This window comes from Phoenix dactylifera, chromosome 8, assembly GCF_009389715.1.
Source record: "Phoenix dactylifera cultivar Barhee BC4 chromosome 8, palm_55x_up_171113_PBpolish2nd_filt_p, whole genome shotgun sequence".
In the NCBI taxonomy this organism is placed as follows: domain Eukaryota; kingdom Viridiplantae; phylum Streptophyta; class Magnoliopsida; order Arecales; family Arecaceae; genus Phoenix; species Phoenix dactylifera.
In genome coordinates, this window is record NC_052399.1 from 9,020,060 (window position 1) to 9,081,007 (window position 60,948).

A 60,948-nucleotide genomic window follows, 5' to 3' on the forward strand; every position below is an offset into this window, starting at 1 on the left:
TAGAATATCTTGCCTTGTGTTTGTGAGATACATCAAGGAACCAACAAGACTTCGATAAACTTTTGGATCTGCCTTCTCTGTCCCATCATTTTGCTGCATTTCTCATTGAGAGCCATAGGTGTTGCCACTGGTTTGCAACCTATCATATTAAACCGTTTGAGCAGATCTGCAACATATTTTTCTTGAGAGATAAAAATATTGCCTTTTGATTGTTTCACTTGAATTCTGAGAAAATACTTCATCAGCCCCAAGTCTGTCATCTCATATTCTTTCATCATTGCATCCTTGAATGCTTTTATCACTTTAGCATCAGTACCAATATAGATTAGATCATCAACATAGAGACAGACAACCAAAAAATCCGATGCTCCAATCTTCTGCACATAAAGTGATGGCTCAAATTGACTTTTTTTAAATCCATTTTGATGAAAATAGGAATCAATCTTATTGTTCCAAGCTCTAGGGGCTTGTTTTAACCCGTAAAGAGCCTTGCGAAGCCGATATACTTTTCCTTCTTTTCCTTTCACCACATAGCCTTATGGTTGCTCAACATAGACTTCTTCTCGTAGTTCACCATTAAGAAATGCTGATTTAACATCAAGTTGAAACACTTATAATTCCAACTGGGCCGCCAAAGCAAGAACAGTTCGTATCATTTCCATTCGTGCCACTGGAGCAAATGTTTCATTGAAGTCTACCCCAGGTTGTTGTGAATAGCCTTTTGCTACCAGCCAAGCTTTATGCTTTTGTATGCTACCATCTTCATTATACTTAGTTTTGTAAACCCATTTCAAACCAATCACCTCTTTTTCTTTTGGAATATCCACAAGCTCCCAAGTATGAATTTTTTCGATGCTTGCCATTTCTTCATTCATGGCTTTTCTCCGGACTTCCTCTCTTGCAGCTTCTTCAAAACATTGAGGTTCACAAGTAAAAAGAGCCATATTACATGATTCATAAATATCACTTACTGATCGATACTTTCTTGCAGAAATTTCCGAATCTGAATCATTACTTTGATGCATGCTTCTAGATGTATCAACTTCATAGTGAGAGGGTTCAGATGCTTGAGAATGAACTTCTTCTTGAGTTGCAACTGGCTCAAGAAATTCAACTGTTGCAGGGACTTGAGTGACTTCATCCTCCCATTGCCATGCTGCCATTTCATCAAATATAACATCCCTTGATAGCACAAGTTGGTTTGTCTTTGGATTGTAAAGCCGATAGCCTTTAGATTCATTGCTATAGCCAATGAAAATATATTTTCTACCTTTCTCATCAAACTTGTCCCTACCTTGAGAGAAAATGAGAGCATAAGCTATGCAGCCAAAGATTTTAAATTGATTCACTACTGGCTTACGGTTATGCCAAGCTTCAAAAGGAGTCATGTTGCGAACGGCTTTAGTTGGAGACCGATTGAGTATATAAGTTGCTGTATTGACAGCTTCAGCCCAGAATTTGTTCGGAAGTCCCTTCCCTTTTAACATGCTTCGAGCCATCTCCACAATTGTTCGATTCTTCCTTTCTGCCACGCCATTCTGCTGAGGAGTATGCTTGATAGTGAGCTGCCTTTGAATTCCTTTTTCTTTGCAATAATCAAGAAAGGGCTTGTAAATAAACTCTCCTCCGCGATCAGTTCTGAGTGCCTTCATTTGATAGCCACTTTCCCTTTCTGCTAAAGCTTTGAAATTCAAAAAAATAGAGAAAGCATCTGATTTTTGATCAAGGAAATAGATCCAAATCATTCTAGTATAATCATCAACAAAGAGTAAGAAATATCGTTTATTACTCAAAGATGGAGTTCGAGTTGGCCCACAAATATCAGCATGTACAAGTTCAAGAGGTGCACGGGCTCTCCATGTTGTCTTGGGAAAAGGAAGTCTATGCATCTTCCCATATATGCAGCCTTCACAAACTCTATATTTCCTTTTAATAAGAGGAAGTCCAATCACCTTGTTCTTTTCTTTCAACAGTTGTAAACCCGAGTGATTCAAATGGCCATATCTCAAATGCCAAAGATAGGACTCATCAATATTCTCAGTTTTTAAAGCAACTTTCTGAACTGATTTCATATTGAGAGGAAAAATGTTATTCGAGCTCATCTTTACTACAGCCATCTTTTGATTGTTTTTCTTATCAATGATTTCACAGCAATCATCATCAAAAATTAGTTTATAACCTTTCCTCATCATTTGTCCAATACTAAGAAGGTTTTGAGTAATACTAGGAGAATAAAAGACATCATGAATATATTTTTTGTTACCTTCTTTGGTTTGGACTGCAATGACTCCCTTTCCTTCAATTTTCACCTTCTTACTGTCACCAAGCTCCACTTGAGAAATAAATTTTTCATCAAGATCCTCAAAGACCTGCCTGTCTCCTGTTATGTGGTTGCTACAGCCGCTGTCCAGATACCACGAGTCTTCTTGCCCATGCCCAACATCCATACCAGAATAAAACAACTGATCATCATTTTCTTTTGAGAAGTTGGCTGCATTTTTATCTCTAGAGCTTTCTCCCTTATCTTTATACCAGCAATTTCTTTCAGAATGGTTAGGATATTTACATCTAGTGCATTTAAAGCGGCAATCTTTAGAATCATGGCCAGACTTCTTGCAAATAGAGCAATAAGAATCAGGATTACCAGATCTTTGTTGCTGCTGAAATTCTCTTCTTCCTCTTCCTCTTCCTCTGCTTTGATTTAGACCACCACGTGCTCTGCTATAAAATCCCTTTCTTTGGAATGAGCCCCCTCTCTGTTCTTGTTCCGCTCTTGATGTCTTCTGATCTGACAATTTGATCTTGCTTTGAAAAGCTTGCTCCAATGATTGACTAGTATACCGGCTGACTCTTTGCTCATGTGCCTCAAGAGAACCCATCAATTCATACATTGTAAGTTTGGAGAGATCTTTAGTCTCTTCAATCACTGCAACTACATGTTCAAATTTCTGTGGCAAGCTTCTAAGTATTTTTTTCAACAATTTTCTTCTCAGGGATAATATCACCACAACTCTTTATTTGGTTAATAATTTTAGCAGCCCTAGAGAAAAAATCTCTAACAACTTCACCATCTTTCATTGACAAATTATCAAATTCTCTCCATAAAGTCTGCAGCTTTATGGAAATTACTTTCTCCGAGCCTTGAAACTCCTTTTTCAAGGTCTCCCATGCATCTTTGGCCTTCTTAATGCCAAAAATTCGAGGATAAATGGATTTGCTTACCCCTTGCTGGATTATCCTCAAGGCTGTAGCATTTCTCTTCACATTCTCCTTGTATTCTTTTCCTTTTGCTTCTGTAGAAGATGAAGTTGTTTCTGATTGAGGCAGTTCTTCGTATCCTTGTTCCACCACGTCCCACAAATCTTGTGAAATGAAAATCATCTCCATTTGAGAGCTCCAATAGTCATAATGCTCTCCATCAAAAATAGGAATTTGGCTTGAAGAATATGTGAAAAGAGTATTGCAATTTGCTGAAGCCATTATGAAATATTGCTCTGATACCAAATTTGTTGGAGGCAACGAAAGCAAAGTGGGATGAGAAGGACTAGAAAATTGGATTTGCTACAGAATGTTTGCTTTTCATTCAAAATAGGGGCTGATTACAACAATTCAGATACATTAGGGCTCCTACTATTTTAAAGTTCTGTAGCTTTTTTTTTTTCAGTACTTCTGAGACTACAATGAACGACATATTTCTAGAAGATGACACTGGAACATCATTTAAGCTGGTTCAACAAGTTCCCAAGTTTAGGGAATACAAAGAGTCATTCAAGCTAGAGAACATTCAGTCAAAAATATCTTCTGCACAATCTAGAAAATTACAAATTACTTCTTAACAATTTAAACCCCAAGCATGCTATATTTTCCAATCACACAATCATATTATAAATCATTGCAAAGCCATTCACAAAACGATAGATATTCTTAACCATATCCCCATAGTTGGAATCAGCTTCATATATCCTCATTCACCGAAACATTCCATCCAAATTATTAGTGCCCATTAAAGTAGAAAACAAAACCCAACTTCCAGGCACAACAGCATGCAGCTGCCACTCATGCTTCCAGCTCCCCCAGCATCTCCACCATCAATGGCCTGTCCCACTGAATGTGCTGCTGGCTGCGGGCACCGGTCTGGGCCAGCCACCTTGCGGCCGCCACCTCCTCCTCATCCACATGGACAAGGCGAAACCCCGGGGCCCGGCGGAACCACTTGATACTCTCTCTGACAGCACCGTCCACCGCAGCGCTGCCGCTGGTCTCTCCATTGTAGAAGCATTTTAGCAGAGCCAGGGATGAGGTGCAGAAGAGGAGGTTCAGCTCGTCCGACCGCACCATTGCCTCCACCGCTCGACGGACGGCCACGGCCTCTGTGAAGATGAAGGGTCCGGTCGCGATCGGAAATGCGCAGGCGAGGAGCGGCGTGTGAGCCTCGTCGCGGAGGATGAAGGCGCCGCCAGCTTCATTTTGATAGGCGTCGAAGCACCCCACTACCTCCACCAATCTCCAGTTCTTAAGGTCCTGTAACTTATATGGGTGCTTGAAGGGAAGGGAGCCATCTCCCAGCATGTCAAAAAAAGAGGACTAAGTGCACGCATTATGGGAAGTTTCTAAGGAACTTCAAAGACAAAGGACATTGAACATGAAATTAAAATCAAAAATAATAAAAGATATTATTATAAAAGAAATGTTATACATGGTTTCCACAGCAACTTGTCTCAATCAACCATAAAATCTTTCCAAAAACATCATCAAATTAAAACCATCGCAGGAAAATTTAGAATTCCGAAGGCAAACGACATGTTAGAAACTGCTATTTTGAAATTTAAAGAAATTATGTGCATGCAAAACTGATTGGTAACTAATAATAAAAGATAACTATCAATAGTTCTACATTAAAATAGAGAAACAAAAAAATAGCCAATCCATAAATATGAAAAATAATAGTGAGGAAAAGTGCAACTTTTTGTAGATAATTAAATTAAAATTTAAAAAAACTAAAATCTATTTTTGAAGCATGCTTCTACTGTTTGACTATGTCGCTGTAAAGGTAGTCGTAGCAAATTTGAATGTCCCTGCAAATTCTTCTTAATATGGATATAACAGCTCATATAAGATATTACGATTATGACTCTAATTTCGATAACACATCCCCAAAAAAAATTTAGCTAATAGATCGTATAAACAATACATTTTTTATTTAATAAAAAAATGAAAGATAAAAAAATTAAACTAGCCTATCATAATAAAAAAAATCAAAGATTTCATAATCATTATAAAAATAAAATAAAATTTTACATGTTTCTATCGTTTAAGGACATGTTTCGATGTCATGGCATAGTATTTCATGATATCTCTAGATAAAATTTGAGAGAATAAGAAGGAAGACAACAAAGTGTTGAAATTGGAGGGTTGAGAAAACCCCATGGTCCTACAATCCCGAGACTTTTTTTATACCAAAAAATGCGTTTTCATGAAGTATAATGTCTCTCAAATTAATTTATAGGCCTTGATAGGTCATGAATTTTGTTGATCTCCCATTTCTTTCTTCCATAGGAGGTAACTGTATATAAGAATATCAGATATTTAAATAGATTTTTATCATACCAAATTCAAAGAAAAGTATATAAATTTGAATAATAATAATTGTTTGAATAACCTTTCAAACTAAAAGTTACCTTGCGAGCAACTTGTGGAAATGTAGCTTTATCAAAAAATTGATCTATAGATAGGTGCACCATGATTATAAGTCTTCCACCGTCTATCTCTATTTCCTCCCTCTCTCTGCCCCTCTCCCTTCTAGCACTGGTTGTTCACACAAGAGCATAAGAGGCTACTTCACAAGTGATCATAAATGTGGTGAGGCTAATTTTGTTTGGTTCTATCCTTTTCCGTTGCACTTACTAAATATTAATTTGATATATTAAATATGTAACTAAATGTTATCCAATATATTAAATATGTAACTAGACGAAATAATGGAATCCATTACAATTGCCATAAGCATGGCTCAGACAAAATTACAAAGGTGGATGCAAGTGTAACTTCTCTATAATCCTAGTTATAGGAAATTCTTACAATTAGGGCACGCGGCATATTTTAATTAGCTATATACCTTGACTTTGCATCCAATACATCTGAGTCGTTAATTTTATATGAAAAATAACTTTAATATGGATCCTGTGGACCTATCAAAAGTTGATAGGTACCTAAGTTGTAGAAATTTCCTACGACTTGGATTGTAGAAGATTTCTTGCTAATGAATGCAGTTGACTAGGGTTTGAATTTTGAGATATATAGTATAAAGTGCCAAGAAGATTCCATCACTACAACAAAAGTTGGTTTTGCCGACGCACTTTTCCCGACGCTAGGGGAAAGCGTCGGCAAAGGTTGGCTCACAGCAAACCTTTTCCGACGCTTTGGGTTAGCGTTGGAAAAGCGAAACAAACAACGACGCTATAAAGCGTCGTTATAAGTTTAAGAAACAACGACGCTTATAAGCGTCGTTAGAAACCTTACACAACAACGAATGGGAGTTTTGGCGACTGTGTTTTCCCGACGCTAGGGTAAGCGTCGGTAAAGTTTGCCCAGCCCAACCTTTGCCGACGCTTTTAGTAAGCGTCGGTAAATCCAAAGAAACGACGACGCGTTGAGGCGTCGGTCAAAGATTTAGAATCTACGACGCTTAAAAGCGTCGTTAGGAAACATTAAACCCCCCAACCGGCCCGTCTCCTCCATTTTCTATCGGTCGACGCCCTTTCGATCAGTCGATGCCCTAGCTCCATCGCCGACTTCTCAGCTCCATCGCGATCCGTGGCTTCCCCGCTGCCGTCTTCCTCCTCCTTCTCTGAGGTAAGCCTCCTCCTTCTCCTCCTCCTCCTCCTCCTTCTCGTCCTCCTCCTCTTCTTTGTTTTCAGGGCTTGCAAACTGATCTCACCTCCATCCGTAGCCTCGATCGGCGATCGAAGATTCCGCTTCTCCGCCGCCGTCGACCTCGCCGTCGTCTGAGGTAAGCCTCCTCCTCCTCCTTCTCTTCCTCCTCCTCCTCCTCCTCCTATTTGTTTTCTTCTTGTCTTTAACGCTCGCCCGGCCCCCTCTCCTCATCCTCTCTCGGTCGATGCCCTAGCTGCGCGCCGACATCAAACCTCCATCCCGAGCCCTAGCTACTCGGCGGTCGTCTGAGGTATATTGCTTCAAAAAAGAAGGTTTTATCAAGAGGCCTTGCAGGTGCTTGCTTCTTTCTTAACTATGATTCTGATATGTACGATTTTAGATGTATTAAGTACATGATTACTCCATGGCATGAGAATTATCTATGGTTGTGCTTGCTGGTTATTCTGATTTAACTGTACATGTTATTGCATATTTCTTCAAGTGTCACAGAAAGATAGCCTATTGTCATTACGTATAGGAGCTCCTTCCAAATAATGATGCCATGGCAATGCCATTTGACTGATTTTTTTGCACCCCGCTAATCACCTAGCCGTGAAAATATTGACTCCAAAGAGCCGACTGGAGATGATCTAAGGAACTACAATCTGGTATCACAGGATTGTGCATGCACATCTGTTCTGCTTTGGGGCATTTGCGAGTTGTTTCCCTGTAGAAAACCATGATCCATGTTAGTATTGTACAGAATCAATGACATCTTCAGGCTAGCATGATTCCATGTATGGCATCCATAACGAAACTCATGAATAATAGATAACAAGTTTATTTCGTTAAGTACAAATTTTATATCCAGAATAAGATATATTGACACTTAACTGGACTATATATCGAAATCAGAGCATTAAGATTCTAGATTCTTTATCAAAAAAAAAAAATCTAAATTCAAACTAAATGTTAGATACTGTTAAACAAATGAACCACATCATAAACATCTAAAGCTTATTAGCTTTAGATGTTATATTTTGATTTCGTATATTTTACTTGTTGATATGTTGTGATTTATCTTTTTTGATTAGTTGGATATTTGATGCATGTGTATGCGGTTATTTGTTGGTTTAATTGAGTTATATTGGATGTTTGAAAAGAGGTTTATGGTGTTGTCGTTTCATATATGTTTTAGAGCATTATTGCAAGCATTTAATGTTTCAACGAACGTGTAACTATTATTGTATGCTTTCCATAGGTTAAACAAGTTATTGGGTAGGCCCAACCCTCAGACGGTTTAGCGATTGTTACACACTCTTCAATTATTAGGTATTTAGATGGTTTGTGCATTTAAATGGACTACTAAAAAGCTAGAAAGTCAAAATTACAGAATATTAAGAATAAGCTGTTTTATATAATAGTTAAAGCTAATTAATTACTAAACAAAATGGCTACCTACTTCAAATTTATTTGTTAATCAATATGGACATAATCTTATCATCAATTATAAGTTTAAATCCAAGAACATAACTATTAGAAGGTCAAAAAAAATACCAAGAAACTTTATAACAGTTTAATATCAGTACTTCTTTTCATGAGAATAGACAATGCTGGAAACAAGTACATTAAAAAAAAAAAAATCACTTTTCTCTCATCTTTCCATAGTTGATTGTACTTGCATGAAACATATTCAACACCAAGGATTTAAGTTCTGGGGGGGATGGCGGGGCATCCCACTGTCAGAGTGTCAAGATGGGCACTGGGAAGGGATGGGGCATCCTGAATGTCAAGATTTGGTGCATCCCATTGCACAGAAAAACCAGAACGGTCTCATCTCATAGGATTTCAATCCTTGTTAACATTATATATCGTCTTGAAAGAAAAAACAAAAATGAACACTGAACACTTTAGATCATGTTAGATATTATATATAATATGTTATTTTAATTATAAAAGTAAGAGTAAATCATTTACAGAATTCCACATGTAAAATTTTTCAAAAGCAAATGCAAGATGATCATTTAGTTAGTTAAGCTAATAAAATGTCCGCTTAAGCATCTAAACAGTTATTTAAACAACTAAAAAAACTAACTACTTAAGCAGTCACTCCTTAAAATGGTTAAGAGTTATATAGCTGTTCAAGTAGCAGCTTCAATGCATAAGTGAGTGTTTATGATGACATTTCACAGGATGTATTCCTAGGTCGTGAAATAAACTGGTCTTAGTTACTCTTGTTTGCCATATGAGAAGAAAAAAAAAATCCAGAAATGAGGGAAAAGTTCAACCCTAATTTATTTTGATTTCGTATTGGTGATTCATACCCTAATTTCGTTTAATATTTTTTTATATTACTTGCAGTTCAATCAGTATTTTAATAGAATGGACAAAAGTTGGATAAATAAGTCGAGATCCAGTGCCGAATATTTGAATGGAGTTCAGAATTTCGTTAAATTTGCTTCTGAGAAATCTGAAATGAATGGGAATATTTTTTGTCCATGTCAAAAATGTGTAAATTGTTATGCTATCGCTCCACAAATTGTTGAAGAACATTTGGCATGGAAGCACGAGGGCATGACTGAAGAGGAGGTGGCCCGTGTTTGTCCTCCAGATGTAATCTCTCATCAGTGGAGGGAGCTTGTCCACTACTGGTTTTCCGATAGAGCTCAGGTTGTGTATATTTTTTCAATACCTTAGATTGTATTTACTATTATTATAGATTAGAAATTTATACATTTTATGCATTACATTGTTTATTGTTTTTCGGGGAAGACATATTCCAATATTGGTAGAGCTGCTCGAGCATCACAGACTGTTCCTCACACTTCAGGCTCCATGAGTTATGCGAGGCGTAGAGCTGAATTCGTAAGCTTTCTTGAAATAATTTAAATTTATTTTAAATTATTCTATCATATAGCATGAATACTCTTGAAATATACTTTTTGTTGTAGATGGATGATAATGGGAGGGAGCCTGGTAGGGTGGAGTTTTATATGATGACTCACACCCACCGAGATGGCAGCTTTGTCCGGGAGGAGTCAAGAGATATAGTTGTATGTATTCATCTTTGGCTTGTGCTGTATTTTTTTTGGTTTTATTATTGGCATACATTAATTTGAATTTTTTTGAGAGATATAGGATAGGGCAACAAATCTTATTTCAGAGCGCGTCGGGGGGTCATCATCATCCGACGCGACCCATAATATTGAAGCTGAAGTGCTCGCTGAATTGATAGGCCCAGAGCGTTATGGTCGAGTGAGGGGTTACGGCGTTGGAGTTACCCCCACTCAGTTGTCTTCAGTGGGCACATATACAAGAAATGCCAGAGAATCTAGTAACAATGCAGAAGTTCGTCGGCTTCAAGCAACTATTGATGAGTTGAAGGAAAACCAAGCAAATTTGCAGTCTCAGCTTACGAATATTTCTTCCATGTTACAACGGTTTCTCCCTTCTCAGGTAAATAATTATATATATTTTAATATTTTACATATTATCAATTATGATATATGAGTTAATGTATCACATTATTCTTAACTTCTAAAGTTTTTTTTTTATTTTTTTTGTAGATTCCTGATACTTCAAATGCTAGTAGAGATGATGATGGAGCTGAATCCCGTCCCTGATGCATTCTAGATTATCTTTTATGAGCTTGATATGTATATGTTTCTGCTTTTTCAGAGTACATTGTAATTTGCTTTTTCAGAGTACAATGTAATTTGCTTTTTCAGAGTACATTGTAATTTGTATGGCAGCTTTTCTGATATATGAGTCAAAAACATGGAGTTTTAATCAGATATATCAATATTCATATTTTGAATGCTCTGAGTATTTGTGTCAATGTATCAATGTAATACAGGTTCATATTGTTATAATATATGTTTTGTAATTTGTATTTTATAATACTGATTATCGTTTTATTTTTTTTTTAAAAAGACAATTCCCGACGCTTTTAAGCGTCGGTAAAAAAGACCGGCCATTGAGCAATTTCCGACGCTTAAAAGCGTCGGTAAATCAGAAATTGCCGACGCAAAAAAGCGTCGAAGGAGCGGAGACAATTGCCGACGCTTTTACGCGTCGGTAAATTTCCGACGCTTAAAAGCGTCGGGGAAAGGTTAATCCCGACGACGCTTAACAAGCGTCGGTAAATGACGAATTGCCGACGCAAAAAAGCGTCGGGGAAACCGATCTGTCGGTTTATTGCCGACGCTATATAAGCGTCGGTAAATCCATGTTTTTGTCGACGCTTTACTCAAGCGTCGGCAAAAACTTTTCCCACTCTGGTATATCCGACGCTTTGCCAACGCTTGGCTTTGCGTCGGGGGAATTTTCGCCGACGCTAATTAGCGTCGGCAAAGCTCCAAAAATGCGTCGGGAAAGGCCTAGTTTCCTGTAGTGCATACAATTACAGTTGATAGATAATAAATATTGTCTAACGTATGAAATAGTATATACTGACTAACTTGATTCAGTGAACTATGCCACCATCATGATAATATTGAGATATTTTCAGTGATATCACCAAAATTAATGTGGGGTTTTGCAATGATATATTTACAATACATTTGATTTGAATAGGAGATAAAGATTCCTTTTCTAAGGATGTAAAGAAACTCAACCATACCTTTCCTAAGGATGTAAAGATAAATCAATCGAAAACCAATTGTCAACCAATGATCTTTTCAATTTTATATTGAAAAATGAAAAATATGTTATTGACCTCCATTTACTTTGTTCTCGCCCGTTCCTATGCTCTTTGCTCTAGTAATGCATAGAGATGCTCTCATTACCTCCCCCTTGCTTCCCCTATCGATCTCACTACCTCTAATCATCGATAGACCCATTGACTTATCATGTCATGACCATAATATTGTGAATAAATTAATTTTTACTACATCACCACCATAAAAATGCTAACAATATATTGTTACAGCTTATCAATTCTCTAAGTCATTTGATTGAAATGAATCATTACATATTTAGAAATGCTATTCCTTTGTTTTCATTTAATTAATGTCAAGTAAATATTTTGAGGATTCATTTAAGGTCTTCTACAAAAGGTGTTTTCAAAATGTTAAGATGCAACTAGAAAATATGTTGTTGAGCTATAGTACTTAAAAAATACTAGAATAGTATTAATGAAATGGTCAAAGTTAACACTAAATCAACTTACTAGATCCTAATTTGGATGTGGTTTACTCAGTATATTCTTGGTTTAGTATGAAGTGTATAAAACAATATTTCTCTTTAAAGCTAAAAAGGTGATGTGTGTGTGTGTGTTTTTTTGGAGGGGGGGGGGGATTGAAAATCATAAGTTAAACTTAGGTTTTTTTGGTACTTCATGAATTTGAAATAAAACTTACAATACAAAGTAGCTAGCTAATAAGTTAAACTATAACCTACATGTTAAAGTTGCAGAGTCAAAATCAATGGAGATCTAGCGTTAAAATCTATCCAATACAAAAAACAAGATCATGCGAGATATTTGAAAACACTAACCATATGGTATCAAACCATAAAGTGACATAAATGCTAGCTTATCTTATATAAGTTGATTTAGCATCAGTAGTTCAAATCGAAATCAAAACAATTTGACACCAATATAGATGGCATAAAATGCATTAACGCTCACAAAAATAGCTAATGATTCATATCTACATCTAACATGAACATGTTGGATTACGGGTAAGCTCTAAAAGCCATTTGATATTTTTGAACATCCAATTTTAGTTACTCATAGAAATTTCTACACATGCATGCCTGTATAGGGCATTAGGTATGGATGACACATTAATATAAGTGTTCTATGTATAATTTCCAAGTGGACAGTCTCACTTATTCTTAGAATATCTTGTCCACACAAAACAATAAAACTAAAATAATGAGGTAGAGTAATATTCCTCATAATCAAAGCTATGACTTTACTTGAGCACATTATTGTAGCCCATACTGAGCAAGTAAATATTGAATCTATTTCAAAAAATCACTATCCCCTAAGGGATGCAAGTTCTAAATATACATCATACAAGTAGTCCTTTAAAAGACGAATTTCTATCATGGTTTGTTTATAGTAACTATAGGGTCAACCTATATATTAATTGATGTTGTTTGTTAGAGGTATATTAGGTCATTGACTTCGCTACAAATTAGGCTAATGTAATTTAATAAAAATAAATCTACCTTTTATATTTATTTGTTTTAAAATAAATATATGATTAGTATATGAATATTTGATTTAAAGTGAAAACCAATTCCCCCCCCCCCCCGCCCCCCGTGAGTAGGTTTGCTAGGCCGAATCAAATGTTCCTTTATAAATATTGCTTTCCACAAAACTTACAGCGGATCCGTGGCGCAATGGTAGCGCGTCTGACTCCAGATCAGAAGGTTGCGTGTTCGATTCACGTCGGGTTCAAAATTCCAACCTATGGTTGATTACATTTTTTCAAGAAAAAAATTTTCTCATCCAAATCTATTATAAAAAATCATTTTTCTTTATAAAATCCCACAAAATACTCATTGCTTCTCGAAAAACGAAAACAATCAGCAACATTATCCGAAACAATCTAATTCCAAATATTTGTTTTCTTTTCCTTCGTGAACTGGCTCCTGGCATGAGCATTAGAGTCAATTCAATGAAGATTGTAAATCTATAAAAATCAGCCACCATGGGAGTGGTTTCTTAAATTTAGAGGAACATGAAATTGTGATTCTATAAAATTCAGCTGCATAATCTAAAACAATCCAGAAAAAATTATTTTCTTCCTATTTTGTTTTGGAAGAAACTTGAAGGCTCATGGCATGCTCACTTCTTTCCAAATTTTAAATGGTCTCACCAAGTTAACTATCAGGCACTCTTGTTGCTCCTTAAATTAGGAGAAATATGAAGACTGTTACACTATAAAAATCAACCATATAATCTCAAACAAGCCAATTTTAAAATTTCATTTCCACAAATCTATAAAAATTATTTTGTGAAAAACAAAAATGCATCACCAAGCCCATCAAATGTTAGTTTCCGCACAAAATTAATGGACCTCTGCATCATCCTCATCATACATGTTGAGAATCAGGTTTTGTCGTGCTTAATGGACCTCAAATTAGTTATAATTCAAATCAGAATTATTAAATCACTAGTGGATGGATGTACCCAATAATTAATTGGGTAGAACGTTCAGCGGAACCACGAAATCATCGATGTCCCGTTGATGTGGAACCTTCTCCTTGATATATAATCAGTTTTGGGGGAATTCCTCTAGAGCCGGATTTATTCTTGAGCAGGTAGTCGTTCGCGCGGGATGTTAAGAGTTGGGTGCCCGGTGCCTCGAACTGAATGACATACTAACTCAAGTGTAGTATTTGATGGCCGCCACTTAAAGAGCAGCCTTATGCATCATAGTAGGTGCATTTATCGATTGCAGTACAACATTCCGTGGTGCAAACCATGCACGAGATGTAAAGAGTTGATGCTTGGTGCTGTGTAGTATTCGATAGCCACCATCAAAAAATGGATGACCATCAAATAAAATAGCCTTATGTGTTATAGATGGTGCATCTTGTTTGATAGCATCCATCGACCGGCTTTGCGGTGCATACCTCTACAGTGTAGAGGATCACATAGGAGCATATTTGAATTGTTATGGCCGAGCACAATCTCAAAAAAGAATCTCACCAAGTCTACAGTGGGAAAGCATCGACCATTAGATACTATATCAATGTCTGATAAGCTCACCAAGTCCACTAGGCCACAGCGGGTTCGGAGGCCAAACCCCCGCTACATGGTCGCCATCGACCGTATCTTCGATGCAGGAACTCAGTGACGGAGTCACCGAAGAAAATGGAGTTTGCTGTGGTGGAGCTGAGAGCGGCCATTAAAGGATATGTTGTTTGGGAGCGGGAGGAAGATGGGACTCCGTTGAAGGATACGTTGCGAATGCGAGGGAAGAGAAAGGCAGTTCGGAGCTGGGAGAGGAAGAGAATTCTACGATGGGTGGCCCATGCAGGTAGCTTCAACATGGGGACGTGAGAAGCGCGGGGGTGGGGGGGGGGGGGGGGGGTGTTTTGCATGGGTTGCTCTTACCTGAAGTAGAGCTAATAAATATCATTTCCTTCTCTCTTATGTTCTGCTTCCTTCTCTCTTTTTCCTTTGTTGACCCATCGGTAATCCTTAACAAGTCTCGACTCCAGCATCAAGTTCCCATCCTCACATATTGGTGGTGGGTCAATATAGGAAGCTTGTCCTTCTCTCAGCTTCCTTTTGAGAAGCGAGACATGGGACACTGGATCGACCTTAGCAATCTCTGGTAGCGCCAACCAATACACTATTGGCTCTACACACTTAGTGATACAGTAAGGTCCGAAATACTTCGGACGAGCTTTTGGTGAACTTGTCGGAAGACAGTCTGTTGCCGGTAAGAAGAAAGTTTTAGGAACACCCAGTCTCTTTCTTCGAAAGTAACTTCCCTCTGTTTTCTATCCGTCTGCTATTTCATGCGGTTCTGCGCCTTCTCCAAGTTGCACTTCAGCTCCTTCATCAACTGGTCGCGGTCAACCATGTTTTTGTTGACCTCATCAACAGCCAAAACTTCTTCCATATACCATATAATCGAAGGTGGGGCTCTTCCATATAAGGCTTGAAACAGTGTCATTCAGTAGTAGAATGGAAAGTATATTGTACCAATATTCCACCCAAGCCAAATTGTGTTCCCATGTCTTTGGGAATTGACTGCACAGATATCGAAGGTACTGTTCCACGCATCCATTAACCACTTCAGCCAGGCCATCAGATTGCGGATGATAAGCTGAACTCATGTTAAGAGAAGTTTTCTAGAGTTTGAAGAACTCTCAGCCAAAATGTGCTTACAAACACAGGTTCCCAGTCACTAACAATCGACCTCGGCATCCTATGTAAGCGGGCCACATGATTTACGAAAAGCTCGGCTACTCCCTTAGCAGTATACAGATAAGAGAGGGACAAAAAATGGGCGTATTTCGTTAGCCGATCAATGATGACTAGTATCACGTCCCCACGTCGAAGCCACCTGCATGGGCCACCTATCGTAGAATTCTCTTCCTCTCCCAACTCCGAACTGCCTTCTGCTTCCCTCTTGCATTCGATCACAACGTATCCTTCAACAGAGTCCCGTCTTCCTCCCGCTCCCGGCGCCACTGCAACAGACTCCATTTTCTACAGCGACTCTGTCACTGAGTTCCTGCGTCGAAGACACGGTCGATAGCAACCAAGTAGCGGGGGTTTGGCCGACCCGTTGTGGCCTGGTGGACTTGGTGAGCTTATCAATGTCCTACCCTCGTAACGGGGCACATAGCTTGTCGTGCCCGGCATTCCAACGTAATGACTAGTGGCTGCGATGCACAGCTTGCTCGTTGGGCTGGAAGTTTTCCGCTACGGGTTAAGGTTGGGAGACTTCCAAGTCTTGCCTCCTCCCAATTGTCCAAGACTCTGAACTTTCAATCACACGTACCTTCCTAGAAACATCTTCCGTTCTTCCTTGCCTGCCTCCGCTCTCAAGTATATATGCGCATGCTCTCTCGCTTGCACTTGGCAAACACCATTAAGAAAGAAAGGAGGTAAGGGTGGGTGAAAAAGGAGAGCAAGTTCGGCTCTTCGCAAGAGCATGGCTTTTCATCAGAATCCCTTCGTCCGTGTAATCCTGGTACTCTCTGTTCTCCGGCTTCTAATTTTCCAACCAGTCTCCGCTACCCTACCCCGCCTCAGTGATCGTCAAGCCTGTATCCGGAGCTCTAGAGGTTGGCATTGTTCTGATCCGCACCGGGGACGAATTCCTGCGCCCAGGCCTGGCCCGCGTTCATACAGGCGACACATTCCAGCCCGGTATTTTAAAGCTCACCCGCGTCCATCGAGACGACCTACTCCGCATCGATACATTCCATCACCACCGTACGGTAGACCCTAGGAACGGACGTGGACGCAGCGTTCTCTCAGTATGCAAAAGATTATGATCTTCCTCACCTTACGGCACGCGAGACAGAGAGAGAACGAGAGATTGTGATCTTGTAATAGTTGTACTTTGAACTGCTTTTGTGATAATCATACCGAATTTGCCGAGTTTGCAGGCTTAAATAGATAAAGATTTCAAAAGACCAGAAGATCGACAGTCTTCAATTTCTCTCTTCCCCTCGCCGCACAAAACAACCATCGAACACACATCATGCAAGTATTTACAGTCCAAAAAAAGAACAAGTTTAACTCCTTAATTTGGTTGATGTATGGTAGTTGGGAAATGCATTCTCGTTTGCAAGGTTGTCGAAAACAAGGGGCAGTCCATGGAAAAGCAAAAAAAAAAAACCCCAAAAAACAGCGCCCCCGCAATTCATAACGTTCGCAGGAAATATAGAGTACTGGAATTGCTTTATAAGACAGTGGATTGCCCAGAAGAATCACGCAAGTCAAGTCTCCTTTATTCTCTTTTCCTTCCTCTTATCGCTTCCTACACTTCTCCCCAGTACTGGAACCCCAACAAAAAATCTATAATTGTGCTTATAAAAGTGGAAGCCACAAACTGATTTCCATCAATTTCCAACCAAATAAATAAGAATCATTGAAATGATCTTCCTACCTTTCTTTTCCTTTCCTGTTAATTGAATATACAACACTTGCACATAGTGTATTGCATGATCGTAGAAGAGTATCGGCTGGATCCTTCAAGTAGCTGTTTCCAATTGCCGAGTGATGAACAGGATCTCTATGAACATTTTCAGATAGCCTCAACATCATCTGTGTCAAGCTCCAGGCCCTCGGCAGCTAGAAACTGACCTACGACCTTTTTATTTTCTTCCTCCGCCTTTTTCCGCATCAAATCCCTCTTCTTTAGGACAAGCGTATGTCTCTTCTATGTATTGGTGAGGTATTCCATCGATGCTTTCTTCTCCTTTGCCAGTATCCTCCTCTCTTCATCAGGATCAATCTGAATTATGAGCACAGTTTATGTAAAACAATTCATTCAACTGCTAGGCAGCAAAAATGATGTGTTCTCAACTACAGCTGGTCCAAAATGAGAGTTCCTAGTTCCTACATTGATCTAGAAAGCTCATCCATAAGTCTGGAATTTGATGATGTGTTCTACTTTACTGAATGAAAAGCATGCGAATGAAGGCAAAAAGGCTTTTAGAATATGAGCAATTTAGGTTGAGGAAAAATTTCAAATGCTGTTTGTAATAAACTCTTCACAAAGCAAAAGGCTTCTGAAGCACTATCACCTTGCATCTTGCGTCACGATTAGATGTTTAGAAGCAACAATACCTGCTGTTGTCTTTTTCAATTTTGCCACATTTTTTTTTTTTTTTGGTGTGTGTGTGTGTGTGTTTGTGGTGTTGGAGGAGGGATAGAAATTATGCATGTTGTTTGCAGGTGATAATTCGTTGTAGATTAAACCAAAGCAAACAACAATTTAGAAGAAACACATATAACGATGAAACTTCACTCTATGTCTGCAAGAAAGATGATGGACGTTGTTTGCAGGTGATAATTCATAGTAAACCAAAGCGCATAAAATCATTAAGAGACTGAATTGCTAATTTAAGGAAATGAGAACGTGTCCGGGAATCCAAGATGACAATTTAGAAGAAACACCCACAGGAACTTCACCGTATGTCTCCCACCCACCCTTCTTGGCATAGAAATGGCCGCCGATAAGCGGCCAACGGCCAAAAAAAAAAATGACAGTCTCCTATTTTGTTGGTTTTGGCACTGTTGGCTGCCGGTCAACGCCAGCCGCCAGTTGACCGGCCATGGGTCTCTGACCCCGGGCAACACTTGTAGCTACCTTCTTTCTTCCTCTTCCTTGGTTAGAGGGAGAAGCTTCATTTTTATCTCTTTTCTCTCTCTTTCCCATACTTTCTCTCTCTTATTCTCTTTTGTTTCTCTCTCTGCAAAGTTTCTCTCTCTTGATTCATGGCCAAACATGTTAATTGATCTAAGTTGACCGTGCCATAGACAACCAAGCCCAGATCTCTGATTGAACTCGAACTGAGATTCTCTCTTGCTGAATTTTCTCTCTCTTCTAAACTTTCTCTCTCTATCGGATTTTCTCTTTCTTGCTGGACTTTCTCTCTCTACTCTTTCTAGGATAGTTGGATCCATTAGGGACTCTCCACGGTGATTTTGAATTGACCCTGATGAAAGGTCTCGATGTAGGATCGGCGGCGGCGTGCCAGCGTCACCCTAGCCCCTGCCAATTGCAAACACTGTTAGATTTGATCGTCCTAATCTTTGTTGAACCATCTATGCCCTAATCCGAGCATAATTCGATGAATTTCACTTTGATCAGACTGACCGGGGTGTCGGGCACTCCTGCTTAGTTAGCCTTGTGAAGGTGTTAGAAATTAAGATTTTATTTTTTATAATATTATGAGAAAATTCTTATGATAAGTATAATTTTGGAATATTAGGCTCGGAATTTTTTTTTTTTTGAAATTAATTGATCTATTAGTTAGATTATATTTGTAAGAATATAACATTTTTTTAGATTTATCGGCAAATTATAAATATTTTTTGAGTCGAAATATTTTTGATTTATGAATTTGATGCATGGTGTTATATGCCTTTTCCTAGAATATTGCATGATGCTTGATTAAATGTATTAGTTTTGATATGGATTATGTTTGATTGATTTTGATATCGCATCTTTTGATTTGGAATGCTGAACATATTTTAAGAAAAAAAAAATTTGAATTGAAATAAATCTAAACTCGTAGCCGACTAGCCGGACTATGTTGAGGACCCCGCCAATGGGGGCTAACATAATTATACATTAGCACATGATTTGTCCTGAAGGTTATATCGAAGATAATTAATGACATATCGCCAGCAGACTGCGGTCCTGAAGGACCTAGCTGCACGTTGATGTGCAGCTCACCGCAAGAAAATTAGTCGATGTTATGACCCTGCCATAGAAAAGATGTGGCCATAGTTTTTGGCCGTTGAGTTGAATTTGATGATTTGAAAGAAATTAATTTATGAAAAATATTTAAATTTTGAAAAAAATTGAATTTAGTGTAAGCAATTTTACTTTTTCTAAATTTATCAGCCATCATTAAATTATTATATTTATAACTTTTGAGTGGTATTATTCATGATGCATAAATTTGTTGGATAGTATATTATTACGAAAAATGTTATCTTGGGATATCATGGTGATATATAATCTTACTGTGGATATGATTGATTGGTTTTGACACTGAATAATTTTAGAATTGAAATATAAAATCTAAAACTTATAAATTTCGACCAGGCTATATTGAGGATCCTGCCAATGGAGCTAATACGTTGGTATATGATTTGTCTTAAAAGTCATATCCAAGATGATTAATGACATACCGCCAGTAGACCAGCGGTCCTGAAGAACTTTGCTGTAAAATGATGCGCAGCTCACTACAAGAAGATTAGACGGTGTTATGACCCTGTCACAGAGAACATGTGGTTATAGCTTGGGATCGATAAGATGAAATGAATATTTAAAAGAATTTGAATCCACAAACAGGATCTAATATTTTAAGAAAAAATTGATTCGCATAATAGTATTGCATATATGCTTATTTTCTTCATATTATAGTCTGATTTATTTAGCTAAAGTGTTCATTGCTTACTGGTTTGTTTAGCTCATTATATAATTTCTTACTTTTTTTATATATTCAAAGAACTAGCCTACCGAGATTTTCAATGTGAGAGAGCGACTAGAAGAGTTATGGCACAAGTTATCTTAGATTAGAATTTATTTAAATTGATGTTTTATCTTAAACTAATGTTAGAATTATGAGACATTCTAAATCTGCATATTTATGATATCATATGGAAACACCTTGTATGCTTGCAATAAGAGCTCTCTATGAGTATGCGGCGGTTGATGGGATCCTCGGCTCGCGATCTCAAGTCGGGGGCATGACAAAATTCCTCTGAAGCCAAATTTATTCTTACACTGATAGTCGTTCGTGCGGAATGTGAAGAGTTGGGTGCTCGGTGCCTCGAACTGAATTACATGCTTCATGAGGGGACTCAAGTGTAGCATTTGATGGCTTCCACCCGAAGAGCAGCCTTATGTATTATAGATGGTGTGTCATGTTTGATAGCGTCCACCGATTGCTGTACAGTATTTGGCAGTGCAAACAACACACGAATGCGAAGAGTTGATGCTTAGTGCTATATAGTATTTGATAGCCGTCATCCAAAGATGAATGGCAATCAAACAAAATAACATTAAGTGTTATAGAATGTGTGTCATGTTTGACAGCCATCCATCTCAATCATGGCCATCAAATACTGCATGGCACTTTGCGGTGCTATAGAAGATCACACTGGAGGATATTCTGCTACGGCCGAGCGCAATCTTATAAAACAATATGGGCCAGAGGAACGCATGGACCATTAGGTACTACATCAATGCCCTCCCGTCAAACGAGGCAAATAACTGGTGGTTGCGATGCGCAGCTTGCTCGTTGGGCTGGAAGTCCTCCCGCCTCCGGTACGGGTTAAGGTTGGCAGTCTTCCAAGTCTTGCCTCCTCCCAATTGTCGAAGACTCTGAACTTTCAATCACACGTACCTTCCAGCCAACTCTGCAAGCATTTTCCTATAAACATCTTCCATTCTTCGTTGCCTGCCTCCTCTCTCAAGTATATATGCGCATGCTCGCTCGCACTTGGCAAACACCATTAAGAAAGAAAGGAGGTGAGGGTGGGTGAAAAAGGAGAGCAAGTTCGGCTCTTTGCAAGAGCATGGCTTTTTTCTTTTTTTTTGCTAAAACAGATGTTTCATACTATACAGGTATGAATACACTCAGCAGAGTCTACAAACAAAAGGTTTCGGAATACACCGGACAAATCATCCTCACCAACCTATAGGGTGCCTCCTGAGTGGCTCGCAACATACGCCGCCACCCAGTCCGCTGCCCCGTTAGCCTCACGATATACATGCATAGCTCGAACAGTAACCCCTTCCTTCACCATCAACAAAATATCACGGAGCAAAGGATGAACTCTTCCATCGCTGTGAGGGCCCTTCCGGACCCAGCTGATCGCCGTGGCCGAGTCGCCCTCCAAGAGGATGGAACTCGTCCGAAGTACACGTCGCGCATACCACAATCCCATTCAAACTGCTCGTAGCTCTGCCCCTAGGACCGAGATGTCGAAGATCTGACAACCCTCTGCTTCCACCGTGCTGGAGTTCAGACCCCTGGTGACAAACCCGGCCTCTCCCCTCCTGCCTCCATCCTGAACTGAGCCATCAAAATTAACCTTAAGAAAACTCGGGGGTGGGGGCTCCCAGGTGAAAAACACCGTATGAGAAGCTACTAAAGCAGGATAGGGCCCCCAAGTGTCTCGAGCTGTCAAAGGTCCATAGTCCGAATCTGCAGGAAGGCACTCTGCTGCCTGTGCCTGTGCCCACTCCATCACAAACCGTGGGGACAGACTAAGCTCCCCAAAAACTTCGGCGTTCCTGGCCGTCCATACCTGGTAACCTATGCAGGATACCCTAATAGTCACAAAGCGCATCTGAGGGGAGCTTGATCAATGCCGAACCTCCTCTAGGAAGCAATCCCCCCGGCTCCAAGCACCCTCTGGGATCCCAGAGAGCCTCCAAGTCCTCCTCGCCCAAACACACAAGAATAGTACATGATCCACTTACTCGTCCACCTCACAGTACAGGCACAAGGGAGGAATGCTAACTTCCCGTCGACTCAGCACCGAGCTCGTCGGTCGACGGTCCCAGGCCACCTTTCAGAGAAATATTGCAATCCTCTGGTGTAGCTCAAACCTCCATACCCAGCCATAGTCCCTACCCAGCTCTAACTTCTACTGGAGAACCTGAGAAACATCACCAACTCTGACTCTGGCCCTATAGGTGGTGCTTCATACCCTGACATCTGGACTTGCTGATCTCGGAATGGAGAGAGCCCGTACCCGCTCCACTAAGTGCTCCCCGAATAACTGGCCCAGTTTGTCGTCGTCCCACTCTATCTCCCCTGGCACGAGGAGATCACATACCCGGAGCCCCGCAACCCCCTCATCACTAATCATCATCGGCCACAAACTCTACGAAAGTGCATCCACCCATGGATCCTCCATCACGTCAATGCTCCGACCGTCACCAATCAACCACCTAGAATGTGCCCGGGCCATAAGAAGATACCTCCCAACCTCCCGCCACATGAAGGAGCTCCTCCGGCTACCCACCACCTGGTCGGCTAAGTCGGCCCAATCATATCTCGCTATCATGACCTGACTCCAGAGTCCATGTGGCTTTAGAATAATCTGCACTATCCGCCTCGCCAGGAGTGCCTCTCGCCTCGCCAGAAGTGACTGCACCCCCAAACCACTCTTACTCAAAGGCATGCACACTCTCTCCCAGGCCACCAGATACACCCGTGGCCCCGCCCCAAGGAGCCCCATAGGAAGCTACGCATAAGCTACTCTATCCCCACTAGCACCGTCTTCGGCACAACAGTTTGGGCCATAAGGTAAATAGGCATGAAACAAAGAACTAACCTAACCAGCGTCAACCTGTCCATCATAGAGAGTGATGAGGCCCTCCAACCCTCAAGCCTACTCTGCACCCTCTGCACCAAAGTGGAACACTCCACCACCCGCAACCTCCTCCCTATGATGGGGACTCTAAGGTAGTCCAATGCTCTCTTCTGCTCCTGCATCCCTAGTATCGCCCTAATCTCCTGTCGAATCCTCTGCTCCGTGCTTGGACTGAAATGTATAGATGACTTCTAGAGATTAATTCTCTGTCCGGATGCTGCACAATACTCAGTCAACACTCTCTGGAAGGCTCGTGCATCCCTCACCCTCGCCTTGGCAAGCAGCAGCCAATCATCTACAAACAACAAGTGAGAAATGGGGCGAGCGCCAAGGGCTGGACTATAGGCAGCCAACCCCTAATTCTCGCAAGCTATATATAGAGCACGAAAGAGTACATCAGAACAAATAATGAACAAGTATAAAGATAAAGGATATCCCTGGTGAAGCCCTATAGTAGCTCGAAAAAAGAGGGAGGGCATACCATTGACCAATATGGAGAAGCTATGCCCCTGGACACAGCTAAGAACCCTGTCAATCTAGATCTGATGGAATCCGAAACTCTCCAATGCCCGTCTAAGAAAGTCCCAACGGATCCGATCGTAAGCACGCTCCATGTCCAGTTTCACTGCCATCAAACATCACCTCCTCGGGGTTCACTGTAAGTCTCCTATCATCTCCTGAGCTAGCAAAATATTGTCTAATATACTCCTTCCTCCTACAAACGCCCTCTGCTCCTGACTAATCATGCTAGGCAGCAAAGCCTTCATTCTCCCAACCATGAGGCTCGCCACTACCTTATACAAAGTGGTGCACAAACTAATGGGCCTTTAGTGGCCCAGCTTCAACGCATTCTGATGCTTCACGATTAAAGTGATATAAATAACTTACCAGTCATCTGTCATCACCGCCCGACTGAAATATAGCTGGACTACCTCCACCACTGACCTCCGAATAATACTCCAATACCTCTGAAAGAAGAAAGGCGAAAATCCGTTCGGTCCTGGTGCCTTGTCCTTTGCTTGAGCCCATACCGCCTCCTACACTTCTTTATTTGACACTAGCTGGATCAATGCTGCATTGTCTGCCTCCTCAATTCTGACTGCCGGCCTGGGGAGGTGACCAAGCACATAAGGCCCCCCTACCTCCATCTATCTGGATCAAAAAAAGTCAAACAATACCTGTCTCACTGCAGAAACCTCCTCCACCTGCTGGCTCGCCCCAACTCTCAGTGATCGTATCATATTTCTTTGCCTCCTGATGACCATAGGTCGATGGAAGAAGCTAGTGTTCTGGTCCTCCTCCTTGACCCACAGTGCCCTCAACTTCTGCCTCCAAAAAGTCTCCTGTTGATGCAGCATGAGAGGTCAAGTAACGTCGCAAGTCTGCCATCACATCCCCCTCCAGCTCCCCCTCTCGGTCCTCCCTCCCCTGCAGATCCGCAATCAAAACCTCCACCTCCTCTAGTCTCCGAAAGATGTTGCCCACAGCCTTCCGATTCCATCTGCGAAGGCGGCGCTTAGTAAGCTCCAATCTGCACCACACTCTCTGCATGGCATCTCCTTGCACTAGCATTCCCCAAGCCTCTCTTACTACTTTCCAAGATTAGGGGTATAACAACCACAGCTTCTCAAATCAGAATAGGCTAAAATGGCTGGAGCTTGAAGCTGTAGAAACCAAAAGAGGACAGTGATCTAAGGCAATCCGAGCAAGATGACTAACCTAGTAGGAGGAGAATTGCTGAATCCAATCTGGAGAGGCAATGACCCTGTCAAGCCGCTCCCACACTCTTGCTCGTCCAGACTAATTGTTTCACCAAGTAAATCACGGTCCGGAGAAGCCAAGGTCCACTAAACCGATCGCATCCAAAAACTTCCAAAACTTCCTCCTGTCCACTAAATCAGAATAGGCCCTACCACCTTGCTTCTCATCGGGGCAAAGTCTCCCACCACCATAGTCGGCACTCCTTGAGTCAATAGACATGTCAGCTCACCCCAAAGGACTCTCCTTGTCTGGTAATCAGTGCGAGCATAAACCCTACACAGGACCCACGAAGGTTCATTTGGTTCCGAGATGACCATCACAACCTGCTGAGAACAGTTGCAAAAAACATCTATAGAGGCCACTCCTCACTTCCACAACATCAAAATACCTCCAGATAGGCCCTGAGACTCTAGTACAAAAGATTCCCAATTAACTGCCAAACGTCGCTGCCCCCGACGCAACCCTTCTTCGGACACCCGTGTTTCACAAAGAAAATAAACCTCGAGGCAATGAAGCTGAAGTAATCTCTTGAACGACGACAAGAATGAAGGCTTGGCCACCCCCTACAATTTCATGCTAGAATCTTCGTTTAACACTGTGGGATGAAGCTTGCCCCTGACTCTGTGGGCTGATCACTCCCTGTGTATTAGGCCTTTCGTCTTCCCCTGACTCCACCACACCTTCCTGAATCGCAGCTCGCAACAGATCAACCACCTTCCCATGGTCCTGAATAGGTGAATTAGATCCCTATCCCGAACCCCCCGGAATATCTCTCATCACCACCATCGCTGATGCGCCAGGGGAGTGCTTTGCCGGTGCTGCCAGTGAGCTGGGAGCATCCTCCATGTCCCCCGTCTCAAGCCTCCCCACCCTTCATAGACATAATGAGGAAGCCACCCCTCTCTGCACTGCCTTTGCCGAGGTCACCTCCTTCCATTGGTGCGGGTCCATCGGCGTATCTTTCGGATTCTTCCCCTTAGCCGGAGACTTCCCGCCACCTCCCGCCATGACTACCCGTACTATGGGGCCACGCTTGCCACCGCCGATCCGCTCGACGCAGGTGTTCCGCCCTCCACTCGCGAGGTCCCAGTGGCTCCGTCAACATTTGGGGCACCGTCGGTCACCGGTCGGCTGGGGGCCCTCGCCGGCGGTAGGGAGGCACTCCGGAAGTGCCTCCTTCCTTCCTCCCTTCGGTGTAGGCACGAATCGTCGAAGGAGGACGATAACACTGAACAAGGGAGTTGAGTCGGCTCAGTCCGTCCCACCCCCGAGTCCTTGGTCGCCTTGGCCGGGGTCCTAGCCCACTTCATCGGGCTTGGGCCCTGTCCACGGGATAGCCCGGTATCAGCAGCCTGGCCTATTCCCACCTGGCCCGATCCGTCATGGAGTAGTAGGCTCGAACATGGGCCCGGATTCGACCCGATCGACTCGGCCTGCCCAAGTTCGGCTCGGCCCAGCTGGCCCATCCTTCCGGTGGACTCCAAGTTCGACCCGAACCCCGCTTCGAGTTGGGTCATCTTGGTGTCCATCACCACTTCACTCGTCACTTCCTTCTCCTGCGACCTCCTCATGTCCGTGGGTGACTCGGAAAGGCTCGGCACGGCTTTAGGGGGCCTCGGCCCCAACCCAGAGGGCTCCTGCACCGGCATATGGTCGACCTTCGACGCGATAGCCTGCTTCCCCGGCTTGTTCACCTTCGCTGCTGTAGCTTGGTAGTTGTCAGCCACGGACCGAAGGGAAGTCGGCTCCCCAAACCGTCCCCCTCCTTCAACTCCGTCCCAGTCTGCTGGGTGCGAAGATCTTCCGGTTCTCCGGACATCACCGGAGTCGTGGGAGGAAATGGGCAAGCCCTCTCTCCGTGCCCCAGCCGGGCGCACTTATAGCAGAAGCCAAGCAAGTTTTCGTAGCAGAACGCCTGCCAATGTAGGTCAGAACCAACCTAGATGAAGGTCCCAGGCCGGATCGGCTCGCACGCATCCAACTCAACCTTGACACGGGTAAATCCCAATTTTTGCTTTTGGTCGGTGACTTTATCCAGCGCCAAGGGACGGCCTGCCTTCGCCGCTATATCCCAAATCAACTCCTTCGTTTAGTACTCCATCGGCAGACTTGGCAGCCTAAGCCAAACGACAGTCCGACACTGCCGATTAGTCCCCGGAACAAAGTTTGGCCGCCAGCGCTCCATAACCATGAGCTGACCTGCCACCAGCCAGGATCCAGCGTCCATAGCAGCTCTTGATCCCTCTCACTCCGAAATCGAAAGGCAAACGTCACATCCGCCATCATGAACTCCTCGACATTGTAGTCGAGTTTTCCGGCCACCCGCAGCTCCCGGTTGATCCATTCCACCCGAACTCGACGACCTAAGCTGCGCATGATCACTGCGGTGTCTCGCCACGCCGCCCTGGCCATCTCCATCTTCTCCGGCGAGATCTCCACCACCTCCGTAAACCGCTGTTTCAGGGCTTTCAACTCCGCTGACGAGATCTAATGATTGGTCCAGATCAGCAGCCTCGAAGGGCCCTTTGCCACAACCGCCCACGTCCGGCCCTTCTCGGCTGCCTTCAGCTGAGACCGCACCCCCTTATCGCCCAAGCGCGCCTCCATCTTCTCTGGTTCAGGTGTACCCTGCATAGCCATCCTCCACTGCGACCAATTGTTCGATGAAATGCTCCACTGGTAGCACGAATACTGATGCAGCTGCCCACACGACGTGGACGCCCCCCCCCCCCCCCCCCCCCCCCCCCCCCCTCATTCACACCAGGCGTTTGGGAGAAGTCCCCACCTGCCGCACGAAGGTTGGCGCACCTAGGCGCACATCCCAAGTCACTCCCTCTCTCTCCTCTCATCCCCTGCCCCTTCTTCGCACGTTTCTTGTTCAAGAGCATGGCTTTTCATCAGAATCCCTTCGTCCGTGTAATCCTGGAACTCTCTGTTCTCTGGCTTCTAATTTTCCAGCCAGTCCCCGCTATCGGGCCTACGACCTATAAAGCCTGTAGGCGGAGCGCTAATGGCAGAGGTTGGCATTGTTCTGATCCGTACCGGGGACGAATTCCTACGTCTAAGCATGACCCGCGTTCATTCGGGGGACACATTCCATCCCGGTACGTTAAAGCTCACACGCGTCCATGGAAGCTATTCCACATCGATGCATTCCATTACCACCCTACGGTAGACCCTAGCAACGGACGTGGACGCAGCCCTCTCTCAGTATGAATGCAAAAGACTATGATCTTCCTCACCTCACGGCACGCGAGACAGAGAGAGAACGAGAGATTGTGATCTTGTAATAGTTGTACTTTGAACTGCTTTTGTGATGATCATACCGAATTTGCCGAGTTTGCAGGCTTAAATAGATAAAGATTTCAAAAGACCAGAAGATCGACACTCTTCAATCTCTCTCTTTCCCTCGCCACGCAAAACAACCATCGAGCACACATCATGCAAGTATTTACAGTCTAAAAAAAGAACAAGTTTAGCTCCTTAATTTGTTTGATGTATAGTAGTTGGGAAATGCATTCTCGTTTGCAAGGTTGTCGAAAACAAGGGGCAGTCCATGCAAAAGCATAAAAAAAAACCTAAAAAACAGCGCCCCGGCAATTCATAACGTTCGCAGGAAATATAGAGTACTGGAATTGCTTTATGAGACAGTGGATTGCCCCGAAGAATCACGCGAGTCAAGTCTCCTTTATTCTCTTTTCCTTCCTCTAATCGTTTCCTACACTTCTCCCCACTACTGGAACCCCAACAAAAAATCTATAATTGTGCTTATAAAAGTGGAAGCCACAAACTGATTTCCATCAATTTCCAACCAAATAAATAAGAATCATTGAAATGATCTTCCTACCTTTCTTTTCCTTTCCTGTTAATTGAATATACAACACTTGCACATATTGTATTGCATGATCGTAGAAGAGTATCGGCTGGATCCTTCAAGCAGCTGTTTCCAATTGCCAAGTGATGAACAGGATCTTTATGAACATTTTCAGATAGCCTCATCATCATCTGTGTCAAGCTCGAGGCCTTCGGCAGCTAGAAGCTGACCTATGACCTTTTTCTTTTCTTCTTCCGCCTTTTTCCGCATCAAATCCCTCTTCCTTAGGACAAGCGTATGTCTCTTCAATGTATTGGTGAAGTATTCCATCGATGCTTTCTTCTCCTTCGCCAGTATCCTCCTCTCTTCATCAGGATCAATCTGAATTATGAGCACCGTTATGTATCACATTAAAACAATTCATTCAACTGCTAAGCAGCAAAAATGATGTGTTCACAACTACAGCTGGTCCAAAATGAGAGTTCCTAGTCCCTACATCGATCTAGACAGCTAATCCACAAGTCTGGACTTTGATGATGTGTTCTACTTTACTGAATAAAAAGCACTGGAATGAAGCAAAAACCTATTGGAATATGAGCAACTTAGGTTAAGGAAAAATTCCAAATGCTGTTTGTAATAAACTCTTCACCAAGCAAAAGGCTTCTGAAGCACCATCACCTTGCATCTTGTCTCACGATTAGATGTTTAGAAGCAACAATACCTGCAGTTATCTTTTCCATTTTTGCCCCATTATTTTTTTTTTTGTGTGTGGGTGTCTGTGGAGGGACAGAAATGATGCATGTTGTTTGCAGGTGATAATTCGTAGTAGATTAAACCAAAGCGAACAACAATTTAGAAGAAACACATATACAGATGAAACTTCACTCTGTGTCCACGAGAAAGATGATGGACGTTGTTTGCAGGTGATAATTCATAGTAAACCAAAGCACTTAAAATCATTAAGGGAGTGATTGCTAATATAAGGAAATGAGAACATGTCAGAGTATCCAAGATGACAATTTAGAAGAAACACACATCGGAACCTCACCGTATATCTATGGGGAACATGACCAACATAAAATGTTTCCTTTAGAATGCTTAAACTGCAATGTGTGACTGGGGCATGCAAATGAGGAATTCCCCTTTTCGAAAGGAGGGAAAAAAGCCAGAATTTAGCTATTATGCTTTGGATTAACAAGTTGGTTAATAAAGAGTACCTGCGACCATTATATGGCTATGCATATACGAAATGAAAGTGCTGAAATGTATGATGAGAGCAATAAACATGACATCAGGCATAAGCTTCAAAGTTTCATCAATAGGGGATAAAGGCCAAAACAATGACCAAATTTTGGATGTCCAGCCACCCTGCCCAGTGGAAACCTCCAACAAGATGGAGACTTGGATCAGTAGAGAAGGCAAATGAAGAGAGAGGTGGGAGCAATCATAGGAGACCATTGTCCCCAAAATCAAAGATTTCCAGGATAGTGTAATTCATCTAGCCAGTTGAATTCGGTGCCTCAAATATATCAGAATTGCAGGATTGATGACCTCCCCAGATCCTACTTCTGTCTTCCTTTGCTTTCTCTGCTCACCCAACTCCCATGCATGTTAAGATAACAAAATTCCAGATACCAAATGCCCTAAAAACTGCGAGTAATAGCAGCAGAAGATTAAGGTTTAGGTAAATAAACATGATCCTGATATGAAAGTGGCATACCAAGATGCAGAGGAAAAACCGTAGATAGATGGGAGACTAAGATTTGTTCATATTTATGGATAAGTTATTGCAGGTCTTTTGACCCACCTAACATTCAGAGGACTAGTCTTTCTTCCATAATCAGAATTTAATAATCATTAGTTCTCAAACAAAGATATGATGAAAGAGAAGCATCATGCAAATAGTGTAGTTCTAAACCTTTGACCGAGAGAGACGGCGAACACGAATATTCAGCTCACGTTGTTGTTGCTCAGCCCAAGCTGCAACAGCCATATCACCCCTCTGATCAAAAGCTTTCCGCTTTTTCATCAACCATTCCATCCATGCCTGAGAAGCCTGAGAGAATTGCAACAAAAGGATGTCAGGATCAAAGAAAAAAATGCTTACAGATACAGATAGGTAGCAAAATATGTTGCATCATACAGCCATGTCCCAAAACTCGCATACTATTAGGATGACGTGTCAATATTCTCAAAGTATCAATTATAATCAAGGGTTAGAAGTTCCAGAATAAACGTTCATAAGTGGTTCTGTGCACTTTTCTCAGAGAACAACTAAAAAAGTCTAGAAAAAAATAATCAAGCTTAAGCATCAAGAAAATTCAGATATATATAGATACTGGGTGTAAATCAATAACATATGCTCATATTTTTGTAACAATTCAAATCGATAAAACACATAAAAGAACAAGATTGAATTGGTCAGATGAAGCTACCACCATACAGTAAAAACTATTTAGGACCACACCTTGAAAATTAAAAACAAACTAACAAAATCTACTTATTCTAGCCTAATGCAGGAAAAGAGCAAACAATAACACAAACATCAAGAACAATAAACCAAGAACTACAACCAAGTAATAGGATAGAGTATAAAGCAAAATTATTGTTCTCAATGACAAAAAAGAATCCATGTTACTCGTATCTGCTTTGACATGAGGTAATAAATTAAAGTTACAATAGCTTGTATGATTTTATCTGATCTGCTTCATGTAAAACTAAAGTAGAAAGTTGCTCCATAAATTGTAGAGATTATTCATGTAAAACATCTCATAGAAGTGACATATATGTATAAAATTAAAACTTTAATTTTTCTGTAGACAATACTTGTGTTGCCACTGCAAGAAAGTATAAAACATCCACAACCATGCAAGAATCTTATTACGTACCTTCATTGGATTGACATAGTGATCTCTATCATATTGCCGCCGCTTCTCCTCATCTATTAGCAGTTCATAGGCAGCTTGAATTTTAATAAATCGAGATTCAGCTGTTTCTCCTTCCTCAAGAGTCCTTCTACCATCATACACTGTAGCAAGAAGACAATGAGCCAAAACACCCAAGAACCAACAAACAGATAAGCATGTTGAGATGATGTGTATGTGTGGGTCTTTGTCTACTTAAAATGCTCAATAAAATTACACTGCAGTACCAGAAGGAACAGAAGGCTATTATTAGGAAATCTATTGATTAAAAATACATTGTGGGCATGTCAGATGAGAATAAGGAAATGGTAAGTTCAAAATAAACTAAAGGAGAATCAATAGGACATAAATTACGAAAAAAAGGTCTTCTGTTGAAGAAGAAAAATGAACCATTAAGATATCAATGGATGTTTCCACCAAAAAAAGATAACAATGGATGGCTTTGTTAAGAACATACTTGTTTATAATAAGATTTAGAATTAAAAAACTTTAAAGTTTATTTGGTCCAAACATAGTTGATTAAGTATGACGCATCAAGACTATTGCTGAAGAGAGCAATTAAAATTGAAGGTAGAAGATTCTACGGAGCATCATTTTTATTAAGATGATGCTGTTAGACAGATGGACAGGGAGTTTAATGAGGAATCTTGAATAAGACTACAGCAAATTAAATTAAGTGGAGAATGTGTTTTTAAATTGTAATGCAACTAACTAATCAAGCACCAGCTACTGTTGTCATGGGCAGTGTAAAGAATGAAGAAAAGAAGTAAGAGAATGAAATAAGAGAAGCCAAAAATAAGGGCGCTAAGTTGAATGTTAGTCGTAGAAAGAGTAGAGCTAGATCTAAAACAATGGAAGAAGGTTATATGCAGCATCTCCAAAGGATATACTCAGGACAACTGTTTAAGATTGTTTTGGAAGTGTGTAGGAAAACAAGAACATCTGGGATAAGGTAGGGATCCTAGATTCATGTTGAAGGGCCAAGGAAGGAAAAAGAGATATTGAAAGAAGGCATTGATGAAGGTGCTATGAATTGATTGAAAATTCTATACTTGCTAAAACACATATTCTTGTATATGAACTATTGTGACAGACAGATCTATAATGGCAGCTGAAATTGATGGGGTAATGCTTTCAATGGTTTCCCTTGTATTTTTAACTATCAAACAAAAATTTATTCATGTGAGGACTTCTCGATACCTACCCTGGAAAGCATAAGAGAGGGATGTTCTGGAATTTTAGATGTAACATGAATAGTTCTCAGTAGTTTATAATAGAATAATGTCAAGTGTTTTGGACATTCATAGGTACTTATTCTTACACTGAAAACACCTAACAGCTACTAGGATTTGTGCTCCCTAATCCTTGATTCTAGCTACAGAAAAAAGAAGAAGAATAAGTTCATGAGTTCCTCTATACTTTGCACATTGATAGTTGTCTTACATAAATACATAATAGATTTTTTTAAAAAGGCAAACGAGCTTCGAAGAAAATGAGGAGAAAAGTCAGTAAACTCATGAATAAACCAAGTAGCTCATTTCTACATGAATTCTTATTTAGTGTTTCAGTTCAAATCTTTGTTTGGCATATTCAAGTAAAAATGATCTGCACATCAAAAAATACTATGAAGAAGATTGGCAAATGCTCAATTGGCAGAGTCTGTTCCAAGAAATTAATGATCAGGAAAAAGAGCGTTTTCTAAATCAGAGGCAAAATGAAAAGTGGTGGAAAACTTTTAGTTTTTAAATATTCTATCAGCATGATCATTCAACAATTTCAGAATGGAGATCTTGACATAAGAACATCCAATTCAAAGATAGCAGGCGCCTTCACGGTCAAAAGATGTTCACCCCAGATGAAAGCAGACAAAAGGCAATGAACTGGACTGAACAATTAAGCGCAAAAAATCTATCAAAAACTACGAGTCAAGATGAAGAGGCAAACCATCTGGGTGATAAAATTTGGCCAATCTCCTGTAAGCAACCTTTATCTTTTCCTCATCAGCATCTCTTTCCAGCTCTGCAAATCATTTCAAAAATTAATGAAATCGTAACGATTAACACGTTGCAGCAGCAAACTTTGTCAAATGATCAAATTCAAATCAAAACATCAAAAAAATCAAAATTTGACGAAAATTCTCCCTTATTGCCCAAAAAAGGAAGCTGAGAAAAATCCGTTCTTTGGGAGAAATTACCGAGGGTCTCGTAGGGGGATTTCTCGGAATTCCAATTGGAAACCCTGGTGAGAGTCCTCCTGGGATTGGCGCGGGACGCCGGCGCCATCCTCGGGAAGTCATCGAGGACGAAAGGAGAGGAGGCGGCCGAGGGGGAAGGGATCCGGAAACTGGACTTTCGGGAGGAGGAGGTGAACCCAAGGCGGGCGTGGCCTCTATAGCAGTAGATAAAGGAGGAGATGGCCGGGTGGGGGCGGCAAATTACTCTCAGATTGCTCATCCTGAGAGAAGGGAGAAGGTAAGGGAGGTGAGGAGGAGGGAGAATTAGGGTTAGGTTTAGGGTTTCGAGGGATTGTGAAGGATAGGAAGAAGAAGGGTGGTCTTCCTGGTCGGGAGATTCCGTGACAGAGAGTCCCCAACCCAGGGGAACGAGAGGAGGCCATCACTTAGGGCCATGTGTACGTGGCAGTCCTTTACTTTGCTGAAAGGCTGTACGCTGTGGCTAGCACGATGTCAATAAACAGTTAAAACTGCTTTTCTTTTTCAGAAACAAATTATTTATATTATTTTATAGAATTTGTTTGCACGGAAGTTTTTCTAATATTAGAATATTTATCTAAAGTTGATATTTTGCATGTACACCCTTGTCAAACTATGTTATTATGCAAATACCCCTAATATAATAATTATTCTAACAATATTAAAAAAATTATATTTATATTAATTAAAAATAAAATTAAAATTTAAAATAAACGTTATTATCGATACTCCACTCCCCTGCATTGTATGGCAAAAGCCATCAAACCGAGGATACTTTTGTGTTCTTTGAGTTTTTCCAGTATACTTTTAGTTCTTTGCCCAGATATAGATATTGCAAGAAGGAATATGCAGTGATACAAGATGGAGTTGTAGAATGAGTGATGAAGGGTCATGATTATAGTTAATTATAACTGCATGGTATGGGAAATGCCATTAAACTAGGTTTCTTTTTTTTTCTTCTCTTTGAGTTCTTCCGGTGTATTTTTTGTTCCTTGCACAGATGTAAATACTGCAAAAGTCCTCCTTTTTCCTTTGGATTATCTGATTATTTTTAAACAACTAACTGGAAAAGGGATATCTTTATTATCAGATTCAATGACATTAAGTTGCTTGTTATTCTATTCACAAATTTTCAACACCAAATCTCTGTTTTCCCTAATATATTTTGGGTATTTGCTTTGCAAAAGGTGGCTGCTTCATGAATATGCTATGAAACGAACAGTTGTAGTTTGCCGTCAATTTTTTTTCTTGTGTTTTTCTGTCCTAAACTTCTGTAGGGTGAGATTCATCATGTCATGAACCCTAATCCTTATCGTGGGGCATTTGGCTCTGATGCTGTATCTCATGCCAAAGAAGTTCAAGATCACATTCACTATGGCACCCTTGGAAAAGTTGCAGGTTTCATTGCAGAGACTTTTCAGATCTGAGTTGCTAGGAGTAGATCAAAATTATGGTTGATTGTTACTGTCACGACTCAGGACCTCATCCAAAAAGACTAGCTAGAAGGATTTTTTTGAGGTTTCTTAGTCCTATATAAGTATCCAAGATTTCCTCGGCGAATAACCGGCAGAGGACTAAACCAACTCCCTCAGCTTCTGAATTGCCACAAAGAATTTGTGGAGAGTAGGAAGAACAAAGAACCCTATGCAATTGTTGATACAAAAAAGGCTAGCATTGTTGGACGATATGATGTCTGCTAGGAATTGGACTGATATGAAACCAACTTCATAATGGATATATGCTGATATATGCTAACAGCCAAATAGTGCATCAATCGAGCATTTTATATTCCATTGCTGGATACCATCTCCACACAACTCTTCTCATTGAGCAATTGTATCTCAAAGAGCCATTGTATTGTCATTATGGTCTGTATTGCTAAATATTGGGCACCTTAAGATCACTTGATACTGCAGTCATGATCATTAACTTGCACTAGTCATATCTATAAGCAACTGAAAATTTTTTGTCATGTCATCTTGAGCTGAACTTGCAGATACAAGAGTGGTTGTTTATTATATTATATTTATTGCATTTGGTGAATATTTGTAAAAAATATCTTCAGAAGAGAGCAGGGATTCTTTGGTAATTAGTGCACTTAATACATATGTTTGCTTATGTTCTCATTGATTATTGCTGCCCTCCTTTCAGTCGTAGGAGATGTCAGAGGCAGGGGATTAATGTTGGGAGTAGAATTTGTAACTGATAGGAAAGAGAAAACACCTGCCAAGGTAGAAACAACAATGCTATTTGAGAAGCTCAAGGGTAGGTTGTAGCTTTCTTTTCTTTTTCTTATTCTTTCATGCAAGTCTTTTTTCCCCTCAACTTTATAAATAATAGTTGCTTTTCTTATCTGTATATCTGGGAGTGCTAGTTGGTAAAGAGGGCTTACATGGAAATGTCTTCAGAATAAAACCACCAATGTGCTTCACCAAAGAGGATGCAGGTTCTTGCTAATTAATGCTTGACAGGGTTCAACCTAGGTGTCTTTACTTAAAAGATTTAAACTTATTTGTTTAATAATATTTCTGTCTCTTGATGCAGACTTCCTTGTGGATGCACTGGATTATGCCATCTCCGGCATGTGAGATTCACTACCCTTCAAGAGCAATAAAAGAGTTTCTATTGCTTTCCTCTAGCCCCAAATCAAGTAGGGGAAGGGGATCCACAGAGATGTCAAGAGTTAAAAGCCCTTGTCTCCTTTGGGGTGGAATGTATGGAGAGCGGCTAAGTATATGAGAATTTGTGTTTGCCTGAACAAATATGCTTCAATTTGGCAGAAAGCATTGGATAAAATTGGATGTATTTCAGATATCTTAGATGGAGCATGTTAATGACATCTGGCCAATTAGTCATGCAATTTCATAATATCACTATATGTATTATTCGCAAAGAGAAATTCTTCACTGCACCACTCCCATCCCAGCTCCATTCCCTGGGTGCAGTGATTAGTGGGATGGTACATGGTGAACCCCATGTACCACACCAATCCTCCATTGCCATGGACTGTTGCTCTCAGCAGGGAATGGAGTGGTATTGGAACCAGCACTCAACTTGCAAATGCCATGAGACCACACTGACCGAGGAGACTCAGGTGCCTGAAACAGACTTTTTTGCACGGTATTCAAAGTAGCGTCATCATCTCTAAATTACCAATTGTAAACATAGATCATATTATTTTATCCAATGGAGTTGATGTATTTTTTCTTTCCCTCTCCCCTCATTCTTTAGATGTATTTTTTTCTTTCCCTCTCCCCTCGTCCTTTCCTGTGAATGCTTAATTGCTAAACACCAAGCTTCAAGCTCCAAGCTCCAAGCTCGAGGTTTAGTGTATCATCTCTTTTCCTTGCAAGATCCCGTATTTCCATTTTCTAAGATTCACACACTATATACACAGCGACAGTCCATGCGCGACGATAGTTTTATAATTCAAATAATTTCAATATCTTCAACGTCAGAAAGCAACCACCATGTCCATAGTTTTATGCTCCAGGATACGTAGAAAACACCATATCCAGAAGGGAGAAGGAAGGAAGCCATTACCACTTGTATGTCTACCTAGTTTAGCTCGTATAGGAAGTCTTTAGTTGAAAACAAATAAATAAAACAAAGCTAGCTTAGCTGAATAATACTTTTGCTTTTTAAAAAAAAAAGCAGTAGGTTTGCATCCTGCCCTTGACCGTGAATAATACAAGCTGGCAGATACACCTCTAGATCCGGGCCAACTTGTCCCTTTCATTGTCTCAGCAAACGTGGATAAACAAAAAAAAATATATGGTTGGCATGACCACCCATACAAGATCGTCAACAATACCGCATTGTGGCCCATACAGCAGATTTATATCATTGGTTTCCAGTTATATTATTGCATAAATGTCCGGCTGGCTGGTCCAGAGGCATGGCTCCATCCTTTGTCTGCTGCAAAGAATTTGGCTTGGTGCATATTCTTTGAAGCTGATGCATCTGAGACTCCAGTTGCTTGACCTGGTACCGAGGGGATCCCATGCTTTCTGGAACCTTATTTACCAAAGCAAACTTGAAGAAAATGTTACACACAATTGCCAGTATAGAGATTGTTAGCAATATATCACCTAAATAAGTAAAATAAATTTATAATTATAATTAATAAAAAAATTTAAAAAAATAATATATATATATATATATATATATTATTTGGCATCAAAATAAATCTATTTTAGCATAAAAGAAATCTATTCTAGCACAAAAAAATCTATTTATTTAACAAATTTAAATCATAAAATTGTAAATACTATAGATCTGCTAATATTAATTTAAATAAAAGTAAGAGGAAATAGATTGATAGAAGGTAGGTCGAAGCACGTAGATGCTATCCCAGAGAAGTGTTTGCCCCCACGTACAAACTTGCATATCAAGCAAAGGACGAAATAAAAAAAAAATAAAATAAAATATGCTAAGTAAAAGTGCAAAAATAAAAATCAGAAGTGGCTAAGAGGAGGAAGAACTTTTCTCCATAATTTTTTTAGTATTTTTTCTATTTTTTCGTCTTCAAAAAGAAGGAAAATGAGAGGTATTTATAAGATTCAGACATTGGCCCAAAACAAGAAGGCAGGGGCATTTAGGACTTTTTGCGGATGCGTCCGCGGTCATTTCGCAGCCAGCAGGCGCTGGCACGTGTTCGCGGAACGTGGACATGGCCAGCCTACAAACGTCTCGCAGCCAACGGATGCTGGCATGCGTCCGCAGAAAGCACGGACGCGGCCAGCCTGCGGTCAATTCATGAACACCCCAGCGGGCGCCAGCAGGGGCCCGTTGGCAACCGCGCGCGTGCCCAAGACACGCGTCTCAGGCCGCATGCGCCATTAATTTTTCCAACAATCCTCCACAAAAATTAATTTTTAAATAATTTTAAAATCAAAAAAAATGCTGGATAACTTATATTATGTAATAGGTATAGGTACCTTTCGCTTTAAACCTTCACTTACTGACAATTGATTGCATCTGTGGAGCCAAGGTGGTTTTAACCTTGAACCTCGGTCCATGGCTCAGATTAAATCAACAGCACATATAATATAACCCGATCTGGGTTCTAAGCGGGTTGCGCTAATATGGTCATGCGTAGGCATCTTTCATGTGCTTTTTAAGGAATCGCCCATATCTCATAATTGCGGCCCTACGACTGCACATACAGGTGAGTCCTAATAAGGAAACTAGCAAGGAAGCTCCAGCCTCTTGGGTCTCGAATTTATTAAGAGTTATATAAACGAACTCATCCTACCGCTTGCTTTTATGAGTACTAGTGCCATAGGGATGAGAAAAACATAAAACAGTACTCCTCTTAGTCACACTCTGGTTTGTTTCTACCCATTGAACCTTTTAAGGTTGGGTTTCCATCGTGGTGATTTATCTTTATGGGCTAAGCCCCATCCCCCTCGATGACTCTAAAACTACTATTCTAGACAAACCTTTTGTAAGCTTATCAGCTAAATTATTTTTTTATTTTACAAAATTTAAAGATATAATGTTATTTTTCAATTTATATCTTAATGATTTATGATGCACTTTTAAGTACCTATTCATTTTTATATTGGAATTTTTTTGGTTGCACTTATCTATTGCAGATTTACAGTCACAATGTAAGAAGATAGGTGGTAAAGATGACTCATTTATAGGAAGGTCTATAAGTAGATCTCTGACCACTCAGCCTCAATGCTAGTGGTGTCCAAAGTTATCAGTTCAGACTCCATGATACTTCTAGATATCAAGGTTTGTTTGATGGATTTCCAAGACACAACAGCACCTCCTAGGAGAATGACATATCCTATAGCGGATTTAACATCTCAGATATCGCTGATCCAGTTGGTATCACTATAGCCTTTTAGAATAGCAGGAAACTCACTAAAATGCAAATTATAGAATTTGGTACCCTTAAGATACCTAAGAATCCTCTCTAATGTTATCTAGTTATCTCTGTTTGGATTAATAGTATATCTACTAAGTCTATTTACACCATATGCTATGTCTGGCCTGATGTAGTTTGCTAGAAATCCTAGTGAGCCTATGATTTGAGCATATAGGCTTTGAAGGATAGGAATTCCTAAGTTCTTCTTAAGGTGTGTAGAGAGATCAAAGGGAGTAGAGATAGACTGACAATCAGTATAATTAAATTTATTGAGAATCTTGTCAACATAATGACTTTGGGATAACTCAATTCTATTTGCACTTCTAACTTTTTTGGTATTTAAAATTAAGTCAGCTTGTCCTAAGTCTTTTATATCAAACTTATGGCTTAAGAATTGCTTTACTTCATCAACTATCTAAAGATATATCCTAAAGATTAGTATATCATTTACATAGAGGCACAAGATCACAAATTTATTTCCAACTCTCTTATGATATACACATTTGTTTGTACTATTGATTTTAAATCCAAATGTCAGTATGGTTTCATCAAATTTCAAGTGTCATTGCTTGGGTGCTTGTTTAAGACCATAAAGAGATCTGATTAATCTACAAACTTTCTTTTCTTGGCCTGGGATTATAAATCCCTCTAACTAGTCCATATAAATTTTTTCATTTAAATCTTCATTTAGAAAAGCTGTTTTCACATCCATCTGATGAATCACTAATCTATGGATGGAGGCTAATGCTATCAGGACTTTAATAGTAGTAATCGTAGCTACAAGTGCATAAACATCAAAGAAATCTACTCCAGGTCTCTGTAAAATCCTTGGCAACCAATCTAGTCTTAAATTTATCTACAGAGCCATCAGGCCTAAGTTTCTTCTTAAAGATCCATTTGCACCCTATAGTTTTACAGCCAGAAGAAATATCAATCAATTCGCAAGTATAATTTTGGATCATTGACTGCATCTCATTATCTACAGCTTCTCTCCAAAAAGATGAATCCAAGGATTTCATTACATTCTCAAAAGTACTTGGAGAGTCCTCTATAAACACCACATTCCTCTTTCTTCTTCTTCTACTTCTAGGATTGGGTTTCCCATTGTGGTGGTTAGGGTTTCTAGGGTTGTAGGGTTTTTTTTTATAATGCTTATTTTTGAAAAGTTGGTTCTGATTTTTTCTAGGTGGGACCTCTACATTATAAGCATTATTTTTGTGTCTAGTATAGGTTTTACTCATAAGCCTAAACTGCTCTTCAATTCTAATGGAGTTCAAAACTTAGGTTAGGGTGAGACCTTCTTGGGTATGGCTCAGACTCTTAGCAAAATCAGACTAAGAATTAGGTAGTTTATCTATCAAACGGGCTACCTAGAATGATTCATCCAAATTGGTTCCATTAGCCCTAAGCTGGTGGATCAGGATTTCAAATTCATGGATTTAGTTATTCATAGGCTTTGAGTCCACCATCCTAAAGTTATTGAAGTCGGAGGCCTTGAACCTCTTTACCCCAGCATCATCAAGACCATATTTGTTATCCAGGGTGTCCCAGAGTTCTTTGGTACTCTTAGCTTTGTAATAAATGTCATACAACCTCTCAGAAAAGGCACCTAGGATTCCATGGATGCAATGATAGTCTATCTCATCAGGTGTCCTAGAGGCTGTGCTGGTGGAGGCAGAAAGTTTTGTGTGGGAGGAGGATGAACTTTGGTTTGAGTTTTGACGAGTAGCAAGTCGTGAAGTAATTGGGTTGGACTCGTTATCAACTTCAGTAGTGCTCTCATCAATGGCCGAGATCAACCCTAATGTGGTGAGCCAGAACTGCATTTGGTTCTACCACCTCCTAAAGTTATGGCCATCAAATTTCTTAGATTTGGCACTAAGGTGGTCACTAGTGTTAAAAGCCATAGGTTCAATGTTATAGAAAAGAAACAGAAACCTGAATGAAGACAAAAAATTTATGTCAAAAGATTGCACTAAAATTTGTATTGAATTTTAAATGTATAGTTGCTATATTCAAAAATTAATAGCCAGATCAGCTCCAGATCGGTGGTGGAGCACTAGGCTCACTTGAGTACCAGCCTTTCTTAGGCACGTATGCCTTTTTGACAAGTTTTTCTTTGACACTATTAGTTAGTAGATATAATCAATAGAAATCACACAAATTCACTTTTTAGAAGAGCCTAAGTGCAAACTTAGATTTGTTATTATGGATTAACCAATTTTCAAATTTTTTGTTTGAATTTTCCGAATTAGTAATAATTGATTACTAATTTAGTGCTGGCAAAACAATTATTATAATTGAGATCTAATATGTCAATTTAATAAATTATATATTAAAACGATTTATTACTTTATTAGAATAATTGATTACTAATTTTGTGCTAGCAAAATAATTATTATAATTGAGATCTAATATATCAATTTAATAAATTATATATTAAAATGATTTATTACTTTACTAGAATAATTAATTACTAATTTTGTGCTAGCAAAATAATTATTGTAATTAAGATCTAATATATCAATTTAATAAATTATATATTAGAATGATTTATTAACTTATTAGAATAATTGATTACTAATTTTGTACTAACAAAATTTATTGTAATTAAGATCTAATTTATCAATTCAATGAATTCATTATTATAGATTAACCAATTTTTGAATTTTTCGTTTAAATAAGATCTGGAAATTACTCCTTGAAGAGTCCAAATGGAGGTATGATAAACCTCTTGAAGGTTAAGCAAATTATTACCTTTTTAGAATAATTGATTATTAATTTTGTGCTAGCAAAGCAATTATTGTAATTAAAATCTAATATGTCATAATTGTAATAAAGAATTTAATGAATTATATATTACTAACAAAAAAAATCATCAAACACTTCTTTGGATTGTTAGCAATATATCACCTAAATAAGCCAATAAATCTCTAATTACAATTAATAGAAAATCTTAAAAGAAATAATATATATATATATTATTTGACATGAAAATAAATCTATTTTAGCACAAAAGAAATCTATTCATTTAATAAATTTAAATCATAAAATTGTAAATACTACAGACCTACTAATATTAAATTTAAAATAAAAGTAAGAGGAAATAGCCTGATTGAAGGCAGATCGAAGCGTATAAACGTTGTTCCAAAGAAGTGTTTGCCCTCACGTACAGATTTTCCGGTAATTCTCCTCAAAGATACGACGATCCAAAAGGTTCTTCTTCGGTACGTCTCGAAAGAAACCAAAACGAATCCGATCGGACTTACAGATCCAGCAAAGAAAGAAATAAAAAGAATAAAATAAAATATGTTGAATAAAAGAGAAAAAAATAAAAATCAGAAGGGGCTTAAAGGAGGAAGAATTTTTCTTCAGAATTTTTTTTAGTATTTTTTTTCTATTTTTCGTCTCCAGAAAGGAGAAAAATGAGGGGTATTTATAAAATTCAAACGTTGGCCCAAAACAAGAAGACAAGGGCATTTAGGACTTTTTGCGAATGAGTCCGCGGTCATTTCGTGACCAGCAGGCGCTGGCACGCATCCGTGGAACGCAGATGCGGCCAGCCCACAAACATTTCACGGCCAGCGGATGCTGGCACGCATCCGCGGAAAGCCCCAGCAGGCGCCCGTTGGCAGTCGCGTGCATGCCTGAGACATGCGCCATTAATTTTTCCAACAAAGATCGGTAATAGTACGAGAATGCACGCCTCTTCATCTGTTAATGCCATTCCTACAGTACTTCATAAAGCCACCTCAGATTTCTAAGGCCATTTAAGCTTCTAACCCTGCCTTATACTTGCTACAAAAACATGCATCATAGACAACAGTTAATTCAGTTGCTGCACAAACATGCATCATAGACAGCAGTCAATCAGCAAGCCAAGCAAACTAGCGGAAGGATTTTAATTAACTTTACAAGAATCTCCATCCCATTGTTGGAGTCTCCTTCCAGGCATTTATTGAAATAGTAGAAGCAGGTATGCAGAGAGAAACTGAGATACAAAGAGCACTTCCTTGCTGCCAGGCTATTAACTGTAGCTCGATGGATGGTTGCAGACTCACCTCAGAATGTGATGTGTACGTAGCTTTGAGGTGTTTAGGCTAGTTCTCGAGGACGAGCAGCCCATAGGAAACTCAAGGCACGGAGACGTTGGAAATAATCACCAATGGTGAGCAGGCCCCGAGCTGCTTGGCGGGTTGTCAAGATCCGGTACATTTGCTGAAGGGTCTGATGCCGAAGGTGGTCTGCCTGTTTGACAATTGTGCAATCCCGTAAAATTGAGACAATTGCATGTTTACCCCTTGATAAAGTCTAGAAGTATTACATAGCATGCATGCTCCTGCAAATTGACAGCGAAACTCCTAAATATCGGTATTTGGTGTTACAATATTATATTCAAATCTTGCCAACTATTGTGCCATGCCTGTACTCCGATTGTTTGCTAAATATTCAGGAATTTGTTTAGGTGTATCAAAGCCACAAGAAGACAGACAACAGATATAAAGGTTGATTTGACAATGTAGTCACTCTGCTTCTTTCACTGCTCAATGTAGTTACTCGAGACAGACTGCTCGGTGGGTCAATTTCTACTAATTTATTTCTCACGATATGATGTTATAATTTCTTTATAATATATGCTCATGCTCAGATACTTTGACTGTTCTGTGGATTTTTTTTTTCCGAACCTTTCCTTCTGGCTGGCAGATTTCACCATAGATTCCCTGCTTTGATACATAAATTCCCTACACCACCTGTGTATTTTTTTCCTCTTTTGCCAATAGACTGTCATTTTGCTCATATAACATGAAAACCTTCAGAGAATGGATACTGTTATGTGGCATCTTATAATGAGTATGCTTGAGAGATGAAGGAAACAGCATTAACAGAAGAGGAAAGAGAGAATGCGCATGGCTGACAAAAGGGAGAAGAAATGAAGCATTACCTGGTTTACAAAGCTTATCAGGGCCTCCAGCTTCCCCATTGCATTTGTCATCAGTCCCATATAATTTTCCATATTAGAAGTGCCTAAAGGAACAGAGGTTATAGTCTCAGCAAGAGTTTGTTGAAGTTTATCTAGTCCCTGGGAGAGGGCATCTTCAGCTTGTTGAGAAGATTGCTGAAGGTTATATACAGCCATGAATTGTTGCTCTGTCAAGGGGTCTAGCTGTGGGGTGAGAACCTGAAAGGCATGAGCAAGGGTAATGGCTGCTCTTGCATTTGGTACAACTTCTTCCAAGGACTCATCATATTTCAACAACTAGCAATGTGCTATTGCATCTACTGCTATTTAATCAGACCTGGCTACATAATGCCAAAAATATAGAAAATGCTTGGCTAAATAGATACAACATGACCTTCTAGCCATGGTGCCAGTCAGTTTAGAACTATTGCTAAACTACTTCCCAACAATATTGATATTATACAGTGCTAAACCATGTCAACTCGAGAGCATGGTTTTAAAAGCTAGCTTTGACTAGCTTTGAGGGTATAGTAAAAGATAGCCTCAAGGCTTCCATTTGGAAACTAAAACAAAACCCATGCAATGATTCTTGGGGCAAAGAAGGGGCTGCAGCTTTTTATTTCCTTGCACAATATCCCTTTATAAAATAGTAGAATTTAGCTTCATCAATTATTAACAAAACAAGTATGCCCTTAGTAGCAATGATGTAAACTTATTTAGTTCATTTCCTCATCTCTATTATCTGTGAAGGTTTAACATCTTGGCCTATGCTTGAGACTTTAAGCTCCTTGATCTTTATCAAGGGTAATCGATGGTCCATACTTTATAGCAACCCATAAGGGGTATAACTATTGTCATATAATTAAATCATGAATTAAATATTTGAGGCTTACACTTTAAACCGCCTTGAGGCTTATGCCTTGCATTTTTCACTAAAGCACTTCGCCTCCACTTTTAGCCTTTTCTAAACACTGCGCTAAAGACAGGGTACAAGTTATGTGAAATTCATACATATGATGTCTGAATGCAACAAGTTGCTTAGACAAACACTTCATAGCCTTTTGTTTCAGAACCATTGAAACAATCATGAAATTTGAGGATGCATATGAAAAATGTACGCAAAACCTTAAAAAAGGGTACTTTTAAGAACCAATAATAGGGAATTAAGTTATTGGTAACTGAAAATAGTGTTCCACCAAGTAGTAAAATAATTTTGTACCAGAAAGCTTATTCATGTTTTGGCGATTCCCTCATAAACTAAGCAATGTTTTTATTCTCTTAGCAGATGAGTGGTTTTTTATAGTTGTTGATTGCCCTCCTGCTCCACCAATGCAATCCCCCATGGAGGCTAGAGAAGAGACATAGGAGCAGCAATTTCTGATTTGGACCGGCCAATCTGGCTAAAAAAAACAGCCTTTATGTGGATGAATTGGGTCAGGTTTCAGTTAGTAGAGACTAGAGACTAACCTGATTACAAAAAGGTTGGGTTTGCATTTGGCCCCCAGAGTTGACGGTCACCATGGGTTGGACAAGTCCATAAAACCCAATCCCAAGGACAGTGGTAGCAGTGAATGGGCCATTGGTTAGTCAAGGGTTGGTTTGGGTAATTGTATGAGAATGCAGTTCATGATTAAGAATAAAAAATACCAAGAGAAAAATGGAGAAATAACAAGTTTAGAATTTATGACATGTACTTTTCCCCTTTGATTCACACTCCTCTCTCTCTCCCCCACCTCCCTCCCTCTCTCTCTCACTCAAGGGCCCAACCCTAGATCACCTTTTCCAACTGTATCTCATTATAATTTTTCAGGCCATATGATTGACAAGTAAACTCTCATTGAATGGCAGAAACAGTATGAACTATGAACCCACTTAAAATAATTAGGTTGGTTATGGGTTTATTCTTTTTAGCCTGATTATAAATGGATTGGGCATCCATAGAGGGTTTTTTGACCTGAAACCTGACTCAAGCAGTTGCCACCCTTATCACTAAAACCAACGAAAACATGATTAAATTTCAACAATGGAACTTAAAAAATCAACATATGGGGCTTAAGAGTATATTCGAATGAGGTTAAATCACCTTTAGAATCTCTGAAGGCCGAAACCCTCCAATCCAGATAAAAAACTGTTCTGCAGATGTCTTCCACATCCCAGACATAAGATAGAAGACATCAGACTTGGCAGCAAGTGCTTTTATACGGAATAGTTCATCATAATGTCTCATTCCACTTTCTACAAGTATGCGGAGCTCTAGATCAGATACATGTGCATGCAGAGCAGCTCTTAGCTCACAAGTATGCCTATTTTGTTCTTCAACCCAATGTCCATATTCCATCTCAAAAGCAGCAATTCCTACAAGACCTCAACAAGGAGCAATGTAAGGAGCACAAGAAGATAATAGTAATATAGTATGTCTACCGGATATGATAGAGATTCCAACTCCATATAGAAGACAGGTAGGCATAGCTAGCACTTAATTCAATAAGCATCAGAGAATTTAGCTATCGAGTAATAAAAGAAAATTATTAAAAATTTCTTTGTTCAACTCATCTGGACTCACCAAGGAGCAAAAATGTTCGATATATTAATTTTCTATTACATGTATGACCACTAAGTACTGCTAAACAAAAAATATTAGGGTTGCATGTGATTGCCGTTTTATCTGATGGTACTTATAATCAGTAACATAAGACCTGATCCTCCAATATGCAATACTACACCAGCATCCCTCTGCAGAATTGGAAGCATTTTTTCCTCCTTTTTGGATCTGTTGCCTACTGACCACCTATATAGAAATGTATGCTACGTTGCTTCCTTTGGATCTTGCATGAATTTACATTTTCTAGCTGTAATACGATAGTTTCCTTTTGAGCAGATAGATTCACACTTTCATGAGTTAAGCAAATGGCATGGACACATATTACTAAAAAATAATTCCACAAGAGAGAGAGAGTTTATCCAGACACTTTTTAGCACAAAGTAATCTGGAAATGCCAACATAATAAAAGGATGAGATATATCATAAAATTTCTAGCTTAATGACATCATCAAGTTAAGGATAGTGGGATTTCAAGACACCAACAAAAAAGAAGTTTGCATGAAACAAATAGAAAAGTTGTGGATCCTTGAAAAATGTCCAATGTGGTTGAAACAATTTCAATCAGATTGTGTCTTTTACTTTGCAAAACATCACCAATCTGGCACAGCTAACATAAACAATATCTACTAACATCGGTATTCCAGAAGTTGAGAAGACAACTTTGGCAAGACCCAGAGGTCCCATACTGAAAGGTTCTGAGTTAATATGATGGTTGATTGTAACAAACAGAAGTTCCACTTGAGAAATAATAATTATAAGGATGTAGGATTTCAATGGTTACCTGAATCAACAGCTCCTGATGACCCAAGAAATGAATCACCTGAATGTTCACGAGTGTACACACCCTGCAAGTCGGCTTAAATCACCAAATAAGCTGATAGCAGCTGCATGATGAATCATTTATTCATGATCCAGTAATTATGGTACCTGCTGTCTAGCCCGTTCAAGCTCTTGCTCGAGCTGGGTCAACTTCATACTACTTGCTTCTAGTTGTTGAATATACACCTATAGAAAAAAACATCGTAAATCTATACACCAACAATGACCATCAAGGTTTGAAGTAGGGCTGCCGGTGGGCATACCAGAAACCACCAACAGGGTATGGGCCATGCCGGGCTACAATATGCCGAAACAAGAAAAAAATAATTAAATATTTTTACTAAAACCATTTTAAAAAAAGAGTTAAAGAGGTCATGTGCCAACCTATGCCAGGAGCCTGTACTGGCCCAGCATGACTGGCACTTGAAACCATAATGTCCATTGAGGTACAAAAAGCAAACAAAACAAAAGAGGTCAAAAGATCTCCCGAAGTTTTACTGTTAATGGGAAAATACCTTTTTTCTTAGACGACTTTTCCGGGCTGCCTCTCGGTTTTGAGCAAGACGTCGTAACACCTATACACAAAGTCAAGTATCAATAGCATTAAAATTGGAATAATTATTTATTGAAACCTAACTGCTGGTTGTAATACAGAAATAGTTTAATTTTGCATGCTGTGCCCAAATCCAATAATACATGGATAATGATACTTGTTGAACATGGCTAGGTTGTGTCTAAGTATCTTATTTTTCAAAATCAAAAAAAGTTTCGGAAACTAGCAGATGTTTGAAGTTTTTTTTAAAAAAAATAAATAAATGTTAATCTTTTAATCATGGATGTGACAGACAGTTAATTTTAGCATTTGCAATGCTGATGATATTGCATGGAGTATGTTTCATGGATTCGAGTGATGACTAAATAATGGAGTTGATGGATGATCGTGTTACCATGTAGAGCAACTATATTATTTTAATATCAACTATTCTATATGGTTGCTTAATTTTATATATATATACAGTAGCATCATATAGCAGCCATTTAGGATCCTACTTTTCAAGATTTACTGTATCAATGTATCTATATCTGTATCCATGCCTGGGATTCATAGACTGAAGGCATTTTCTTGAGATTTTTGAAGGATGAGTTATGCACATTCTACATGCATGCTTAATTGTTTGTATTTTGTAACATAAAATATTAACGAACATACTTTTGCTTGATAGATGTATATAGTTATGATTATAAAGTCACAAACACTTTCAATAGGAATCTAAGATTGGTGAAAGGTAAATTATGTAAAATACTGAAATACAAGTTCTCTTTGCTCCTTAATTGTCTCTTCTCTGACACTATCCTCAATGGTTCAGCCCCCTTGAAAGCTAAAATTGGTTATCTGATTTTTAATATTAATTTTGGCATTAACCAATTCAATCCAACACTTTTTTAGTAGCTCTCGGATTTTGAAAAGGATCTGAGTTTACAAATTTAGTACATGAATTACAATTCACAAATTTTTCAAACATTTACTCAGTATTTTCTAAATGTAGCAATCTGTTGTTTCTTAGAATTGAAATTGCACAAAACTATCCATGCAACTAAGTTTACCCTAAGAAGAAATGAATTTGGAAGAAATCAGGAACAGCAGATCAACTTAAATAACAATAATAAATTGCTGAAAAGCATCACAGGCCATATAATTAAGAAGGTTAGAGATGACATCAAAAGATTTAAGATGGATTATAGGTGCACCGTGTGGCAGCCTCAGTGAGAAGGGGTACTCATATAGGGATTTAAGGGTCAGTAAAGTGTAGAGGGCATTTGACAAAAGAAAGTACTGATGAAGGTAGGAAAAGACTGCTTTTTAACTATAACAAGCATGAAGCTGACTGCTAATTGATGGACTAAAACTTATTTATGTCATGGTTATGTGGCTCAGGGAAAAGCTTGAAAACTAGGAACCAGTTTCAGCTGAGCTAACTGAGTTTTCACCTTGAAAGTTTTGATGGTTTTGATAGATCGAACTCCAATTTTGTCTACACAAATAAAATATTAAACATCAAAACTTTAAGAAAATAAAAAAAGGTAAGCTGAGTTAAATAAAATATGTAAAACATAAGTTTAAAATTTATTACATGTCTATGACCTCTGAGTAAATATTTTAACAAGAACAGCTAAAACAAGAGGATATTATAATTTTGAAAATTTTATTTGTTTTTATTAAGACTATGGAAGTGCTACCAATTCAAGTTAGCTGGTCAAACACTTGGGCGAGAATGCAATCAAGACTCAAACCCAAAACCTCCTTCCGTATGGAGGAGGGGTGCAACCACTGGACTATAACTTAATTTAAATTTTCTTTTAAAGCATGTTTCATATCATCTAGGTGTTGTATATCATTTTATTATTCAATGACAATCTACCATAATCATAATATCTTTGAGATTCAAGAAAAAAAAAATCTAAGTTTCTTTGGAACCCAATATTCCTTCCATTGCTTAAAATTCTTCTCCTAACTTGTAAAATCCAATTTTAGTTTGGAGAAAACACTTCTTGAAATTTAAAAAATGAAAAAACAACAATATAAATTGCCATATAAACAATAAATCTAACCTCACAAGTCAATTTCACCTGCACCTCTAAAACTGACCGAGGTTTTAATTCATTTTTGGCAAAGCTGAAACTTTTTGTTTTCCAAGTATCTGCCATTACTTCAAAGTTAAGGCTTGCCGTACCGGTACCGGACCCCATACCGGTGCCCACTAGCATAGGCGTATCGAGTATCGGTACAGTACGGTATGCGGTACGTCAGGCATACCGACACTGGCGTACCGATACCGGTACCCACCGATACTAGTGCGGTATGCCTGGCGTACCGATACCGGTGCCCACCGGTACTGGTACGGTACGTCCGGTACTAACTGGTACAGCATACCATGCTTCAAACCATAACTCATGCTGTCCAAAGCGCCCTTTCTTAAAGCAAATAGTTTGAGCTCAGCAATATCTATTGTGGTTCCTCAGACTACTATTAATCAGGTATAACTTGTCCATATATACATCAAATGCTGCCATCATCTTGATGCAAGCAACTGATAAGAAAATGATTCTCGCCATCAATTATTGAATGATCAAATTTTTACATGTCTTTTCACATGCAAACAGCCAATAAAATTTATGAGCCATTGCTATACCACTGTGGAAAACTAATATCAATGCACGCTTCATATTCAAGGATTTATATACTGGTGTTGGTACCAATACCAGTCACCAGCCAGTGCAAACACAGGACATGAGGGCACGAGATGCCACCTGTCAGCTCAAATGAGCTTATAAAAAGGTGTATCAAGAAATACTGACCAGTACAGGCCCATACACATTTGGCATGGGGCACTTGTATAGGATCCAGTGCAATGGGGGGACCAGGTGCCCACTCCTAATCAGTATGGTATGTACAGGCTAGTATTGGGCAAGCAATCTTGGATCCCCAATCCTTAGTCAAACAAAATGAGTCTGCCGATTAGTTAAAATTATTAAGTAGCTTTTCATAAATGTGTTGCCAAAACAATTTTTTACTCTCAAAGACCCATTTAAATTGCACCAACCAGCATTATTTTTCCCATCACAAGCATTTCTCTCCATCTCTTCATGCCGTGAGGCATTCTAACTTGACCCAAAATATAATAAAAGGCCCCAAACTATAAAACAAAAGCTCTGATGCCAAAACTCACGGTGAACCATCTAAATTTTACAATCCAACTTGGGTACATATTTGAACTACAGCATTAACTAGTTCGGACACTTGAACATTGGTCAAATTGAATCTTATCATGTTACTAAACCAGGACATGTGATGAGTTGTCAATAGATTCCCATTTTCATAAAAAACCACCTGCCTTAAAAGGAATCTTAAGGAAGACCATAAAAAAATATGTTTGAGGATTCTTTTCCAAAGTAGCAAATTGTCCAGGAAGCAAACACAGAGGACCACACACAAAAGATATAATTAAGGATAATATCTTAAACAAGATTTCCAGACAAGTACAACTGATTCCACTTGGTCTGGAAACTTGCAGGAAAAACTGGAGAGTTCCTTCATACTAAAAATCTCTTCATGGTTTACTATGCAAGAATAAGCAAACCATGAATTAGCATGAAAAAACTTCAGTAACGTAACTAATGGGATAAAATCCAATAGTACATCCACAAAAGAATGTGTGTGTTTGCACAAGATGATCTTTTTCGTGCATCCATTTGCACAAGATGATCTATCCATTTGTGGCTGTGTGGCTGTGTAGCTGTGTATGATCTTCTTCGTGCATCCATTTGCACAAGATGATTAGATATGTAAGCCACAGCTTCTATTCTGAGATTCATAGATGCTTAACTGCAGTCATTAGTTCATTATGTTTAGCTAACAAAGGATTAGTCAAAAGCATGTTTTCTATCATGTATAGATGAATTACGAAAAGGTTGCAGCTTATATTTTAAAAAGAAGGATGTAGAGATAGCAGAGTAATTGATAATTACATCCAAGAACCACATGGCACAGAATTCCTCAAATGGATCAAAATCGACCATGTATGACTTAAAAAGCATGGACTATTACACAGGTCCAGGATGAAGTGGTAAACATTTAAGACAAAAAGATATAGAAACTATTTGAAGTTTTGAACAGTCTACAATGGTAAGATGTCATTTATAATTGGCATATTGAATGTCAAGATCGACCAAACAAAAGGTATGAAGAATCTTAAGCATTTAAAGTATAAAATAAGGTGTGAAAATTTAATAAGAGAATATAAATAAACAAGAAATTAAAATTACTGAGTGTATAATAAAAAGTCAAGCACTTACCCATGTTATATTCAATTTAGGAAAAAAGCATTTATAATGAATTTTAAGTTTCACATAACAGATGATGAAACGTTTTGAAGAGAAATTTATTCATAAACTTTGGTTCATGTACCTTGTCTCCAGGCTTATTAGCTTCCTGATTGTATTTCTTTGGTGGTCCTAGAGTCCTATGAGGAATATTTTCAAACTACAGAAATATTAAGAGATTAATATGTCATAACCAGAAATATATAAATGCAAAATCTTATAATTTTATGATAAGAGGATACACTATGTCGTGAAATTTTACCCCACTATCAATTTTCACGTCTGCCTCCATGACTGTTGATGAACCAGAATACTGACTGCTATCAGCTCCGAAGGAGTCATCCCACATGCTAATCTGGTGGTTATGTTCATATATATCCATTGTACTACAGGTGGAGTATGGAGTTGATTGAAAGCCCATGCTATTTGGTCTGACAGTAAGAAGAAGAAAATATAACTCACTTGCAGAAAAGAGGAGAAAGAGAGAGAGAGAGAGAGAGAGAGAGAGAGAGAGAGAGAGAGAGAGATTCTAAAAGACCGTTAAGAAATACTAATTGTCCAAAAAACCAGTCATTGAGAAATGCAAACCAAGATTTCAAGTAATATTTTTGTGTCTAACTTCAGAAGATTTTTTTATAGAAAATAACTTTTATTTTCATTTCCTTGACAATGTACACGTCAGTCCAGATGTAAAAAAAATCTTTCTATTTTTTTCTTTATTTTTCAGATTAACAAGGAAATTCTCAAAGGAATTCATGCAGCTTAGGGATCCATGGCCACAGATCAGCAGACCCAAAAACCACGCTCTATTCCTGCAAAATGATTTATAATTTTCCAGACTACTACTTGGTTACACTAGAATTTCTAACTTAGTTTCATCTGATTTGCAGGTGATTCATGAAGGCCACTTTCCTTGAAGCAAAGAGTCAATTCATTCTGAGAAATTCAATCTAACTATGGATACCATATAGTGCTGTAAATAGTTCAGGACAGAACAGAGTCTATTGCAATTTATTTTGCATAAGTTCTCACATCCAGCTTGCATGTCTATGCAAAAAAAGAAAAAAAAAAAAAAGTTATGCTGGCAACTTATTTTATTGAGGTATTATATGGCAATGGCTCGGTAGTTATTTTCCTCCTGCTCATGCTCATTTTACTAAATTATGATCAGTTGGCACCAGATCCAAGGAAACAAGCAAAAAATTTGATTCTCGGCCTCTTTCAAGAGATATACTTATTTGATAGGATGCTCTCATGCAATTACTAATAAGCTAATAAAAGGAATCATCATATGCATTGCACAAGAACAAATTGTTTTGAGTAACTGAAAGCAAAACACTATCCAATTAACTCCCCTAAGCTCTAGAATTTAGCAGTCAATTTTCTTCATATAAAGTAGACTTGAAAATGATCTCAGAATTTCATAATCTTACAAACCATCGAAGACCTTAGAAACCAACTCATAGAATGGTACACAAGTTAAAAAGCAATAGCATAAAGGTTTTGAAACAAATCTAACAAGTGGGCACTAGCTATATAAGCTTAAAATAATGTAACATCATCTAGAATTAAGCTGTTGCAAATTGAAATCAAATGAATGCAAGAATTTCCTTTGATGTAATACACCAGTTTGAAAGCATGCAAAACATAGACAATGCAAGTTACTAGGAAAACATGTATAAAACGTTGTTTCAATATATTTCCTTCCCAAAATGGTGGCTTTGTTAGAAAAGAAAGAGCAAAAAAACTTTAAGATATTGACAAGGGATACTCTAGGGTCTCAGACAATGAAGCATGATTCATGAACAATAATCCATGACAAGTTTTGCTGAGTCTAGTAAATTTCCCAACCCTATCAGCAGAAGACACATGATACATAGTAAAGATCGACAAGTATTGAGACCTCAAACACCATCCCTCTTAAGTGACAAAAAGGAACCATTTAATCAAAGGAAAACTTATCTAAATTTGCTAGCAATTTGTTTAAAAATACTTAGTTCAGCAAATAATTCATCCGTCTACCTAAAATTAAAGATAGAGGATTTCCTAACCGTACCTCTGCTGTATCACAGGGCTCATCTTTCTCAATAAAATGGGCAACCTTAAAAGCAACTCATACTCACCCATTATATTAACAATAATTATTTGCAGATGTTACGAAATATCCATCATACCTCATTTTGTCCTGCAGATTACGAGCTTAGTCAGAGTCCAAAGTTAACAGCCAATATCAGAAGCAAGAACTAGTACGAGAAAAGCCTCTTCCAAGCTATCTTGAGATTTTGCATATAGGGAGATCATTTTCCGAATATTTTCATTCTCTCTTTATGCCTAAAAGTTCCTGGACAACTCTAATCTTTCGCATCAGCTCATGGGCGAAACGTGTCGCTTAAAGACATTAAAACGCTACTTACCTTTCTGAGCCAGACAGCAAAAAGGGACATAAGCAAAGGGGGATAGAGATCACCTAAGAATTCCTACCTGCAGTACCTGCCATTCCCTTCTATCAATCAAAGAAAGATACTATCTAGCATACAAACAAATGATCGAACTCACCTTCTTTTAACTTCGCTTGATATTTCCATCTAAAAGACAATTCAGAAGCTCGGCGACCAAACCCTAATAATAGGCGACCCAAAAAGCCACCTTTGAGGGCTTTTCCCGAGTGAAAAAAGAAAAGGAAAAAAGGATTCTCCATCTACGTAGGTTCCAATTAGCTTCCCATAAGTGAGAAGCTCTGGAAACAGAATCCTGTCCTCCACTCCACCTCCAAATCCAATCCAAAAAGCAACATGAGATCGCAGAAATATATAAACAAGCCATATCACCAAAACTTTTCCACTAAATCATATATATATATATATATATATATATATATATATATATATATATATATATATATATATATTCAAAATATATCGAGAAAACAGGGAAAACCTTTTTTCAGCCAAGAACAGAAGAAAATAGGCTAAAAATAAAGATTTAATTCGAACCTCGCGATCGCATGGGGAGCTCCAGCTCAGGGGATCCAGCCGGAATCGCGAAACGACGAGCCTCACAAACCCTTCCGAGCTCGAAAACGCTTGCTCCTCCAAAACCCTAGCCCCCATTTGTCTCTCTGTGGCGTCCCAATGGAACCAAGAACCGTTCTCTAAGGAGTAAGAAGAAGAACAGAGGAGGATGGAAGCCGGAAGTGGAGGTCATGGATTTCTAATTCCCACTCGCTTCCCCCGTGCGGGCCTCTATAAATTCATCCCTTCTATTATTTTATGTACTAGGACTGCGCCTAACCTCTTCAAAACATTCTAGAGCGAAGTCGAGAAAATGGGCGTGTGTACACCAATGAAAAGGAGTATTAATAGCGAACGCCTTCCCGCCACCCCAGGCCAAACGGTCGGCACGTCGTGCTGACGTCATCAACCGCTGCTCCCGTGATGACCCCAGGGTGGAAAAATTATACAAGAAATAAAGAGGAAATCTAAGGCCACCTAGGGGAAGTGAAAGCTAGAGCAATGATATTTTAGTCATCCATATGTCATATTATATTTGTTTATGCTGATCGAGATAAAAAGAGTACAATATTTTATGTATTTGGTATCAGCAAGTGTTTGGCATTATTTTTAATTAATAAATTGATTAAGATGATGATTTTGTCGGTCACAACTTGTGATGCGCCTCGAGAAATGAGGTATGATTTAAAAAAAAAGTAAAATTTGGATTGGCAGATGCAAATGAACAATATGCTTGCACTCGCTAATTAGTATATATTGCTTCTATGGTTTTCTATGCCTACTGAAAAAGCTAGCACGAAAAAGTAATGATATTTTTAGGGCATAAATGATTATAAGCATGTTCATCATCGCGATTTCTCTTTGTGCCTTGATTCTATAATTACTCTTTATTTTCTTTTAACTTAGATGGATCATATAAATAAATCTTGATTGGAAAAAATATGACGCATTTGAAGGAATAAAAAATATAATTTTCCAATGATTGATTATAGTGGGCATTCGGAAAAAAGTTGTTTAAGAGTTCAATAGTTATACACAAATGTGTTATTATTTAAGTTGCACTTGATAGAAACTAGCCCAAATTCTAGTACCCTCACCAATATTATAGTTGATATTTTCAAAATATATAAACAACCGATCTTTTTTTGCATAGTGTACAATGACACATTCGAAGTATTCATATCACAAAAAGTTTTTATCAATTGACATATCGTATTGATACCATATATCTTAAATATTTATTTAGCTTCTTTCGTCTTATTTTATACAAATAAAGAACATAACAACCAGAATGAGATTTAATATTTTATGTTTTCTTATATAGAATAAATTTTATCTATGATAAAATGCCACTGCATCTCTACATCTACCTCTTTGAAACAATTTATATAGTTATTCAAGAAAGGAACTGAGTTAGAATCCCACAAAGAATATTATGCTTTAGTAAAAACAAAACGAAGGAATGGCTAAGAATTGTGGTGCATGAAGGCCAAGCAAAATGATTTCCTACTCAAAAATAAGATTGATGCAAATAAATTTCAGAACCCCAATAAAAAGGCCTGTTTAATGCCCATATCCTCTAGATAAAATACTAAATAGTATTTACTATCTTATTTTTAAGCAATTCATGTTCTTATACTGTGATTCATTTTATTTTTTATCCTTTATTTCTAATGAAGGTCACCGATTTTTCTAAATAAATAAAAAATTTCTTATATGTTAAAGTTGAAATGGTCTTCTAAAATCACATGTATACTCCACTTGGAATGAATATTAGCAATTCAAGCATCAAGCTTATTAAGTTAAAGTTGACTTTTAGATTTTATTAAACTCATATATTGTTCAAGGAGATTAATTTCTAGGCATGACTTTCCTAGCCACTTAATAATCAGGTCTGTTGACCAAAATCTTTATTATAAATCCATTTTTCTGAAAGCTATTCAATTTTCGTTATTCTACTAAGAGTATGTATATGCAAAAGATGCATAAGTAGATAAAAAACAAACTACTTAGTACATATAAAATATACATCAATGACTAAAAATCAAAAAAAAAAAAAAACAAGGAGTGATCCCAACTATAAAATACCAATCCAAGCATAGCAAAAAATTAGTTTCCTCTAACTTGTTTTTTCATCATCTAGCACAAATATTAAATATTATCTAATTCTTACATTTTTCCGAAATACACCACCTCCATTTGATATTCAATATTATATTATACGGTGAGCATCGAAATCCCTTTCCTTTGAGTTTATTCCTTTTTCTCAACAAACAAGCATCAAAACCTTGGTCAAGAATTGAAGACAACTGAATCATTCAGGAGAAATAATATGCTAAGGACATATAGAGCCTACATACATAGAACCATAAGGTTGTAAGATCAAGATAAAGGAGAAAAAATTACTCAAAATACATAGAAAGAAAATAAAATAGAAGGTACATCAAAAAGAAAGTAAAATGAAGTATTAGAGAGCACCTGATAGTCCCTACTCTCAACTTGGAAATGCGGCTGAAATGAGAGGGAAGAATGAGAACACCTTGCAAACAACAAGCTACGTATACCTTCCCCTTCCACTGGTGCACATACCAGTAGGAATGCCTAATCAGTCACTTTGGAGGAAAAAGTTTGCAACCCACTAAACTTATATGCATTTTGTTGACATTAAATAATATTTTTAGGGTTCATAGGAGGGAAAATCAGAGAAGTTGCCATCATGCTGCAAGTTGCTATGTCTTAAATAGAAAAATAAAGATCATTGTTTCGATAAGGACCTTTTAAATGGGTCACATGAGAGATTACAACCCCTAGCATTTGGAGCAGGTAGGGGTCACATTATCTAATTAACAATTATTAGTTGGTGGGTGTCAAGATCTTGTTGACAATTTGAGGGATGCCCTAGTATTCGAAACTAGGTGGCGACATTACCGTCATATATTTGAAAATAAAAAATAAATATCATAAGTAGAATCCTTTAGGATTCTCTTAACTATTTTGGGCTAGTCTTGCGAATTCTTATTAGTCATCAATCTCATAATCGAGATAATTGATTGCCAATTTAATGTCAGACCTCCACTTTTTTTTTTTTGTTAAGCCGGATAAATCATATAGTTCTAGTATGAGTATATCAAAAAAAAAAAAAAAATTACATAAGGGAGGAGGAATAGTCTCGTAGCCATTCCACAAAATGCTGCAAGAGTGTTGAGCAACACAGGAAGCGACCCAATTAGGTACTTATGTTTAATTTAATAAAATAAACCTCCATTTTTTCAATCCATGCCTATGCTAGTATAACAGTGTAATTTTAAAAATATTAATATTTTCCAATTTTGTTGGAGAAAAGTATGTCAATCATCTACTGAGGAAGGACAAGAAATATTTTACTTGGATGGAGGGATCATTTGTACCATTAGAAGAAGTGTGACAGATCATATTATTTTACAACTCCAACAAGCCCCGTAATGTACACTATTTCTAGCATCGGAATGTAAGTTTGTTTGGGATTGTAGCTCCCATATCACCATATTAACATATGTTCAAAACTCTATCCTGTTTGTGATATGAACTGAGCTTGAATAAGCTTTTTATCAACTCTAACTGAGCTTCTGTTTATTTTTACGAGTCTCAAGGGAGATGTTATCTGTCGAGAAAATTTGGCCCGAGTACTTCGAGAAAAAGAAAACCTGCATTTAAATCGCCAAGAGGTAGGCAGGACTTAAATGCTTCTTGACATCAAAAATATTTTTTTTTTGGTTAAAAAAAAGAAGGCCTAAGATTGGCTTATTTAGAAGTTAGCCTTAATTAACATATATTCCAGCTCTATACGAACTAGGACTTATCCTAATGGTCACACCCTTAAATTTAGTAAATATAGGTTCTGGGTTTGAATAAAGAACTGGGTAACCATAGTTCGCGTAAGTCTCCCAATCTTTCTCTCTTTTTTTTTAAAAAAAAAAAATCCAAGTCAGCTCATTTTCTAGCCAAATCAGGCTTGAATTGAGTTTGTTATTGAGTTGAATTTAAGCTGTTCGTGGTCAGTAGGATGTCATTAAGCTGAGCTTGAACCAGATTAGATCTGATCAAGCTTTGTATGAAATTAATTTTGAGTTCGAATCCTAGGATTAAGCTTGATTTCTTTATTATTATTTCGAGCACAATTCAAGCTTAATTTTAAATCAAGCTAAAAATGAGCCTACTCAATCAATTTAAGAAACCTAAATCGAGCTGAAAACAACTCAAGATGAAATCAATCTCCTAAATGGAAGCTTGATTCTTGATTTCAAGTTTTGGTTCAAGATTCGGTTCGAGTCTAAATTAACATTTAATCAAACCAAAGATAAAGGAATACGCTAGTCAAAACTTTAATCCAATAATTTATCCTGTATAAAGTATAATCAATATTATATATATTTATAATTTAAAAATATCCGAGCTCGATTGAACTGGGTAGATTTCTAGCTCAGGTCAAAATTAATTCTAACCTGTTTTTCTGGTTCTCCTGCTAAGCTTGGGCTGCTCGGCTTGTTGGAGGCCCTAATGATCAACATAGTCTATGGGAAGCCTTAGTCTTGTCTAATGTTTTGCCCCCTCCTTCCATTTTGTTTCAATAAAGGCATAGCTTTTGTTAACTTTGGTGGGTTGCAAAAGAGAATATTTTC

At 38.7% G+C, this 60,948-nt stretch overlaps 2 protein-coding genes and 1 non-coding gene across 6 annotated transcripts; 1 reads left to right on the forward strand and 2 right to left on the reverse strand.

Moving 5' to 3' along the window:
• The first annotated feature begins 13,210 nt into the window (after positions 1-13,210).
• TRNAW-CCA lies at positions 13,211-13,282 on the forward strand. The gene has a single exon. It is a non-coding gene; the product is annotated as a tRNA-Trp (tRNA).
• Positions 13,283-17,685: 4,403 nt separating this feature from the next.
• LOC103713313 (chaperone protein dnaJ A7A, chloroplastic) lies at positions 17,686-34,531 on the reverse strand. 2 transcript variants are annotated; one of them, XM_039128866.1, is made up of 5 exons: positions 34,119-34,531; positions 33,869-33,943; positions 31,889-32,028; positions 30,919-31,056; positions 17,686-17,813 (listed from the first exon to the last, which is right to left on the reverse strand). In XM_039128866.1, the coding sequence occupies exons 1-5, from the start codon at positions 34,375-34,377 to the stop codon at positions 17,739-17,741; spliced, it is 687 nt and encodes a 228-aa protein (XP_038984794.1). In that variant the 5' UTR covers positions 34,378-34,531; the 3' UTR covers positions 17,686-17,738. The 2 variants fall into 2 exon arrangements, with proteins under 2 accessions (XP_038984794.1, XP_008798413.2); XM_008800191.3 differs by lacking the exon at positions 17,686-17,813 and adding an exon at positions 28,962-29,381 and having other exon boundaries at positions 34,119-34,530.
• A 9,355-nt stretch (positions 34,532-43,886) lies between these two features.
• Positions 43,887-56,609, reverse strand: LOC103720758 (transcription factor TGA4-like). Of its 3 annotated transcripts, XM_039128867.1 has the most exons (10): positions 56,273-56,609; positions 53,542-53,710; positions 53,365-53,439; positions 50,388-50,431; positions 48,914-48,973; positions 48,507-48,584; positions 48,361-48,424; positions 47,061-47,332; positions 44,960-45,196; positions 43,887-44,265 (listed from the first exon to the last, which is right to left on the reverse strand). In XM_039128867.1, the coding sequence occupies exons 6-10, from the start codon at positions 48,552-48,554 to the stop codon at positions 44,113-44,115; spliced, it is 774 nt and encodes a 257-aa protein (XP_038984795.1). In that variant the 5' UTR covers positions 48,555-48,584; positions 48,914-48,973; positions 50,388-50,431; positions 53,365-53,439; positions 53,542-53,710; positions 56,273-56,609; the 3' UTR covers positions 43,887-44,112. The 3 variants fall into 3 exon arrangements, with proteins under 3 accessions (XP_038984795.1, XP_008808847.2, XP_026665663.1); XM_008810625.4 differs by lacking the exon at positions 50,388-50,431; XM_026809862.2 differs by lacking the exon at positions 50,388-50,431 and having other exon boundaries at positions 44,130-44,356.
• Positions 56,610-60,948: the final 4,339 nt, after the last annotated feature.

What these genes read in the sequence shown, in the direction of transcription:
- LOC103713313 (XM_008800191.3), bottom strand. Translation starts at nt 34,377, where the DNA reads ATGAGCAATCTGAGAGTAATTTGCCGCCCCCACCCGGCCATCTCCTCC. An exon ending in ATCCCCCTACGAGACCCTCG is followed by an intron (nt 33,944 to 34,118) that starts GTAATTTCTCCC and finishes AATGATTTGCAG; the next exon opens with AGCTGGAAAGAGATGCTGAT. An exon ending in ACTATGTCAATCCAATGAAG is followed by an intron (nt 31,057 to 31,888) that starts GTACGTAATAAG and finishes CAATTCTCTCAG; the next exon opens with GCTTCTCAGGCATGGATGGA.
- LOC103720758 (XM_008810625.4), bottom strand. Translation starts at nt 53,700, where the DNA reads ATGGGCTTTCAATCAACTCCATACTCCACCTGTAGTACAATGGATATA. An exon ending in AAAGTCGTCTAAGAAAAAAG is followed by an intron (nt 48,585 to 48,913) that starts GTATTTTCCCAT and finishes TTTTTTCTATAG; the next exon opens with GTGTATATTCAACAACTAGA. An exon ending in GGCCTTCAGAGATTCTAAAG is followed by an intron (nt 45,197 to 47,060) that starts GTGATTTAACCT and finishes CATGCCTTTCAG; the next exon opens with GTTCTCACCCCACAGCTAGA.